Source organism: Protopterus annectens, chromosome 1.part0 (genome assembly GCF_019279795.1).
Source record: "Protopterus annectens isolate FY-2018-M chromosome 1.part0, PAN1.0, whole genome shotgun sequence".
NCBI classification, from domain to species: Eukaryota; Metazoa; Chordata; order Ceratodontiformes; family Protopteridae; genus Protopterus; species Protopterus annectens.
This window is the reverse complement of record NC_056725.1, coordinates 1,124,694,655-1,124,766,743: the sequence shown is the minus strand read 5'-3', so window position 1 is coordinate 1,124,766,743 and position 72,089 is coordinate 1,124,694,655.

Here is a 72,089-nt window from a genome sequence, read left to right as displayed (position 1 = left end):
AAATATCCATAGCATTCAAAAATAAATTATGAGATTTATCATAAATCAACTGTTCTTCCACGTACCCTATGAACAAATCAGCATATATTGGCACAAATGAAGACCCCATGGCCGTTCCCTTAAGTTGTAAATAACACTGATTTCCAAAATAAAACACATTTTTAGTAAGAACTTATTCAGTCAAACATAATAAAAATGTGTTAAAGCCAGGATGATACAGAACAGCCTTATTTAACCAAAACTCCTGTGCCATAAGACCTGACCAATGTGGAATGTTTGTATAGAGAGCCAAAACATCAAGGGTACATAACCATCCCTGTTCAATCTGCATGTCCTCAATAATATTAAAAAATTGAGTTGTATCTTGAATATGAGCATGTACATATTTTAAGAATGGTTTAAGATATTTGGTAAGAAAAGCAGAAAGAGATTTTGTCAATGAGTCTTTTCCAGATACACTGGGTCTTCCAGGAAGTTTTTCCAAATTTTTATGAATTTTAGGTAACATATAACATATTTGTTTACCTGGATCCAATACCATAAGATGATAAACTATATCTTTAGAAACAATACCTTCTTCCATTGCTGTCTGTGGAAACACATCTATCTCTCTTTTAAACATAGGTGTAGGATGTAAATGCATCGGTTGATAAAATCTCTGGTCAGATAATTGACTGATACATACATGCATGCATGCAAATGTTTCAAGCATGGGCATTAAAGCCCTTCTAGCTTGCCAATATGCTAAAACACTTGTTTCCATAATAAATGTCTAGGCTGTTCTTAAAAATATCTAAACTAGTACATGCTTTAATGTAATTTGGTAGTCTGTTCCAAGCATCGGCTACTCTGTTAGAAAACCAATTAGCACACTTCTCATTCCTATAGAATCTTCTACATAGGTTATCTGATGATTCTCTAGTACTTTTTGATAACCCAAACATTCCCAGAGGTAGTTGTCCCTAAATGCCCTATATACCCGAATAAGATCTACTCTTAAATATCTGTAAGAGACACTGTACAAGTTCAGATATTTTAGTCTTTCTTAATAACTTAGATTTTCACATCCATGGATGCCCTTAGTATATTTCCGCTGTACTCTTTCCAGTTTATTCATGCTTGTTTTCCTATAGAGTTTCCATATTTTTATTCCATACTCAAGTTTGGGTTTAATGTAACTAACAAATAATGACTTCTTTATGTTTGAGATCCTAGACTTTATAAGTCTTTTTATACAACCTATAGCTCTATAACTATCATTAGCCAATTGGTTGATATGATTAGAAAAACTCATAGCTGAATCTGCCCATATACCCAGTATGATGGAGTCATCATGATACATATCCCAATTACTAGCCACCACCGGACCCCTTTTATCTGCCTTGTTAATAACTGTATCTTTACTTTGGATCAGTTTGTGCAGTGCCTGTCATTGTGATCCAGATACATTTTTATTATGTACATTTCTATTTGAATTATACAAAAGATGTAGATCCCTTAAGACCAGACTCTGAAAAATTGCCACATTCTTATTCACAGAGGGCATAAAGCATGTTGATTCAAATTTAAAACCATCTGAAGCACCCTCTATTGATGTTTGTTGAGCAAAAATAATTTTAAATTCAAAGTTCTACAAAAAGACAAAACATCCTGAGCAAAAGTATATTCAGACACAAAATAATTCGGAATAAATCATAATCCTTTATTCAGCAATTCACTTTCAACTTGTGATAACTCTAAAGATGAAATATTGTGTACATTCTGAGCAGTGTCTATTTCTGTATCATCATCAGCAATATTGAATCTAGACTTGTTGCCCCTGTTTTTGTGTTTACATCCACCCCTTCTTGTTCTCCTGAAGGGGCAAGCAACTTCTTACTTAAGCGTTGTGAAGGTCTAGGTATCTCAGTATCTGTCACAGATGAAAATTCATCTGCAGAAGTATCCGAAGAGACATTAGTGTTTTTCAAAATCAGTCTTTTTCTCTTAAGCCTAAAGGCCACTGAATTTCACATCTTATTTTCCACAAAATGCACAGTTTTTTTATATTCAAATTATTTAAATGAGAATAAATGAAGAATTCAATTTACTATTAATTATCATTCTGAAACTATTGCATTTTTGAATGTATTAATTATGGTTATGCAGGATGGTACATTGCAAAGTTCTATATTAAGGAAGTATCCAAAGTTTAATAGCCTGTTACATGCTACCAGTTGTCATCCCAGGCATATAATTATTAACATCCCTAAATCTCAATTTTTGAGGCTTAGAAGAATATGTTCATCTTCCTTGGACCTTGTTAATCATGAACAAGATCTGATTTGTTGATTTGGTGAAAGAAGCTATTCTTTTGGTATTGTTAATCAAGTTCACATTCAGCAAGTCAGATATCTAGACCTTCCTTGTTAAAATATTAGGTTAGGATTTAAAAGGGCAAACAACCTATTAGATTTATTACTAGTTTTGATGACAATATTGCACTTATTTGGGATGTTGTATCTTAACAATAGGATATTTTGGGGATGGATAACAGATTAAGGGAGGTTATACCTTCTAAATATCTCTTTTCCTATAGAAAAGGGAAAACAATGGTTGGATGGTTTAATTATTATAAAATGATTTACAATGAGGGTAATGGAAGCATTGGTTTGGGTTAGATGGATTTAAGCTCCATTATGTAGCAATTAGTAAACAAGCTGTCCCTTCTCTAAGGAGTCAGTACACAACTTGTCCCTGTCCGTACTCATCAGAACACATTTTGTCCCACACCCTCACTCATCAGAACACATCTTGTCCCCTGCCCTTACTCATCAGTACAAATGTTGTCCCCCATCCTCAGTTGTCAGTATGCACTTTCCCCTACCCACACTCATCATTATTCATCTTATCAGGTACCCTGACTCAGACTCAGCAGTGCACCACTTGTCTGCTACCTTCACTTATCAGTACACATCTATCCCCTACCCTCACTCAGTACACATCTATCCCCTACCCTCACTCATCAGTACACATCTATCCCCTACTCTCACTCATCAGTACACATCTATCCCCTACCATTACTCATCAGCACACATCCTGTCCCTTTTGCACACTCATCAGTATACATCTTGTCCCCTATCCTCACTCATCAGTCACCACTGTCCCCTAACCTCATTAATCAGTACACATCATGGTCCCTACCCTCACTCATTAGTACATCATTTTTCCCCTACCCTCACTCATCAGTTCACATCCTGTCCTCTAGCAATACTCATTATTACACATGTTTTCCAACTCCCTCACTCAATATAACATATCTTGTTCCCATCCTTACTCATCAGTACAGATTTTGACTGCTACCCACATGCATCAATATACATATTTTCCCCTATCTTCACGCATAAGTAGAAATGTTGTCTACTACCCTCACTCATCAGTCACCACTGTCCCCTAAACTCACTCATCAATACACATTTTGGACACCCTACCATCACTCATTAGTATACATCTTGTCGCCTACCCTCACTCATCAATACATGAATTGTCCCTGACCCTCACATTAGTTCATGTCTTGCCTCCTACCCACACTCATCAGTACACCATTGTTCCCTACTCTTACTCATAAGTACAAATGTTGTCCCTTACCCTTACTCATCAGTACACATCTTGTCCCCATCCTCACTCATTAGTACACAATTTGTCCCCTACCTTCACTCTTTAGTACACATTTTTCCCCTGCCCTCATTCATTAGTACATGATTTATCCCCTACCCTCACTCATCAGTACACATCTTGCCCTGTAGCCACACTCATTAATACATGTTTTGTCCCCTATACTCACTCATCGGTCCACATCTTGCCCCCTTCCTTCACTCAGTATACAATTTGTCCCCTACCCTGACTCTTTAGTACACATTTTTCCCCTACCCTCATTCATTAGTACACAACTTATCCCTTACCCTCACTCATCAATACACACCTTGCCCCCTACCCTCACTCATTAGTACACAATTTGTCCTCTACCCTCACTCTTTAGTACGTATTTTCCCCTACCCTGATTCATTAGTACACGACTTATCCCCTAACCTCACTCATCAGTACACACCTTGTCCTGTACCTACACTCATTAGTACATGTTTTGTCCACTATACTCACTCATCACTACACATTTTGCCCCTACCCTCACTCATTAGTACACAATTTGTCCCCTACCCTCACTCTTTAGTACACATTTTCCCCCTACCCTGATTCATTAGTACACGACTTATCCCATACGCTCACACATCAGTACACATCTTGTCCTGTACCCACACTCATTAATACACATTTTGTCCACTATCCTCACTCATCTGTACACATCTTGCCCCCTACCCTCACTCATTAATACATGATTTGTCCCCTACCCTTATTAGTACATTATTTGTCCCCTACCCTTACTCATTAGTACACATTTTTTCCCCTACTTTCAAGCATTAGTGCACAACTTATCTCCTACCATCACTCATTGATACACATTTATTTATTTTATTTACTTTACATTTGTTGACCGAGATAGTCCAACTGGATACATGTCAATTTTCAGTGGAGGCCCGGGGAGAAAAGCTCCAAACATACAAACAGATAAAATCATAGTAAAGATAAGCAAAGTTACAGTTTATGTTCAGCAGTATCCACATACAAGTGACAATCTCACATTTCCAAACCTATTAAGGTTACAGTTTATGTTCAGCAGTATACACATACAAGTTACAGTCTTGCATTTCCAAATCTGTTAAGGTTACAAAATAGGAGTTGTGAATACAAACAGTAAACATATGGTAGCAGAGGAGAATTTAGTCAGGTCTAGAGCAAGGGCATAGCCAGTGAGTTTTAAAATTCTGGGTTAGTTTTTTTTTTTTTGAAGTGGATAAGTGAGGGTTCCAGAGTTAGGGCAACTGGGAGCGAATTCCAGGTTTTACCAAATGAATTTGCAAACAGAGAGTCTCCTAATAGGTTGTTAGCTTTAACAGTTTGTACCAACAGTTTAGTGGATGACCAAAGTTGCCTAGGGATTTTGTAAGGATGGATAATGTTTTTGAGTGAGGGTGATTTTTCTGGATGGTTAATAAATTGGAATGCAACAATGAGTTGGTTATACTGGATTAGTCTAGGGAGTTCTAGCCATCCTAAGAGGTTTAGGTTCTGACAGTGGTGTGTCCTATAGGCAGTGCCAATGGCAAACCTGGCAATTTTGTTATAGCAGCTAGAGAGTTTGCTGAGATCAGATTTGCTCAAGTTAGAGAGTATTGGAGAGGCATAAAGTAGGGTTGAAAGCAGATGAGTATTGGCAATGGCAGTCCTAGCTAGAGGGGTAAGGACAGGTTTATTTTTTTATAGGGAGTCACATTTTTTATTAATGGTTTTAAATGTTTGATTGACATGCATGTCATAGTTAAGGTTGCTGTCTATTATAACTCCTAAGAGTTTAGTATAGGTATCTGGTGATATTATGGTGCCATTATTAGATGTTATAGTAAATGAAGGTTGAGAGGACTTGAGAGTAGGGGAGAAGAGCAGTAGCTTTGATTTATTAGGGTTTAATTTCAGTTGCTGATTACAGAGCCAATTTTCAACTGTGTTGAAGGTTTTCTGGGTTAAATTGAGGAGATCTGTTGGGGAAGAGGCTGAGCAAATCAGGGTGAAGTCATCGGCATATTGTATACAGGTTGCTTCTGGGATTACAGTGTGTAGGTCATTGATAAAGGGGGAGAAAAGAAGGGGGCCTAAGATAGAGTTCTGAAGGACTCCAAGGGTAATGGGAAAAAGGGTAGAGAGTTTGTTCTGCCATAGGACAGCCTGCTGTCTTACAATGAGATGACTGAAACCATTGTATAGTATGGTTGTCTAGGGTATTTTTTAAGGGTATGTTAGAGTAACTGGTGATTAACCATGTTGAAGGCCTTGGGAAGGTTGAGAAACAGGGCAGAAGATAATTTGTTGTTGTTACAATTGTGATTTATGATGTTAGAGAAGGAGAGGAGGGCTGAGGTGGTACTGTGATGCGGCCTAAAACTGTGTTGAGAGTTGGCCAGAAGATTATTTTGAATAAGGTAGTGCAAGAGTTGTTTATGGATACACTTCTCCATAATTTTAGCCAGGGGAGAAAGGATGGCCATCAGTCTATTGTTTGACAGTTCAATGGAGCTGCCACCTTTATGGAGTGGTATGATGAGGGATATTTTCCAAATGGAGGGGATAGAGGCTTCAGTTATGGTTCTACTGATCAAGATGGAGACAGGGTATGCTATGACATCTGCTGCTTTTTGCAGGTAGTCTGCAGGGACGTCAGCAGATAAGGTGGTTGGTTTGAGTTTTTTAATTAAGGCTCTGATGAGTGAGGTGGGAACTGCTTGGAAGATAAAGGAGAGTAGGTGCACTGGGTATAGGGGTTTTAGTATTAGAACACATGGGTTTAAGTTTGCTGGCAAGGGACTGGATAGTCTCAGTAAAGAAACTGTTGAGGGTGTTAGCAATGGCCTCTGGTGATTTTTGAGTTGGGGCTGAGGGGGTTGTAGTTGTGGATTGCCCCGGGAGAAAGAGTTTGTTAATACCTACCGAGAACATCTGAGGTTTATTTTGATGTTTCTGTTGTAGGTGGCAAAAATAGTTTTTTTGTCTAGTAATATGGATTTTTTGTATCATGCCTATATTGTTGAAATTTAAGTTGATCTTGAGGGGCTTTGAAGGAGTACCAGGTGGCTCAGGCATTATTTATTTGAATGATCTTTAATTTGGTATCTTTTGTGAGCCAAGGGGCAACATTTGTTTTAATTCTAATAGAGCTTGCAGGTGCATGATTTTCAAGGATGGCCAGGAATATGGTATTGAAGTGGGTTACTGCCTCATCTAGTGGTAGTCATTTTAGAATTGACCAATTACATAATTTAAGTTCATCTTGGAATTTGGTAAGGTTGAAGTTCTTATTATTATTTTGTAGGTGGGCAGATGCAGAGATTCAACTTTATGCCTTATAATATAGGTTAAGAAGTGATCGCTTAGATCTTCAGGGAGAGTACCTGATTTATACATGTGGGGAGGGCTATTGATAAGTATCCAGTCTAGGATCCATTCTTTATTGCCTGGCTTACTGATCCTGGTAGGGGAGGATATAGTTTGTGTGAGCCCATGTAAGTTTACATGGGTGGTTGGGGTCTTAGCAGAGCAACTATTCCAATCTATATTGAGGTCCCCAAGAACAATGGTTTCTTGGGGGTAGGCATTGGATAGCCAGTGGAGGATGTATTCTATGGTGCCTGGATTATTACCTGGGGGAATATATACACAACTATGTTTATACATTTGTTTTTATTTATTTGTAGTTTGGTAATCAGAATTTCTGCTTTGTTAAAAGAGGGTGGTTGTTGGGAATCTAGAATAACATTTAGGGTGGTTTTGTAGAGAATGGCTATCCCACCCCCCTTCCTAGTAGTATAGTCTAGTCTGAGTATGTTATACCCAGGTGGTTACATTTTATTATCTGAAGTAGTTTTAACCAAGTTTCCGTGAGACAAAGTATGTTGGGGGAATAGGTTGTTAGGAAGGCATGAAGGTTGTAGACCTTATTATTAATGCTTCTAATGTTTAAATGGCAGATCAGGAGTGAGTTGGGGGGTCTATTTAGGCTTTGTCCTGTGTTTGGGCTAGAAGTATTAGAGTTAGTGCTGTCAGGTGAGGATGGGCCAGAGTTGGGGTGGATATCTTCATCTATAATAAGGGTGCAGAGCAAACTAGCTATGAACTTTAAGAATTTGTTTATTAGTTTTTTTGGTAGTGTTTAGTTTTGCTGTTAACATATCTGGGTATAACACTGTAGAAGTTAGCAGGGGTATTGGAGTTAATGTCGAGGAACATGGTTAAGTGGGAAAAATTGTTTGAGAGGATTGGGGTGTTGGCAAGGCATTTGGGATAGTAGAATCCAATATGGTATTGGTTTTCATAGATGGTGAGAGAATTAAGGGTGACCAGTAGAGGTAGAGTGTAGAGTGGAAGTGTTTTCTTTGTTGAGTACTTAGTGAATACCAGAGTCATGATGGAAATAGTGTTGCAACCTAGGTATTAAAGTTGATGGTATGATAGGGATAGGGAGGGGTGGGACCTTAAATGAAGTTCTTGTTGTGGTTGGTGAAGGAGGGGAGGGGGTGTGGTTGTGAGGTTACTAAATTTAGTGGTAGTGGGGATGGGTGGGAATAGGGGGCAGGGTGAAGTATGGAGCAAGCCTGAAGGGTGAGTGGAGCGGGGCTTAACCACACCAGAGGAATTCTTAGAGCCTGTATATTTAATTAGAGCCTGTATATGTAAAGTAAGGGTTTTTTACTTACTTTATTTAATTATATGGACATTTTGATTTTTAATAGCATAAAACAGCTAATGTTTACAATTCAATGGGTTCTGTAGCTGGTGAATAGAGTGAGTAGCTGCCTGGTGTACATTTAGCGTTCGCTACTTTTTTTCCAAATTGACAAGGGCAGTTATTACACTTACTCATCAGTACGCATCTTGTCCCCTTCTCACTCATTAATACACATTTTGTTCCCTACCCTCATTCATTAGTGTACATCTTGTCCACTGCCCACATTCATTAGCACACAACTTATGACCTACCCTCAATCATCAGTACACGTGTCCCCTACCCTCACTCATCAGTACACATCCTGTACCTGATCCTCACTCCTTAGTACAAGACTTGACCCATACCCTTATTCTCATTGAGAAGAGTCCCCCTTGTTCTCTCTGTACACTTCCTCAGCTAATCCTTCAACACTTATACTGCTTAATGATGGCAAGACTGTCAACAACAGAACCTGACACACTGTTTTTATGATGCTGATAATCCAGATTTATGGTTAATTGGCTATGAGTTTAAATTTCTCAGTTAAGCAATAGAAAGCAAAGGCATGAACATATTGATTCACAATCACAAGCTACAGTAAAAGGTAAGTAAGTCACAGTTAAACACACCCTGTCTGCATATCATCCTCATAAAAAAGAAGGCAAACAATGCTTATGTGAAGAGGGAGGTATGAGGAGAATGAATAAATGAACACATGAATAATTTTGTATGAGGATTAGATATAGAATACTCTTGTTTATTCTCATACATATATTAATTCCTCAGATAACTAAAAATCTAGACTCTAAAACCATTCAACAAAGTCATGTTTGTCTGCTGTTAGCATCATCAATAGTTTATGCTTTATCTGTCATTACTAAAGAAAGTTTATACCTCGCACTTAATGGTTAGAAAATCTGGAAAATGAGAAACGTATAGTGTTACATAGAAATGCTATGCAGTAACAATTGTTTGTCTGTATGACCGTTTTACCATTTGGTTTGGATTTTATTTGGGAAATATTGCAAACACCCTAATGTTTATGGACATCAGGTCTGATTTTCAGCTACATGTTTCTAAAGTTTAGCCAAATAGTACACTTATGCTGTTCTGCTGAGGTTAATAAAAAGGCCAAAACATTCATATCTACAGCTATTATGGTTAGCTTTATTGGCCTGAATATTTGTATAAAGATTTAAAAAGTTAAAAGTAAAAAGTCTTGCACATTCAGAAGCCACATAGCTGAAATACTGCATGATCTTAAGGGAGAATTTATATATATTCTATGGCCTCTGTACAGGAGGTTTAATGTATTTCATAGTGAAGACTCTAGCCTGGCTGGGTCTTTGTTGCAGGTTTTACTCAACTGGCTGTTTTTATCCTTTGGTTTGGATGTTATTTGGGCTATATTACAGGTACCCTAATGTTTATGTACATCAGACTTGATTTTAATCTCTCTCTATTTCTAAAGCATATCAAAACAGTATACTTATGCTATACTGATGAGGTTAATAAAAAGACTGAAACATTCATGTCTCCAACTACCGGGGTGTTAATTGGCCTGAATGTATGTATAAAGATTCAAAAATTAAAAAGTCAAGTGTATCCAGAAACCACATACCTGAAACACTGTATATCCTTAAGGGGTCATTTGCATATATCCTATGTGCCCCAACTACATGAGGTTTAAGGTATTAAGTAATTAAAATTCTACATTGGCTGGGCCTTTCATGCAGATTTTTACTGAACTGGCTGTTTGTGTGACATTTTTTCCTTTTGGTTTGGATGTTATTTGGGATACTTTGCAGACATGCTATTGCTTGTGATATCAGGTTTGATTTTAGGGTTTGTGTTTCTAATGTTTAACGAAGCAATCTACTTGTACTGTATAAATGAAGTTAATAAAATGGCAGAATTGTGCATGTCTTCAGCTAGTGGGGTTTGGTTTTATTGACCTGAATATACCAATAAAGACTTAAGTAAAAAAGCATTGGCATTCAGAAGCCATGGGATAATTTGCATATATCCCATGTGTCTCCCCAACCAGAGGTTTAAGGTATTACTCAATGAAGACTCAATCTTGGGTGGTTCTTTCTTGGGGTTTATCTGTCTATCCATCTATCTATTGATAAATTACATAAAAATAAGGAAAGAGATAACCGTGGTTTTCCAGAAAGAATGAAACTAACTAAAATAGAACTCACTAGTATTATAATTTATTTATTTATTTATTTTATTTTACATTTGTTGATTGGGCTAGTCTAGCTGGATACATGTCCATTTTCAGTAGAGGCCCGGGGAGAAAAGCTCCATGTGCAAAACAATATAGATAAAAAACAATAACAACATATAAAATGACAAAATAGAAAAGAAGAGAAATATAATAATAATAAAAATAGAAGATACACATTTTTAAATAAGGTCATAAAAAAGTCTAGAGAATAATATGATAAAAACATTTTAAGTAAGGTTTTAAAAAAAAGTCATCATAGAATATATACAATGTATAGTGTGGAAGGCAGTTACCAATGTTGATAATAAGGAAATATATGTGAAGACTTAAGAAGACTTATGAAGACTGAAGTCCTAGGATTCAGAAAAAAGAGAATATAAATAAAAGGTTAGAAAGTGAATGGAAGTTGATGCAGCTGGTTAATGCTATATTTGCAATATTGTTATTAAAAGAAACATTTCCAGTGAATCAGTTTATACTTCCTGTCTTTGTTCAAATAATTCATTTAATACTGCTTTTTACTTGGCCAATACCTTTTCCCTGCATTGACTGGCTACATCTGCATACCTTTTCTTCAGCTAGACATGTATTTCACTGTTTCTTCCTTCAGTATGACCTTTCTATATGATGCCATCATAGCAATTTACATTTTCTAGCCATTTTCTTAGATTGAGGGATAACTAATAGTCCAGCAGGACCTTCCAACAACTGGAAAGCCACGTAAGAGCTGACTGCTCTGTGTTTGGAATAATTCTGCTGAGATCCAGCATTAAGTTTGTTTCTAATGAGTATGGCTTCTAGCTAGTTCTTGTCTCTGTCAGGTTAGGTGTTAAAAATGCCTAATAAGTTTATAATATCTCATTTAAATTGATGATATTCTTTTCTCTAGTTGACATTTGTATTATAGTTTTATTCAAACTAAAGGGGTGGTGAAAGCCAATATCCATGGCTAGGCTTAAATGCCCTTGGGCAAGATATAGTATATGATGAACCTGAATGAACCTATGAACTATATTGAAAGTTTTAGCATGTTAGCCAGTGTTAATCTCTTAAAGACTATTATGATAACATGACTAAGTTTTCAGTCCTTTATTTAGCTGAGTAATACAATAGCTAAGCTACACTTCTTGTAGTTGAATTAGATAATACTTAAAAATTCCACTACAAGTATATAATATTCTGTAACCTTTATAATTTTACCAGAAGTGCAACTTCTCCTAACACCTGCCCAATGTAATACACTTTTCTGTTTTTTTTGACATCTCATTCCTAGTTTGCTAGAACTGAAGAATTGTACACTACATTTGTAAGTTCAGGGGCAGTCAGTATTCTTAAATATACTCATCATCAGTGCTTCAAAATTGTAGAACACAATAAATAAGAGTGGGAGCCATTTTTTGTCATAAAATCTGTATTCTGGCAATGTATTGCTTTTGTCTTCAAAAGGCATATTAAATCAAAGAAAAACAATTCACTCAAATACACTTCACAGAAAATATCTTTTGACAAGTGGGGTGGGATTTTAAGACCAGAGCTGAACAAAAAGAAACTTTATGCCAACTTAAAATAGGAGCTGATACGCCACCTGGGCTTAATGAAATGATCAATATTACATGCTTTTTAGAAGAGAGAAGGTTATATATTTCAAAATGAGATGTTTTAGGAAAGGTGTGTTTTATTTTTATTACTTAATTATATTATTAGTGTTTTCATTGGTTGTTAATGGTAGAAATAGTTTTGTACAGATTTTAGTAAGGATTGTGATGAAGTCCCGTGGATGAAAGTGGAGAATAAAGTTTTTTTTATGCTGTTTCTTTTTGGAAATTTATTATTTCCAGTTCCTGCCAAGTGCATTTGAGTGGATTGTTTTTCTTTCTTTGTGTATTTGCCACTCTCATTTCGGACTTTTTGGTTTGTTCTTGTCTTTGGGTTTTATTGTTCCAGTGATGTCCAGCTCTAGCAGAGAAGAATTGTTGGATCTTTCTGTGTATCCAACACCCAACAATTATAGGCACCAATTGCTAATTACAGCCTTACCTTATTCTATTGATGAAATCTGAAAGTCTGTGGGTGTATTAGCTGAAAATTTTCAAAAAAGAACTGGTAAGATGCAAGATTGTCTTTGCTCTGATGATGTCAGTGAAACTATAGTATTTGTTCTGAATGTGTCTGAACTTAGAGTAAAAGATGCACTTGCTAGAATGGACTTTGTTTTTAAAGATTTACATTCTATTTTGGATCGTGATATTGATCCATTTTCTGCTACCGGTCATATCTCTAATCCTATTGAACTCAATGAACTTAAAAATAAGTTGAGTGAACTTGAAAAATATTTAAAGAAATATAGATGGCTTGTGATTGAGAATAAATATTTTGAATTATGCCTTAGTCTGCATATCGTCCCAAAAGGTCTGAGACTTTTTAAGTGGCCAAATTGTGTCTCTATGTCTGAACCATTTTTGTTTTGGAGGCTTTAGTCAATTTTTTAACAAGACCGGTCTTGAATTTTTATGTCTTTTAGTTCAGCCTAATAAAGGTCTTATCTGTGAACTTAAGAACAAGCTGTTAGTCATAGACCCAGACATTCCGAACATGTTGTTAAGGTTCCCTGACCATCGGGATGACTATAAAGTGATGGTGGAGACAGTTGAATAGAAAACTGTCACTTTGCGTATAACTAAAAAATTGGACAGAAACAGTATTGCGTATCAAAATAAAGTGGCATTTTCACATTTTGATCTTAATTTTTGTAAGAGCAAGAGTTCCACCTTAAATTTTAATAATGTTCACTCCTTAACCAATTAAAATGAAAAAAGAAGTACCAGAAGTTACAATACTCATTGAGCTACTAGTGATGTAAGTTTAAAGGAAGGAAAATGTAAGAGTGAAAGGATTTCAGGAGCCATAGTTAGTATTCCTTTGGAGATTGAAGAATTACCTTTATATTCTTCAAATTCTACAAACAAGGCTGGTATCCCTTTAGGGGTGAGACCGAAAGGCTCCTACAAGCATCAAAAGAGAAACGAGGAAAGGAACAATTCTTGCTATGGCAATTTTGGTATGACCACAAGATGGAAGGAAAAGAAAATGAAATCTGTGACCAAAGATACTGTACAATTATTTATAATCTTTCGACAAAAGTTTTTACTAAGTCCCAATTACAGGTTCTAAAATGTGGGTTTAGCTTTGTATCATCACGAAGAGTGGATGTTAGCAGGACTTTATTGAGTTTAAAAGAATATACTCACAAACTGAATTTGTTATATATTTTAAAAGATGTTAATGTGTTTAATAAATGTATTAAACCTTCTGTCTTTAACCCTGCCCTTATTAATACTCTTAATATTTTTGAATGAATATGTGATATAGATCTTAGGAATGTAGCAAACAATAAGCCTAAAATATTTTTTTATTTAAATTCTAGTGAAGAAAAAGCATTAAAAGAACATATGATTATGTCTGATGTAAGACTTATGAAGGCCGATAAAGGTGATGACATGGTTATAATGGATACAAAAGAATATGTTAACGTGTTAGAAATCATACTTACTAATAATTTAGAGTATAAGATGGTTTCTGTTGCGGAAGTTCATGCTTGTTGAAGAAATATTTCTACTTTCTTGTATGAATGTTTCATGGATGGAACTATTAGTCTTGAATTATACAACTTTTTGGCTATTGATAAACCTCAGTTAAGAAATTTGTTTTGGATACCCAAAATACATGAAGATAGTAAGAATCCACCATTTCGTCCTATAGTTTCTGCACCTGGATATGTTATTGAAGGTATTTCTTTATTATTGGATTCTATTCTCAATGCTATCGTACAAAACCTTACTTCCTATATTAGAGACTCCTGGGAATTTTTGGACAAATTAAGAGTATTTTTAAATGATTATGGATTTGATAAAAATCAAAATATCTTTATTACTATTGATGTTTGTTCACTTTTTACTTGCATACCACATGATCTCGAAGTGGAGTATGTTAGATTATATTCAAGTAAATTTACCAACTTGTCTAATTCTGATGTCAGTTTGTGTTGTTCTTTACTAGAGGCTCTTTTAGAAAATAATTATTTTATGTCCAACAATAAGATTTATAAACAAATTAAAGGTTTGGCAATAGGTTCATCAGCTGCTCCAGCTTTTTCCAGTTTGGTTTTAGGCTGGTGGGAACATTCGATCTTTGAGCTTCTTATATCTGAATATAATACTGCATATTGTAATCATTTTGTAGATGATTTGTTTATTATAATTCAAGGAATTGAAGTGGATGCAAGTAATTTGATTAATGAATTGATTGTTCGATCTGATTTTTTAAAGTTTACTTTGGGATAGAGTGGTTTAAAGGTATGTTTTTTAGATATAATCTTTGAATTGAATGTTAATACTTATCATGTAGATAGTAGAATTTACAGGAAAAGTATTTTTAGTAACAATTACCTTCATTTTGAAAGTAACCACCCCAATTTTATGAAAGTAAGCATACCTACAGGACATTTAATCAGGGCCTCCAAGTTGACAACAGATAATGGTTTGTTTGATAAATAGATTGATTTTATTATTTCTCTGTTCTTAAATAGATGTTATGATATTAAAGTGCTAGGTTTTCAAGCTAAGGGAATTAAAGAGAACATAGATACTATTTTTGCCCCCATTTTGTTGAAACCTTTGCAAAAATTGATAGGTCAAATAATACAAATTCTAACTATTTCTTGTTTAGAAATGTTGGTACACTCGAAGTCTATAACAGCATTTATTGAAAATAACTGGAGGATTTTGGAAGGTAATTCAGGTTTGTTCATATGTATGGGACCTAGTCCAAAGTTTGTGTACAGGAACACCTGCAATTTCAAGTGTCTACTGTATACAGATAGGTCTGTAAATGATATGAGTCAGACATCTAATAGTGAAAAAGGTATGTATAAATGTGGAGATTGTAACATCTGCAGATATATATATATATATATTACAACGACCTTATTTAAATCTTGAACATTTTAATTGCGTTATTCCTATCCCAGGAGTTTTTTCTTGTAAATCCAAAGGTGTAGTTTATGTTAGTATTTGTTCTGGATGTAACGCCTATTATATAGGCATGACTACCAGACGTCTTGAGAAGAGGGTAAAAGAACATTTATATGCTATGAAAGTAAAAAATGAAAATAATGCACTGTACAAACATGCAAGATATTGTGGTTTATATTAAAAAAAAATATTTGCCATCATTGAACAAGTATCTTTTCACAAGAGAAGGGGATCTTAAGACCAGCGTTGGACAAAAAGAAACTTTATGACAACTAAAAATAGGAGCTGATATGCCACCTGTTCTTAATGAAATGATTAATATTAAGTGTTTTTTAAAAAAAACAGGTTATATATATATTTCAAAATGAGATGCTTTAGGAAAGGTGTATTTTATTTTTAAATAGTTAATTATATTATTAGTGTTTTCATTGTTTTTTTAATGGTATACATATGTTTGTACTGGTTTTAGTAAGCATTCTGATGAAGTTCTGGTGGATGAAAGTGGAGAATAAAGTTTTTTAATGCCATTTCTTCTTGGAAGTTTATTATTTCCAGTTCCTCTGAAGTGCATTTGAGTGGATTGTTTTTCTTTCTTTGTGTATTTGCCACTCGCATTGGGATTTTTGATTTGTTTTCATATTAAATTAAAGCTAAACAATGACCTATTATAACTATGCCTGCATAGTGTCAGCAATCATAAAGTATGGATTCTAAATTAATGGCATCATGTTTTCATTCTACTGGCAATCAGTAACATTTCCATTGTGCATAGAGTAAAATGCAATATGTTAATCGATTTCTGCTCTTTGTGGGAACCAAATCTAATTATAAGATAACATGCTTTTTCCAGGACAAAAATGGCCAATGTTGCATTAAAAAACACAATTATTTATCATGTTTCAGAAGTATACTCTATTATTTTGATACAGTAATCCAAAACATGTAATAGGAGTTTAAACACATCATTTCAAGGTCAATTAAATAATAATAATAATAAATCATTCCTACAGCAGTGTGGTTAGCTATTAGGACTTTCCAATCTGCTTTTCACGCAAAGTAAAAGAAAGAAGGTTTCATTCCAAATTACAACAGAATACATTTGGCTTGACATTTAGAGCATTTGCCTGACAATGACATAATTGCTAAAGGTGTGGTTTTATAACATCTTTAAAACAAATTGTGTTGATATGTTATGATTGCTCTTCATAACACTTCTAGTGGATATTTATATCACATTACCCACACCCAGTACTTTTCTTAATTTTTGAAATATATTTGTTGATTATATGATGAATATGCACTAGCAAACAATTCATTGCTACCTCAAATATGCCATTTTAAATAAACAGATGAGTGAATCTGGAACACAAAATGGAAATAAAGTCCAGAAAAAGAAATGTTTGTTTAAATATCATTTGCAATTCTGGCTGTAAAAAAGCAATAAATTAACACACTTCCATTAACATAGTAACATCTTAAGTGGTTCTACAGAAAGTTAAACAGTGTAACATTGTTTCAGATGTAAATGACAGTTGCTTAAATATATGCACCAAGCAAAATATATCCAAAGGAATGTGCCCTTTAAAAGTACTGAAGCATATTAAAATGTAAACTTTAGCAAACAGTGGTTATATTTGCTGAGGACTGAAACCAAAGGGCATTATTATCTAGAATTTTAACTATCTACTCCATCCAAAGAGATGCTGTTTATTGACAAGTCTGAGGTGTACATGTACTGAACTTTGATCTTACAATTAGAAGTTTTTGACAGAAATATTATTATGTTATTATTGTTATTATTATTATTAGTATTATAATAATTATTATTACTATTATTATCCCCATATCTTCATATGTTTTTGCACTCACATATTCAAATATGCTATAAATGCTAATGTTAGTTTACATGTTCAACAGATTTTAAATACATGTACATTCCCTTCAGGTGTATTAGTTTGTATAATGTACATGACTTTTTTTGTTCTTTTCAATAGCAAGAGCCTCTAGGCAGGTCTTCTGCAAATTAGCAAATATATGCTATCAGTGTAAGTGCAAATATAGATGTCCAGCTCTACTAACAACAGAGTAAGGCATTCAAATGTTATGTACAATGACTTGTTTATGTGGTTAAAAACAGGGTATAACAGCTAAAGTCTGATATGGCTGCATTGTATTTACATGCATGGTTTGCATGGCTGTATTGCTTGTGTTTGTTTTTGTATCTGCTTAATTTAATTTGCAAAGATGAAATTAAGGGTGATTTTGTTTAAACGGTATGCGCACATCACATTCATTTAGATCCAAATGAAGCCAGCCAAGACCGATATTCCATTGGTAAGCTTAGATTACTGTAACACATTCATTCATTCTAGGAGAACAAGCTAATAGTAACCTAACAAAATGATTGCATCCCTAAACCTGTCTGTGGTATTAAATTCTGCTGCTGCTGTAAATACTCTTGATGCCAAGTAGTCTGCGCATAGATTGACACTGACAATACATTTGTTGTGAATTTAAGAGTTGCCAGTAAGCAGGTTTGTGTAACAAATGACTTTTTAGAGAGTACATTTTAGTAAAAGCTATTGTTGAATGCACATATTGTCTAATATTTCCTCTTTCAGTTATTTTTTCCCTTATCCCACCTAATGCCTCCCAGACACCCATATGACTCCTCCCATCCCCAAAGAAGAGCATACTATGGTCTACTTGTTTCTGTCTTCGGTCTAGAGCTAGCTTTCAGGGATGGTGTCATCATCAGTTGGCCATGGGGGGATGCTACTAATCCTTAAGTGTCCCACTATATATATAGACGCTGAAGAGGTTGCCATGAACTGTGCTTTATCAAGTACATCACCCACACCACTGATTAAATTGAAAATTCGTAAGGCATTTTCACCTCTCAGTAAGTCACCTCCCTGATATATCTGGTCCCTTCTACGATTTTGGCACAGAGCAAACACAGCAGGCATGCATCTTCATCTATCTCTTCTGATATATATGAGCAGGTATTATCTTATTGCTCTACTCCCTCAACCAACAGCTCCTTTATTGCCCACACTGCTAACTGAATGGAGGATATCTGGCCCATAGTCAGGGTTTTGGCACTTCATTCTATCATCTTTAATATATGTATAAATAACTGCATTGAATGATATGTTAGGTCAAATTTAAAATTATTTTTGGCACTAAATGCTGTTTCCTTTATGTTGCTTTATGTTTCTGGAATTTTGGAATTTTTCTTTAAGATGCATTTTTTTCTTTCTCTTTGATACTCCTACCATCACATTACATGTGTGATGGCAGCTATATCTATTTTCCATTATTTTTAGAACTGCCCATGAAAACGTATTTTTATATTCCTGAACTTCAGATATGAATATACAGTATATTGAAGTATTTTCACATAAAAAATATTTTTCTACATCTCACACTTTAGTACAGCAGTTTTAATATTCTATTATTTTTTCACAAGGCTGTTGAAACACCTGTCCTCATTTTTGCAGATCTTTATTTTGGCTTAAAATATCATAAGTTCAACCACCAGGAACTCTGATGGTACATGACAACTTTTCTGAAAAAAGAAAAAAATGCTTTCAAAACTTTGAGCTGTAACTACTAGACCTGCAAAAAAGTAAAAAAAAAGAAAAAAAGATTTAATCTGTAATGCTCCTTCATGTAACAGGCAAGGATATAATAAACTCACTTAGTCTCAAAGAGTAAGACAAAGATAAGTTAGAAATACTGAGAAAGATTCCATACATACTGCAAGTCAAATAAAAATGTCCATATTTAAGACTTTTGTTTGTTCTAAAATAATGCATTCAAGAGTCAACAGATGCTTATGTGACAGAAAAGAAACATAAAATGGAAGACTCGACTGGGGTTTAATTACCATGCATGTAATTGTAGTGCTATGCCTTCACATTCCATTCATATTATTTATTTATTTAACATTTGTTTACAGGGAAAGTCCGATTTGGAACGAAACCAATTTTCAGCGGAGGCCCGGGGGGAAACAGTCCAGACACATGTCTTTGTAACATGGGAGGTAACCGGAGTACCTGTAGAAAACCCACACAATGCAGGGAGGAACTGCAGACTCTGCACAGAAGGTAGCCCAGCTCAGAATTGACCTGGAGAACCTCTTGCTGTGAGGTGACAATGCTACTGCTGCAGTGAGATCAGCAAGGCTACACATTCAGCAGCAGCTCGTAATGACCAGAACACCTGATAATGGCCATGTTGTGGTCCACAGAGGCTTGAGCACACAGTATAAACAACAGATTGTATATAAACGCAGCCCTAGTAAAAGAGCATGTGCAGGCTGCACAATACAATGTAAGGGCAACTTAAAGTACATAATTAAGAGGTAAAAGAGCTTAACATGGAATGTGTAGTTTTATGTATATATAAGTACATTAATGTACAAACAACAGTAATTAAATGTATTATTAACTATAGAGGTTATCCTGCTCACTATGGAACACATATACATAATAACAAGCAAATGCTGACAAAAGGATGTGAGGGACACAGTTAAATTGTAAAAAAGTGAGTAAATGTGATACATGTAAAATCAATTTAAACTGTAGAGGTGAGATAACAGTTAGCAAGGAAAGTAGATACATTAAATGGTATTGCGTATACTGAAGGTAGGGCATATCTGATGTGTATCCAGAAAGTCATATGTTGTAACAAACATTATGCTATAGTCCCCCACCTATCAAGTAAATCAAAGCTGGTGCCCTGAGCAAGTCAGAAAGGGACTTTTTATTGTTATCTTTTGGCATTTGTAAGCACAGAAAGGCTATTTCAAAGTAAAAATTGCCTTAGCAAAGCATTTGTTTCATACATATATACAAATATGTCAAACATGACAATTAATGCTCTTCTAGCCTGACAATATACCAAAACAGTTGTTCCCGTAATAAGCGTCCAGGCTGTTCTTAGGAAAAAAAAAAACTAAACTAGTACTTGCTTTAATGTAATTTGGTAGTCTGTCCCATATATCAGCTTCTTTCTCAGAGAGCCAGTTAGTACACTCTTCATTCCTATAGAGTCTTCTACATAGATACATTGTCTGATGATTCTCTACTACTGTTTGATAACCGTAAACATTCCTAGAGGTTGTTGTCTCTAAATGCTCTATATACCTGAATAAGGTCTCCTCTTAAATATCTGTAAGAGACACTGTACAAGTTGAAATATTTTAATCTTTCATAATAACTTAAAGTTTTAGATCCATGGATGTCCTTAGTATATTTACACTGTATTCTTTCCAGTTTACTCATGCTTGTTTTCTTACAATGTTTGCATAATGTTATTCCATATTCAAGTTTGGTTATAATATAATTAACAACGACTTAATAATTTCCGATTTTCTAGACCATATAAATCTCTTTATACAACCAATAGCCCTATAACTATCATTAACTAATAGGTTGATATAATAAGAAAAACTCAAAGCTGGATCTACCCATATTCCCAGGCCGTTAAATGAATCTACAGTTTCAATCACTGTGTGTTGTATTGAATATTCATCTTTCAGTTTATATCTCCCAAATTTCATATGCTTGATATTTAATGCATTTATCACCATATTATTCTCCTTTATCCAAATGGTCAATTTAGTCAAGTTATTTTGCAGGCATGCCTTATCTGTAACATATGTAATCAGTTTACTCAATTTCATGTAATTTGCATATAGACTGTTAGAATATTTCAGATGAAAGAGTCAGGTCTGAAAGATAAAATCTAAACAAGTAAGGGCCTAGGACAGAGCCCTGTGGGACACCCTGACTGTAACCAAGAATTTTACCTGCCCAGTTTTATGATACTTGTCATGTCCTATTTGTAAGTCATGCATCTATTCATCTTATCAACAGTACATCAATACCTAGTTGTGATCATTTATTAATCAGTGTTTTGTGTATGATCCTATCAAATACATCACAGCACAATTTTTCATTCATAGCTGCTATTGTATTGTTATAGAGCATCATGTTACAGGTGGTAATTGATATTTTTTTAACATATACATGCTGATATATGGTTTGAAGTCCCGACCTTTCAAATTCTGACAATAACTTATCCAGTATTACCTTGTAAACAAAACACAGGACTGGATTGAGGACAGAAAAACTCCACTCTTTATTGGCTCACACAAAAGGCTTAATGCTCCACAAAAATGCGCTTTCGTCCAGGCACCTCCCGGACTTCATCAGAAAGTGTACAATAATGGAAGTGCCTCATTTAAATAATGATCAACTCACAATAAATGGAGAACCAATTACTGACTTAGAAAGACATGCACAACACAAAACACACCTTTAAAATGTAAAAAAAATATATAAATTGTTTTAAAAAATCATTTAAAATTAATACAATGACAGGTAATGTTGATAAACAATCATAATTTAGCCGCTCTAAGTTTTAACAGAGGTAACAGAGAGATGTGATCATTAAGACCTGAGAATCTACTGGCCTCCAAAACAATTTGCCAGTAAGTTTCTCAATAAGCCAACTTAGATTCCAAAGGGCCTCCCCTGATATCCCTGGGTAGAAGCTCCAACACAAAGAAAGTAAAATCCAGTATTACCTTTTCCATTATTTTCCACAACATGAAAGTAGACTTAGGAGTCTGCATGACTCTGGGTTTGTCCTATTCCACTTTTCCTTAAAGATAGGTTTAATAAACACATATCTCCAATCTTGAGGAATCTCCTCATATTTATACAACCTAGTGAATAATAGATATAATGGTACCGTAAGTTCTTCCTGAAGTGTTCTCAGGTCATTATTACTAATTCTGTCTCCTTCCTGTGCTTTGTTTGGATCCAGTTTGTATAGTTCTTTTTCAATATAATTTTATTTGATTTCAATATCTGAGGTTATCTGGATGTCACTAGGAGAACTTATCACCCCTTTGTGGAGCCAAACTGCTTTGCATAAGATTTTGTAAATATATTTGTAGTGTGCTATGTCTGAGAATAAATTTTAAGAATCTACACACAGTTTATCAGTTTGTTTGTGTTCACTCGTTCCACATCTTATGTATCTATAAAATGGTTTCCTATTATGCTCAATATCTTTATAGAAAATTTCTTAAAATTTTTCTTGATCTTGTCTCACTACTTAATTTATTTCCCAGCTTATTTCAATTTTCAGTTGTAGTTCAATCTCCTTTCCATTTCTTATTGCTTTTGTCTCTTACCTTAATCAGGTATCTTGTTCTTATCCCCCTGATATTGTATGCCTAGATCCTGTTATTAAATATTTATTTTTTTTATTTTTTTGCATTGAAACAATTTATCTTCCAAAACTTTCCACATTTATTCTGCAGTTTTTTTTTCAACTGAATGGATCGCTCCAATTCATTTTACATAGTGATTGTATTACTTCCATATAATCTGCAATTAACCTTCTGTGCATTGGTTTAGATTTCAGTTTGGCTGAATTATTTAGCAACAAATTAACCTTTATAAATTCATTATCACTGCACATCAACTGTAATAAAACTGGACATGAATTAACAGTAATTTGCAAATACCTTCTCTTGAGCAACTGCAAGTTGCTTAAACTAAGTTTTTGCCTTCTAGTTGATAACATTTTCTCTTGTATTTGACAAGCTTCATGTTTCTTACTAACTTCCCCTCCCAGTAATTTTCTCAAAGGTGTTAGGGTATCTTTTTGCCTATCTTCTACCTCTCCTTTTTCATGTCTTACCCATTCCTGCCTTTTGACTTACAAAAAAATAACAAAAAAACTTACAGTTAATTAAAGTGTACATGTTAAATTTGTTAGTTTAGACTTGTTTAGATAGTTAAATAGTTTAAGTAGTCTTATTCATTAGCTACTCTTTGTAACTGTTTATTAATATTTCATCTGTTGTTTTTTATTTGTTTTTTTTTTGGAATAGGTGTATTCCCTTTTTTCTGTGCATGATGTCAGACAAACCCTCCATTTTCAAATGATGCTTTACCTGTTCCTATACGATTCCTCAATCAGACACACATGAGAAATGCATGTACTATCTTGGGCCAGAGCACTTGCAGTCTGTGTTCTATTTGTGAAGGGTTTAATTCTCAAGCTATTGCAGACCACAGGAAGAAGTTGATTTTAAAAGGGCTGTTGCCTGCATCTTTCTCATCTTTACCCAGAGGCTAACCACCCTCTACAAGTCATCATGGATCCTTGGATCCTACGAAATACCATCATAAGTCTTCAAGGGCCTATTTGGAGCCACCAGCAAAGGTTTCAAAGCCCTTGGATCCAACCTCCTCGAGTTCGAGATCATCTCCTACTATTTCAGATCCAAGGCACTCCTCAGATCTGATAGATGCCATTTCTGTTTCAGGTTCCCCTAGACCTTCTACCTCCACCTTGGATCCTAAATCTATGGATCCCACAGCTAGGAGCCTGACCCCTGAATATTCAGTCAAGACTATTTCTTCAGCCTTACCTGCAGAGTTATTGCAAATTCCTAAGGGGCACTTGAGGCCTGATTCAACTACTTCATCCAGGTTCTCTAGGAGTTTTTTTGACATAGACATGGACAGGATGATGTGGAGATTCCTCAAAACTCAGATTCAGATGAGGGTTTTGTCAGCTCCATCCTCGTTCAGGTTCAGAGCATATTTAAGTAATTCTACCTTGGTTTGTGATTTACGGTAGAGTTGACTGGTAAGAGAAGTTTTATTTGAATTTATATTTTATTTATAACTGTTTTTCACTGTTTGCAGGTAGGAAGGGATAGCTTGTTAACAAGGTTTACTTTGATTCATATTTTGTTGTTTTACCTTTAATTTCACTGTTGGTTATTAGAAAGGGATAGGTTTTAGACAGGCAAGCTCTAGCCATCCCAAGGTGCCTAGATAGCTATAACTTCACACAGACTGCAGAGAGGAAAATCCAGAGCATATCTAAACAATCCTACCTTGGTTTGTGATTTATTGATCTTTACTTTTAAAAAGAAATGTGACTGCGAGCGATAGTAAGCACGCCATGTAAAGGAATTACAGCTTTTGTCTACTTACAGAACTTGTACGGTCAGAACAACTTTACTGTACTTACTTTAGTGTTTAGTTGTATTTAGTTGTATAGTGCTTGTGTGATTTTTGCCATAGAAGCTGATTTAAGTTCTCTTTGAAATCTGTGGTTACTGATTTTGATTATTCCTTTCTTTTACAATATTTTATTTGCTTGAAGCTGAATATGAATTCCTTAAATGAGTATGCAATTAATGATTTGTACAGTGTAATAAATGCTATGCATATTTAAAGGTAACAGTTGATAACACTGGTGATCTGTGTTCCTCATGTCAAAAGTTGGATGATTCGCTTACCATTGTTAGAAGCAAATAAAGATTTAATGATGATTGCACTTGTGCAATTGGCACTGCTTGGAGAACTCTTATTACATATATTAATGCCTGAACTGGTGAGACAAATAATGTTAGGCAAAGAACAAATAGAACACATTTGGGAAATGATGCATCTATTTCTTGTAAAGATCATTCAACCCCTATGAAGCAAGACAATGCCCCTAACAACTTTGGAATTCTGAATGCAGGTATTCAGCAATCTCAGGATCCAGACTGTTTAGAAGGAAACAAAAAAAAGAAAGAATGGAAGAAGTTCACAACAATAACATGAAAGAAAAAGAAACTGACTTGTGTCTGTAAAGTAAAGAGAATACATACTAAATATGACACTTCTTTGTGATGTGACACACAGGTTACAGAGAATGATAATATTTTTTTTTTTATCAGAAGAACTTCAGTCTTCAGAAAACGGCATCATTTTTCCAAAAGAGAAGGTAGAAAAAAGAGGCAAGGGACAGGTGAAAAGGAAGAAATCGAAATTGAATGTGGAGGGATTGAAGAGCATTACTGTAAGAAAAAAGAAGAGAAAGACAGATGTTGACCACATGGCTCAAGCTGTGGATTTGCAATGCCAGCTGGATGAGAATTTAATACACAATGAAAACATTGGGATTAATATGACTAATGGTGATGAAAATCTATCCTTTGTAACAATTGGTAGAGGAGATATTACTGTAGTAGAAGTTGAAGACTCTTCAGAGCTGGTCAGCAAAGATACTCTTGTAATTGGAGATTCAATTATTAGAGGGACTGATGCTTATGTTTGCAGAGAAGATAATGAACATCAACTAGTGTTATGCTTGCCAGGAGCAAAAATAGAAGATGTGAGACAAGCCTTGGAACACCTTAAGCTAAGGAAGTACAGATCTGTTTTTATTCATGTCTATACAAATGATCTCATCTGCAAGGACTCTCTGACTGTTAGTAGGGAACTGACAGCCTTCTTAGATAGTACAGCTTGTACTGGTGTTAGAACGTATTTTACATAAATCACCTATAGAAAGGATAGTCATGTCACCTTAAATGAAAATATTTTTTGGGTATATACCTACATGGAAAAAATGTCCTGTTTTAAAAAATGGAATGTGTAGAGCATCTAAGCCTAGTTTTGAGCACATATGTTCAGACAGGATGGTGTGCATTTGTCAAGATCATGGAAGAGAATTTTTGCAGTAAATATTTTGCAATATTTGACAAACACTAGGCAGGATTTTTGCCAGGTCGAAAATTTAAAATTTCACAGATAGCAACATTTGATGCATCTCTGATGGTTGTTAATGCTATGTGCATTAATAATATTTTTTATTGGACACTTTGTTATATTCCCTCAAGACTGATATGGTTATTGTTTGTGAATCATGGTTAAAGAACAATGACTGGAAACCAGTTCTGTTGGGGTACAAATGTTTTTACTGTAACAGACATTCTAACAAAAAATCAGTTGGAGGAGTTATGATAGGGATTAAAGATAGTTATGAGACTTGTGATTATTACGTGTTCAGTGATAACACCAGTACTATAGACTGCATTACTGTGACAATAAAGACAACCCTGGAACATATAACAATAGCTGGAGTGTATAGACCACCAAAGTCAAGTGCAGATGACCTAGAGGAATTCATACATTTCTTGCATGAAACACAGGAGGGAAGAATAATATTAGCTGGGGAATTAAATTTACCAGAAACAGACTGGAATAATATTGATTCAACAACATCAGTAAGGAAATTATTCACAATGTATATTCAGAAAAAACAATTGCTTCAAATTGTAAAAAAAAAACTACCAGGGGACATAACATACTAGACATTGTTTGTGTTACTAAAGAAATTACTTTTACTTCAAGTCAAGTTTTAACACCATTGAAGTACAGTGATCATTGGGTTATAAAGGTTATTTGTTGCTAGATAATTCTGCCAAACTGAAATTTAAACCAATGTACAGAAGGTTAATTACAGATTATATGGAAGCAAAACAGTCACTATGTAAAACTAACTTGAGTGAGGTGTTCGATGGAAAAACTGCAGATGGAATGTGGAAAGTTTTGAATAAGAAATTGTCTGAGTGCAAAAAATCAAAAAAAATGTTTAACATCAGGATCTAGGCATACGAGATCAGTGGGATGTATTTCCATAAGAACAAGATAACTGATTAAGGCAAAAGACAAAAAATATAAGAAAAGGAAGAAAGGTCAAACTACAACTTTGAAAATTGAAATAAACAAGCTAGACAACAGATTAAGCATAGTGTGAGGCAAGATCAAAAAAAAATTAAGAAAATTTATATAAAAATAATGAGCATAATAGGAAAGGTTTTTATAGATGCGTAAGATGTGGAAGGAGTAAAGACATACAAATTGATAAATTGTGTGCAGATTCTAAAATTTATTCTCAGACACAACAGATTATAGATATATGTACAAAATCTTATGCAAAACAGTTTGGCTCCACAAAGGGAGCAATAAGTTGTCCTAGTGGCATCCTGGTAACCTCAGATACTGGAATCAAAACAGGTTATATTGAAAACAAACTGGATCCAAACAAAGTACAGGGAGAAGAGGGAATTAGTAACAATGACCTGAGAACACTTCAGCAAGAACTTACAGTGCCATTATATCTATTATTCACTAGGTCATGTAAATATGGGGAGATTCCTCAAGATTGGAGACATGCACTTATTAAAAATGTCTTTAAGGGAAAGGGAGTAGGACAAACACAGAGTCATATAGACATTTAAATCTACTTTCATTCTGTAGAAAAATAATGGAGAAGGTAATATTGGATAGGTTACTGTCAGAATTGGATAGGTTGGGACTTAAAACCATATATTGGCAAGCATTTGTTGAAAATAGATCTATTACCACCTGTAATATGATGTTCTATAACAATATAATAACATCTATGAATGAAAAAATATTGCTGTGATGTAATTTACAGAGATTTAACTTCAGCATTTGACAGGGTCATACACAAAACACTGATAAATAAATTAGAGCAAATGGGTATTGATGCACTCTTGATAAGATGGATATCTGCATGTCTTACAAACAGGACATGGTAATTACCATAGAGCAATTGGACAGGTGAATTTCTTGGTTGAAGTCAGGGTGTCCCACAGGGCTCTGTCCTAGGTCCTTACTTATTTAGATTATATCTTTCAGACCTAACTTTTTCATCTGAGGTATTCTACAGTCTATATGCAGACAACCTGAGATTGGGTAAACTGATTAAATGCATTACAGATAATGCATGTCTGCAAAATAACTTGACTAAATTGACCATTTGGGCACAGGAGAATAACATGATGATAAATACATCAAAAACTAAGCATATGAGATTTGGGAGACATAAATTGAAGGGTGAATATTTAATACAGCACATAGTGATTGAATCTGTAGACTCATTTAAGGACCTGGGTATATGGGTAGATCTAGCTGTGAGTTTTTAATCATATCAACCAATTGGATAATGATAATTATAGAATTATAGGTTTTATAAAATATTTATAAAGTCTAAGAAATCTAAAATGATGAAGTCATTGTTAGTTACATTAGACCCAACCTTGAGTATGGAATAACAATATGGAAACTCTATAAGAAAACAAGCATGAGTAAACTGGAAAGAGTACAGTTAACATATACCAAGGGCATTCATGGATGAGAAAATTGAAGTTATCATGAAAGACTAAAATATCTGAACTTGTGCAGTGTGTCTTAGAGATATATAAGAAGAGATTTTAATGAGGTATATAGGGCATTTAGAAACAACTACTTCTAGGAATGTTTGGGATTAACAAAAAGTACTAGAGACTCATCAAACAACCTATGGAGAAGATTCTATAGGAATGAAGTGTACTAACTGGTTCTCTGACAGAGTAGGTGATGCGTGGAATAGACTACCAAATTATATTAAAGCAAGTACTAGTTTAGATATTTTTAAGAACAGCCTGGACACTTATTATGGAAACAAGTGTTTTGGTATATTGGCAAGCTAGATCGACCTTAATAACCACGTTGGAAATATTTGTATGTATGTATGTATGTATGTGAGTGTCCTTACCAAGACTATACAATCGCCTTCTCCAATCCAACCAACTGCTTTGGAGTCCCTGGATCCTAAATACTCCAGAGAGTCAGTGTTGGATCCAAGGAATCTCCCTTCCTCAACTCCGACAGTTACCCTGATTGGCTCTGCTCTGATGTTTTCAGATCACAGTGGGTCTTGGGTCTGAGATGTCGGTGTCAGATCAGAGGGTAGGGGTTCTGTTCTAACTTTGTCAGATCTGTCCCTTCCCCTTGTCACTTTTGCTCTTGACAGCTTGGGTCCATTTCTATCTGGGACCGTCCTGTCTTCCACAGCCACCTTGGTTCTGAAAGAGAGGGAGAGAGGCTCAATGTGTCCATTGGCTTTCCAGGTTGTGGAAAAGCTTTTCCCTTCTCACAGAGACCCGACCTCTTCTATCTTTGATGCTTCTCATTGCCCCCATTGGATATGAGTGCTGAGTCCACCATGCCTGTCCTGGGTCAGCCCATCCCGCGAAGTCCCCAAGATCTCCTGCAAGAGGAAGAACCCTGTTCTTCTGATAACTACTCTAATCATCCCTCAGAGCAAGCTCATCATAAGAAGCTGTGCAAAAGGAAGCACTTATACTCCCCTCTGAAGTCCCTCACTGAAGACACAGACTTCAATGAGTGAGAAGAATCCCCAAGATGGCCATCAGATGATGTCTCCTTTGGAGATATCTTAGACATCCTTAGGCAAAGAAGTGGCTGGTCTGCCCAAAATCCTTCTACTGAGGACTCTGTATTTTTGGAGGCTTTTGGAGTGGGCTCATCTATGACTTGGGTGACCCCCCCCAGCAGATGACCTGATAGACCTAGTCTCCTGCCAGGTGTGGAAGGTGCCAGACACTATTGAACCAATCCCCAAATGCCCTGATAAATTCTTATCCCCCCAAGGACAGATCATATTGGACTAAGGGTGTTCCAGTGTATGCCATGGTTGTGGCAGCAGCTGCCAGAAAAGAGCTAGCTGAGCAGAGCTCCTATGTATACCCACCTAATAGGGATTCAAGAGCAATGGACAGATTTGGTAAGCACATCTACACCTTGGCTACCTTTGAGCTGAGGTCTTTGAAGTACTTGGCACACTTCACTCATTTGCAGAGAGACCTGGTCAAGGAGCTTTCCAAATCTCTTGCGGAGACCATGTGAGTGGAGGATTTCAAAAAAGTGTCTCCTCAACTTGCTACTGGCTACATTTTCTTCTGTCACTAATTCTTCTATGAGGCTCATCTCCCATACAGTGGAGAGCTCCTCACAGTCAGCCGGCTCAGGTATTGCAATCAGAAGACATGTCTGGATGAGGCTTTGTGATTTCACAGACCCCTTCAAGGTGTCATTTGTTAATGTCCCCCTTTGATGGCTCCTCCTTATTTGGGCCATCAGTCAAAGATATATTAAGCCACAGTGAACAGGAGGGAAAGTCTCTTTCTGCTGTGGGGATCAAGTTTTCTACCCCTCAGTGCACTTTCTCCAGGAATTAGTGAGGTAGTAAGGAGACTTGATTCTGATGATGCCAGGGGTCTTTACATGATCAGCATGGGATTCTTCCTCTAGAGGCAGATCAGAAAGTTTCAGTGGAAGACACTACCTCAGGAGAAGAGGGTGTCTTCAAAATCAGGGCTACAGAGAACCTTTCTCTGATAGGCCCTACCAGCGTTCCTGAAGTGTTGTCCAACTGCTTGACTCTGGAAGCAGTCTGGGGCCATTTTTAACTCTACCTGGCCTCATCAGGTATAGTTCCTCTGTCTCTAGTCTCAGCTGATGTATCGTTTTGGATTCTGGAGCCCACTCAGAACCTCCTGTCTTACCTGACAGACACTCAGTACTCCAGTCTAGATGTCCTCAAACTAGCTGCTTGGTTTCTCCAATTCCATTAATTATACAAATATCCAGGCTTGCTTCCCATGTAAGACACATTGTGTTAGCTTCCTAAAAAGCATACAGTAAAAAAGTATACAGAAGCAAATAGAAAAGGTTCACTATTTGGGCTTCCAAAGAGAATATTGATCCCTTTTCACCCCCTGTTTAATCTAGCCTTCTTTTTCTTACATTACTTTTCAAGGAAGAGGCTAGTTACTCTACTATTAAACTTCATCTGGCAGCCATATCAAACTTTCATGCTGGAAATGTTTTTGGTTCTCTTTATGTGTCTAGATTAGGCAAGAAATTCATGAAAAAAGCTATTTTTGTCCTACGATCTCCAATAAAAGAACCCACTCCACTGTGGGATCTCACTGTTCTTCAAGGCCTTATTTAAAAGCCTTTTGAGCCAGCTAGTGGATTGTGACATGAAATTCCTGTCCTGGAAGACTATATTTTTTGTAGCCATTACATCAGAAAAGAGAGTTTCCAAACACCAGGCCTTGTCGTCCAGACCACCTTACATAATTTTTAATAAAGATAGAGTACCCCTATTTACCAATTTATCCTTAATGCCTAAAGTGGCCACAGAGACAAATATTAATCAGTCTATTTAATTACTGTTATTTTTTTCCAAATTTTTCTAACAAGGCAAATATGTTTTATACCTTCTTGATGTCCATTGACAGCTTAATTTTTACCTTCACAGAACAAAACAGTACAGGAAATCTGAAGAGATGTTTGTATCTTTTTCTCCTAACTGTGTTGGTCAAACAGTCACTGAGGTAACTCTGTCCAAATGAATTATGGATTTTATTTCTCTATTTTATTCAAAGAATGCTTTACAGTTACCTTGCCCTCCTAAACTTGCCGCTTGATCAAAGACTCATACTTTTGTGACTCACTACAAATTGGACATTGTCTCCAGAAGCAGAGCTTCTTTTGGTTCAGCATTGCTCTGGCATATCCTTCCTTGAGGCCACCCATGGGTAATGTAGCTGTAGTCTTTGACCCAATAGTGAGGAAGAATAAAAAGGACAACATCAGATTTAGAAGTTCTGTACTTACCATAACTTGGCATTTGTGTTGTCCATTTTCATACTTCCTCACCTTCTCTCCCAGTCATCCCCTAACCTAATGACTCCTAGAGGACTGAGTGAAATTTTAGGATCTTTTAGTATCCTGGTTTGAGCTTCTGGATCTTCTTTCCATCTTACAATTTCTTCTTTCTGCATACAGTTAGACTGTAAACTCAATCTGAGGAAGCTGTAAGGAGGGTAGAGCATTGCGGGTAGAGAGCAGAGCTCGTGATTAGGATCCAAGTGTGTAAAATCCGGCCAGGTTGGATCCGAGGGTTGGATCTAAGACTCAATAGTGGGGAAGAATGAAAATGGACAACACAGATGCCCAGTTATGGTTAAGTAAATACATTTTAATTCACAAACAATAACAACGTCAATCTTGTGGGAATGTAGCAAATTTTCCAATTAAAAAAAAAAAATATATATATATATATATATATATATATATATATATATATATATATATATATTATTAATGCTCCTAGCATTAACAATCACCAGAGATGCATCAAATTTTGCTATTCATGAGCTGTAAATTTTCGACCTGGCAAAAATCCTGCCTTGTGTTTATCAAATATTTCAAAATATCTGCTGCAAAAATTCTCTTCCCTGATTTTCACAAATGTAAGTCATCTTGTCTGAACACCTGTGCCCAAAATTAGGCTCTGATGCTCTACAAATTAATATTTTTTTAAAATGGGACATTTCTTCATGTTGGTATTTACCTGAAAAATCTTTTCTTTCATTGTGACCTGACTCTCCTTTCTATATGTGATTTGTGAAAAATATATCCTAACAACCGTACAAGCTATGCTATCTAAGAGAGCTGTAAGTTCCGTTCTAACAGTCAGGGAGTCCTTGCTAAGGAGATCATTCATACTGACATGAATAAAGCAGATCTGTACTTCCTTACATTAAGGCATTCCAAGGTTCTCCTGGCAATCATTCAATGTTCATTATCTTCTCTGCAAATGAAAGCATCAGTTTCTCTAATAACTGAATCTGCAATTACAAAAATATCTTTTCTGACCAGATATGAAGAATCTCCCAACTTCTACTTCAGTAATATCTGCTTTATTATTTGTTATAAAGGAATGGTCCTCATCACGATTGGACTTAATAATCCTGTTGTTTTCATTATGTATTACATTTGCAAGTATACAATTATCATCCAGCTGGCTTTGTAGATCCACAGCTTGAGCCATGTTGTCAATATCTGTCTTTCTCATCTTTTTTCTTGCAGTAATGTTCTTCAATCCTTCCAAGTTCAGTTTTGATTTCTTCCTTTTCACCTGCCCCCTGCCTTTTTTTCTGCCTTCTCTTTTAGTAAAATGTTGCCTTTTTTTCTGTGGGCTGAAGGTTTTCTGATAGAAAAATGTTATAATTCCTAGTAATCTGTGTGTTGCATAGCAAATCACTATCTTTTTTTAGTATGTATTCTCTTTACTTTACTGTCATTTATCAGTTTATTTTTTCTTCCTTGTTATTTGTTGTGAAATGTTCCCTTTCTTTTTGGTTTCCTTCTAAATTATCTGAACCCACATATTTCTAAATGCTTGTAACCAGAATTCCAAAACTGTCAGGAACACTGTCTTGTTTCATAGGGGCTAAGTGAACTTTACAGACAATAGACACATATTTTCCTAAATGTGCTCTGTTTGCTCTTTGCCTAACATTATTTATCTCACCAGTCCAGTCATTAATATATGTAACAACAGTTCTCCAAGCCATGTCAATTGCACAAGTGAAATTTTCATCAATAAGTTTAGATGTACTACTAAAAATGGTAAATCATCCAACTTTTGATATGAGGAACACACATCACTAGTGTTATTAGGTGTTACCTTTCAATATACATAGATTTTGTTACACTGTAATTGATAAATTACACAAATGATATTTGTGCTTTAGCAAATCATTAATGGCATACTCATCTAAGGGATCAATATTCAGCTGCAAATTAATAAAATATTCTAAAAAAACGAATATCAAATTCAGTTACCACAGAATTTAAAGAGAACTTATATCAACTTTGAGAAAAATCACACAAACATAGAACTAGTATTAAATTAAGTATAGTAAAGTTGTTGCTCTGACCATACAAGTTCTGAAAGTCAGACAAAAGCTGGAATTTCTTTACATCACTCACGAGAGTCCACGGTAGCATCTGCTCACTATTGCTTGCAGTTGCACATCTTTTAGCAACATATCATACAATCCCCTCCCCCCTGGGTTCTTTGAGGCTATGTGCAGGAGACAACTAAAGGATTTTCATCTACTCTTTTCTAGATTGTAAGGTAACAAGGTCCAAGATTATTTTCTTGTCTGACCACCAACTACCTGCTCACAGTGAAGCAACTACAACCTCTGGAAAGGGACTGCACTCTCCAGTGTAATGGCCAGCACTGATGAATATAACAAGGTCCAAGATTAACTTCTTGTTTTGACTACCTGCCAGAGTGAAGTCACTATAACCTCATGAAAGGGACTACACTCTCCAGTGTAATGGTCAGCATTCATTTAATACATGGTTACCTCAATAAACAAACATTTTCTTTAATTTTTGTATATAAGGCTGCCTACCCTCCACCACGCCCTCCTGCCACCTCTTCTTTCCCCCCTTAAAGTCCTGTCTTTATTTGCTCAACTTCATCTCAGCTTTATTCTGTCCAAATTGTGCCCTTGCCTAATCTATTAGTCTTACAAAGATTAACAGTTTTATTTCAAGTACATTTCTCTTGCAAAGCTTACTTTTTTTTCTCGAGAATATTTCTCTGCAGCTTCTCACCCCACTCCCACACACACCCCCAATCTCTCCCAACCCACTCTACTTACATTAGGGTCTTCTTTGTGCTACTGTTTAAGTTTTCTCCCCCTTTTTTTGTTTGTTTTTGTGGTGATAGATGTCGCTGGTTCAATATACCAGTCTCCTACACACTTTCCCGCACCCCCGTCTGAGTCTAAACTCTATAATTCTCTTTTGTCTCTCTTTTGCTTCCTCTTCCATGATCCCCTGGGACATTTAAAACCCTAATCTAGCACTTGCCATGTTTCCTTTCAGTCATACAATCCCCATCCCACTGTATTCTTTAGAGTGGTGTGTAGGAGCCAGCTGAAGGATTTTCATCTACTCTGTTCTAGTTTGTAAGTTATTTTTTAAGGTACTTCATCCTGTAACATATTCCTGAAGTATAAGATACAGGGAACACTTGTATCTGTAATAAACAGCCTAACTAGGATGCTTACCTGATGTAATCCCAGCTTGGCTGAGCATGTTGTGTATCTGGTGAGGAAAATGCTACAATAGAACAAGCAATTGTCGATAGATCCTAAACTGATGTATCTGTTAGGCATAGCTCAATCTATATGTTTGAATTCATTGCACAATTTGTATTAGCGATCTGTCTTGCATTCTTCTGCTGTGATTACTGAAGGTAGTACGGGTCCAGCAGCCAGTGTCTTTCATTGCGTCTACTTGCTGAGACTGCTGTATTGTATCACTGTCTATGTCAAAACTGTATTGTTTTGTGACTCGCTGGAACTCATCTGAGCCATCTGTGGCTAATTATCCTGTTCTAAATGTATCAACTTCAGCTAGCTTGACTGTGTAGCAGATATTAATTTAGCCTTAAGTGACTGCATTATAGCCTAAATAACTGGGCTACATCAACTGTAGTTCGAACTTTGTGTGTTTCAACTGTGAGCGAATTACTGACTTGCAATATGCTAAACTGCTGTTTTATCTCTTAGCATGCTGTAACCCTGTACCTAACTGCTGTTGCTTCCTTCTCTTATGAACTTCCTTAACCCTTTACACCTGTTTTTGTATGAAATATCTATCTTTCTCCTCTCTTCCTTACTGTTCTCATACTGGAAAAATCACTGTCTATTCTACTCTTCTCTTTTCTTACGGCTCTCATACTGAAAATATCACTGTCTCCCTTACCTACCTCATCACCTTCTTTCCCCTCCTTTTCCTAAGGTAACAAGGTCTAAGCTTAATCTGTTGTCTGAACACCATCTACCTGCCCAGAGTGAAGCCACTATAACCTCTGGAAAGGGACTGCACTCTCCAGTGTAACGGCCAGCATTGATTTAATGTATTTTTACCTCAATAAACAGATGTCTTCTTTAATTTTTGTATATAAGGCTGCCTGCACTGCACCAAAACCCTCCTCTCACCTCTTCTTTCCCCGTTAAAGTCCTGCCTTTATTTGCTCAATTTAATCCCAGCTTTATTCTGTGCAAACCATGGCCTTTCCTAATCTATTAGTCTTGCAAAGCTTAACCGTTTTCTTCCAAGTACATTTATCTTGCCAAACTCACCCTTTTTTATTCTCACGTACAATTTTCTGCAGCTTCTTACCTTCTCCCCTGCACACACCCCCAATCTTTCTTGACCCACAATACTAACATTAGGGCCTTCTTTGTGCTACTTTTTACTTTTTATCCTCTTAAGAGATTGTATTTTTTGTGGCAATAGATGTTGCTGGTCCAACCTGCCCCATTCACCCTTGCTATGCTCGGACTCACTCCACTCTCCTACCCTACCCCATTCCCACCCACCCCTGCATCAATTACCTTCATAGCTAACATTCTCAACTCCACCTCCATAGGAATCCAACTTCCTGTGAGCCCCAGCCAATCAGATTCTATCCCTTTTAAACTAACCCCACCCTCCTCCCCATATGCTACATATCACACCACCCACCCTCACTATTCCCATCCCCCCAGCCATCTACTCCCTCATATCTCCCCTCTATCACACTGCTACCCCCATCTCTTATACCCCTTACCTTATAAAATGTTCCTCCCTCTCTTTTCATCCATTTTGCTTCTACTGTTATCCAACTTCACCTCCTATCACACCCAACTATACTGATATCCCAACACTCCCACCACCCCTCTCAGCACAATCAGTACCAACAACCAGTACTCCTTTCCTATCTCACCTGTGCTCTTCTCCAGGATGGATTTCATTCTCCTCAAAATCATATTGCCTCCAAAGTTCTCCTCTCATTATAAACTCAAACAGAACTTCTTCCTAAGCTCCCCTTCACATAAATTCTCTTCTATCCTCATGACATCATTCAACTTACCTGTGACATTCACCCTAACCCAGCCCTCACCATAACTATTCTACTCTTACCAATTGTATTCAAATGCTCCACCATATCCTCAACCCTGTCCCAAAATCTCTCCTTGTATTCAATCAACATCCATAACATTCTTATCAAGATTACTGAATTCCAATCCTGGATAACCCAATACACCCCCAACATAGTTACTCTCTCTGAAACCTGGCTCAAACCACATAATGCTGACAAAGAATTTCTCCCCCCAGAAACAACAGTCTACACCTTGACAGAACTCATAAGAAAGGTGGAAGAGTTGCCATTATGTACTCAAACCTTCTATCCGTAACCCCTCAATAAGCCTCCCCCTACTTTCACCCAGCTGAACTCACTATTGCCAACTGAAAATTCAACAACCATAAAATCCTAACTATAGTTGCCATCTACATACCCCCCAGAGACAACACACCCTTACTAGAACATATTCTCCAGTGGCTATCTGACAATATATCCAACAAAATGATTATACTAGATAATGTTAACAGCAGTTGTCTCCCTCTCATCTCTAACTCCCTCAATACCAGCATAAACATATATGGCTACACCCAACTTATCTCTTCTCCCACGTTCCTTCACAAACCCACAAATACCACCTCTATCCTAGACTGGATTCTTGTCTCCACACCAAACTTTTATCACCACCCCGAATCCCTACCAGACTCAGTGATCACTCACCTATATGGGTACAAAGATTCACCCCTCATCTCTCTAGACCTCATAAATTTAAAGAATGCCACAAGCTAACCAACTTCAACTCTGATACATTCAATAATTCTCTCTCCACTATAGATTGGTCCTTTCACTCATCTCTACCTCTAGATGATGCTGTACTTCAATTCATCTCCATCTTCCTAAACACACTAAAGTCCCTTGCTCCTCCCAGAACTGTCAGAGTCAAGTCACATTGCTCCCTTTAGCACACCAACTTTACTTGTTCTCTTATCCAAAACAGAGATTCTGCCTGCAAACTCTGGACAAAGACCAAATCACCCACACACTACCAAAAATACAGAGAACTCTGAAATCTTACCAAAAAACACAGAAACATTGAGAAAAAGAACTTCTGACTCTCACCCCAAATAACTGAACCTGGATACCCTAACAATTCTGGAATACTGGCAACCAAATTCTTCACCCAGGAAATCCCTCAACTCCTAAACCCTGCCCCAATAACACACCCCAAGAAACAGCATCCATTTTCAATTAATACTTCATAGATGCCATCAGGAAATGTATGCAAAATTCCCAGCCAACCAACCTCCAACCTCCCACCAAGCCCTACTGCAAAACAGCCCTTTTCCGTTAAATCATGTTTCGACCAGCTAAATTAAAAAAGTTCTTTTCAAACTTAAACCATGTTCCCCATCTGTGGACAACCTGCCATCTCTCTTCCTAAAAATTGCAGCTAACTCCATAACATATCCTGTCTCCATCCTGATAAACCATTCAGTCAGTCACCATCCCTACTCTTTGGAAAAAATTCTACATCATACAAAACTACAAAGGTGGGAATTCTGTAGAGCTCTCTAATTATCAAACCATTGCCATACTCTCTCCCTCTTCAACATTGTTGAGCATTGTCTTCACAAACAAATCTCAGCCTATCATACTCAAAATAACCTGATCACCCCAACCCAACACAGCTTCCACTCCCATTACAGCACCACTGCTGCTCTTATATCCTTTACTCTACAGCTACTTTTCTGCTCTTTCATGGAACACACTTCCATGACTCAGAAACACCACCCACTTTTCTGAATTCAAGAAAAGAGTTACCTTAACAGTATCTGGACCTGTCACTGTAATCATCCCACTTGAACCTTTTCCTCTCTCCATCACTATTATCTATTTTCCTTCCTTTCCTGCTACTAAGCTCACTAACTAACTGCTTTGAATTGCACAGTCATCCTCTGAAGACAACCCTATGTGTTTTCAGCCAATGCTTAGCCACTACCTAATACTAAACCTACTACTCGCATTAAATGTATCTGTTGCTGATTATCCTTACTTTACTGTTATTACAGTACTATTGTAAATTTGCTTAACTGTTTTACTGTCTTATTGTATATTGTTACTGTATATCATTTAATTTTGTAACTTTTCTTGATTGTTGTACTGCAGAGCTTTTCTCCCTGGGCCTTCGCTGAAAAAGGTATTTTGCTCAGTTGAACTTTCCCAGTCAACAAATGTCAAATAAATAAATAAATAAATAAATAAATAAAGATCAATAAATCACAAACCAAGACAGGATTGTTTAAATAAGCTCTGGACTGTTCTCTCTGCAGTCTATGTGACTTTATAGTTGACTAGGTCTTTTAGGACGGCTAGGGTTTGGCTGTCTAAAGCCTATCCCTTTCTAACAACAAACTGAAAATTAAAGGTAAAACAACAAAACATAAATCAAGTAAATCTTCTTCTCTACAAACAGGAAAAACAGTGGTAAGAAATAAAATATAAATTCAAATAAAATTTCTCTTGCCAGGCAACTCAATAGTCAATCACAAACCAAGACAAGGATTGTTTAGATAAGCTCTGGATTGTACTCTTTACAGTTTGTGTGAATATATAGCTGACTAGGCCCCTTGGGTTGGTTAGAGTTTGCCTGTCTAAAACCTATCCCTTTCTAACAAATACCAGGGAAAATTAAAGGTAAAACAACAAAACATAAATCAATATAAATCCTTGTCTACCAGCTTTCCTTTCCTTCCTATAAACAGTGAAGCACAGTTGTAAAAAATAAAATATAAATTCAAATAAACATTTCTCTTAGCAGCTACTGTACCATCAATCACAATCCAATACAAAATTGTTTAGATAAGCTCTGTACATAGTTATAAATTATACAATAGTTTATACAGTTATAAAATATATGGTATGTTTTCTACTATATGTTTCCTGAGACATGTTCGAAAAATGTTGTACTCACATCATTATTTTGAGAATGCCTAGCTAATCTTGCGGAGGTATGGACCTATTTAATTTAATTTTTATTTATTTTACATTTGTTTACCAGGAAAGTCCTAATGGACACTGACCCATTTTCAGTGGAGGCCCAGGGAAAAAAGCTCCAGTACAGTACATACAACAATGTAGAATACATATGAGACATCTTTATAATACATGTCAGAAATCAAGCCTACTTCTAAACATACAGTCCAGTAAAGACAAGTATTAAAGTACATAGTACAGGATTATTTAGCATTCATAACAGTGAAATAAATACATTTTTTTAGGACAATGGTAGTTTTGAGTCACAATAGTAGTACTGTAGAGTAACTTGCAGCAGGTTAACAAACTTTTCAGAGGGAAAAAGTAAGACCTTTGACCCTAGATAGAATCATTGCAGCAGTGATTTGGTATGAGTTATCCTGGGGAGTACATGTTTCTGCCATTGTGGTTTGTACCATGTGAGTAATCAAAGATAATAAATTAAATCCATATGACTGATGTTAGAACTATGTGGCCACGGTGGTGCAGTGGTTAGCATTGCCGCCTCACAGCAAGAGGTTCTCCGGTTCGATCCTCGGCTGGGGTGCCTTCTGTGCGGAGTCTGCATGTCCTCCCTGTGGTCATGTGGGTTTCCTCCGGGTGCTCCGGTTTCCTCCCACATCCCAAAGACATGCTGTAGGTGGACTGGACACTCTAAATTGGCCCTAGGTGTGAGTGTGTGCATGTGCGTGCCTCCTGTGGAAGGTTGGGTGCCAGACTGGCAACTTGACACTGTAAAACTCCACTGCCAATCATGAGCGGACAAGGTGATCCGCTGTGGAGACCCCTAACCAGGAAAAGCCGAAAGAAGAAGAAGAAGAAGATGACTGATGTTAGAACAGACATACAGGTTAAAGAACTGTATGCCTTTCAGTGCATTATGTGTGTGAAGAAAACAATAATGAAGTTGTCATGGCAAAGTACAAACCAGAAACAACAGGGAAATACTGAGAAGACTCACAGATACCTGTGAAATCATTCCAATTAAAGTATTAATTCAGGGAAAAAATTGTGGCAGCAACCTGCATGTCATGAAAGTTAGAAAGTGTGAATGATTATGCATGCTGTGTATGTATGTACAGTAGGTATCTGAATCCAGAAGGACATGGCACATACACAGAACTGTAACTTTGACCAGCATATGATAAAGAATAATGATCTCCTATACATAGAGTTAGATAACTATAGCAGATGTGAGAGGTATGTATTTGCAAAATAAGGGTTATGGTCATGTGTCATATGCTAACATGCACATAAATCAAGGAAAAACTCATGAGTACTCAGTCCCTTGACAACTGGGTTGGGTGTGTAAGAATGTCATTATGTATATCAACATGCATAGCATGTATGAATGCTTGTAACTGAAATAGATAGGTTCCCTAGACAGTACTTAGGCCAAACAAAATTTCATGCCAGCATTATGGTATTATAATATCAGCTACTGGGGAAATGTATCAAATGTCAAGCTATAATTATTTGAGTATGATGCAATCATGAGGATGTAATCAGTCATATAACATGTTCTTCCTGATGCAACTGCCACACCATACATGTTGTAATAAATAAGTGTTATCAAAGTACACATGTGAATGTGGTAGAGCATCATGTTGTACCTGCCATTTAGCCCTGAAGTGATCTTTGTTAAACACATAACTAATATATCTGTATAACAATACAATAACATGAGTCACACCCAGGTGAAATATGAACATGTATTACTAAGTGACCTTTTGAAGATTTACATTGCACATGTTCAATAACTTCATTACCATCCACAGATGGATTATGTTTCTTTCTGAAAAGAAGAGCAAATGACAAGAAGTATCTCAAGGTAGAAAATACTTAATGTTCTTTGTGCTAAACAAAATCCATCTAATACATCATTATACTGGGCATGCTCATAAGGAAGTGCACCAAGGACTACAATAGCATCAACTACCCAACACAAAACCACAAGAAAGTTTCATAACATAGGCCCACTGTATCTTTGTGACTATTTTGCAACATGGCACATATCAAGAAATGATGAATAAGGCATTGTTTCTTTTATTAAAGTGATGTATTTTGAACAACATAATAAAATACATATGTAAGTGTTTGCATGTAGTCACACAATGCAAATAATTTCTGAGGAAATAATTAATACCTGTGAGCATTTTTTGACATACTCAGCAGTGACATCTTGCCGGACTCAAAAACAAGCTGAGGTTAAATCTCAGAGAATGGTGTGTCAACCACTGATAACACAGAAAGAAGAATATCTGATGTGTCATGAAAACCATACTTGAGGGGATTACATCAGTATCCTATTGTAATGGCTATGGCTGCCCTAACAGTGAGTATGTGTCCTAAAAGTAAGTAAAACTACTACTGTGCCATATCTCTAGTCACAACTAACTGCCAGACAGATCCTATTAGATTCAAATCAAAGGCTACTATGCTACACACTATACAGAGCTGTGTAGTAGCTCCATCTACCATAGGAGATATAAATGGATGCTTTCACAAAGAACACACTTTAAGATGTAAATTAAGAAAGGGTTTGATGTTCATATATCCAATACAAATTATTCGGTGGGATAAAAAGAATGTATCAGTGTTACCATTCACAAGCGTGTGATTTAGCCAAATCAGTGTTGGGTAATTCACTTTTGTCTATCCATATTCTTTTGTACATACACATTCCCAGATTTGAACCATTGTCAATCTATTTACACATGTGATAGACGTTAGTAGCAACTGTATATGTCACAGGAGAACTCTCACCACAAGCATCACAGAATGACAATTTGACTGGTATGATATCCCCAATGTATTGAAAGGGCATTGCTAGAAATAAAATGGATAGAGATAAATTGATGTAATGTTGTATGTGTCACTATGTCATGTTCCTACACTCACATTATGCTGCCCCTTGCTGGAGTTAAGCAGCTGCCTATGTAAGTCCACCATCTACAGAACTGAGTATTAGCCACATATCAGCCACATGCACCACAAACAGTCTTAAAGCAACTGTGAGAAAGAATATATGTGAAGGCATGACATCATTATTGTGGTATAAAGCAGTTGTTTAGTGTAAAAGTAATGGAGGATCCTTCTCCTTCTGTAATTGTATACATGTGTGTACTAAAATAAAAGTGGTTGGAGAACCCACTCATACTGTACAGCTATACATCAGATTTGTTGGTGAAGTCATTCCTACCTGGAACTAGAGAAGCACAGCCACTCAGAGTAGTCAGTTAATGCTGGACTCAAACCGCCTATCTAGTTACCTAATCTAGAGATTACAATATCAACCACAAGTATTATAGGAGAAGCCTGAATGCAAGTGTGAGATACAGAGCATTAGAAATGATGACAGCATCAGTGTGCATCAGAACAACTGCTTGTGTTAAAAGGGAGTGAATTTGATGGCTGAGCACTATCCCAAGCTAGTTTTTTCTTCACATTTGTAGTATACACATCAGATCTGTTGGTGAAGCTATATTTACCTAACACTAGAGACACGCACATTCATTCTAGTTCTACACTACTGGATTTGAACCACCTATGTATCTAGTTATACAATCAAGAGTATACAGTATTAGCACTAAGCATCACAGAAGAAGTCTGATTACAAAGGTGAGATACAGCACATTTGAAAAGATGACCTAATTTGCAAAGAATGTCACTCCTGATGTAAGTGCACACATCACATTCTTTTGTTGAAACCATTTCTGTTTAACACTAGACACACACACACATGCACACACGCACACATGCGCACACACACACACACACACACACACACACACACACACACACACACACACACACACACACACACACACACACACACATACTACTTCTGCACTGTTGGATTTGAACCACCTACCTATCATCTGTGTGTTGCAGAGATAGTGTTTTGGCTAAAGCTGGAATAAATTGATAAGGACGACTTCTCCCAGTGTAAATGTTTCTCATCAGTGAAGGTATACACATTGGATCTGTTATTGAAGCCATATCTGTGTAGCATTACAGATACACAAGCACACTCATATTACTTAGTGCCTGCTGTATTTGAAACACTTATATCTAAGTACACAATCTAAAGTACATTGTATCAACTGCAAGCACTGCAGGAAGTCTGATTTTCAAAGTGAGACATTGCACATTTGAAATGATCACCATATCAGTGTGTTGCAGAAAATATAGTGTGCATCATAGATTTGGGTGAAAAGGAATGTGCCTTGGCAAGCAGGAAAAAAATCTGATATTCACAAGTGATTAGATACTGCTCAAATAATTTATATATGCTGTTATTCATATACAATGTGGTACTATTAGTGACAAGTGGCTGCTTTGCAGTTTGGTATCTTGGTGATAAACACACTTGTGAAACAGTGGATTGACAACCAAGCATTCCTGACTGTTCAGCTCATGCTAATCATTTGATGTGTCAATTTCAATATTGCCTGATACTTGGACAGTGCGCAATATAAAATAAGACCACACAGGTCAAACATATGACAGCAGACTACTTCATAACAATAACAAGTATGTGTGCGAGGTTCTCACGCCATTGTTTATCATTTGGAGTGCAGACACAAATTTACATTATGTACTGTTTAGACAGCATCACAATGAACTCATCATATCTTGATTGCAACAGTCTATTACAACATACATAAGTAGTAGAAGCCACTGGCATTGCTTTCTTTATGTCAAAATTGCCTCCTGAAGTGCATGACTGCCACTCTCATCTGTGAGACTGATGGCAAAGTATTATTGCATGCATAATGACCAACATGATGTTCTGAACTTAGAAACAGAATGGTCTGTGATACTTCATGACAAATTCTGTGGAAATAAGGACAACAGACATACAAACAGTTCAGATTATGACCCAGTTCAGAAAAGATGTGTTATGCTAATGTTTTCTGTGTCATAATTTGCAGATCTGTCATGAGAATTTCAGTAAAGTACTCATTATATGGATAATACAGGTGCAAACGTAGACTGTCCTGATATCTGGTGATTCTCCGTGGATTTGAGGCATGCTGTTTTGCTCATTATGTAAGTGCATGTGTTTGTATGGCATCAATAAATACTACAGACACTACATGATAACATACATGTGCATACCATAATTCAAAGCCTAGAGAAAATCCTTGACAATACAAATTAATGTATCCTATCACCTATGTGTGTACAGCAGCAATAGAGTTAGGATGTGCCCAGTGTAATGTGTTTGTTAACCAGCTACTCATTGCTATTAACAGATGTCTTGCACATATTTCTTGGAAGGTTGGAGCATTTTTGGCATGATTATGAACCATGTAAAGGACCAAGCATGTTAACGCTAGCGGAATCATGGATGTATGCATGACTTCATAGGTACACAATTAATAAGAAATTACAATGTGCAATAATTGTAGACATAATGCTGAGTTTAGACAAATGACAATCCACATAAACCATCTATAGATGTGATCAATAGCTGATTACACCACTAAAGAAGACAAATGTTAGGCAGGAAAACAGACATTTTAACGGCCTATGGAAAAACTGAAGTGAGGACGTTTGTGTGCAGCAAAACTCATAACAATTGCTACAAATAAAATGGTGTATGCTTTACTTTGCAGCCTGTTGAATATATGTTTATAACTGTCTCCTAATAGTGCTATCAGTCTGAATATATGTTTATAACTGTCTCCTAATAGTGAAGCCGCAGTGGTACAGCAGTTGCATTGTTGCCTCACAGCAAGAGGTTCTCCCATTCAGTTCTCAGCTAGTGTGCGGGGAGTGTCTTCTGTGTGGAGTCTGCATGTCCTCCCCGCAGTCGAGTGGCCTCCAAAAGTCATGCGTGAATGGGTGTGCCTTCGCTGAAGGTTGGGGGCCGGGCTGGCATCTTGGCACCATAAAAATCTACTGCCAATCATTAGAGGACCGGAGTTCTGCTGTGGCAACCCCTTACCGGAAAAAGCCAAAAAGACCAGCAACAACAACTGTCTCCTAATAGTGCTATCAGTCTGTCTTTCCATTATGCTGCAAAGCTAAGCACAGTAGCATGAGGGGCAGCAGACTAATACAGCCAAAGGTAAAATCTCACCAGTTTTTGCCATAAGAAGGTAATTGTCATTTACAGTCAATGTCAGACATCATGCAAATACTAAGACAAGAGTAATGAAGCAGGTGGGGAGTAGAGAGCAAGACAGGGAGAGAGACATAACAAAAAAGCAGTTTTAATTAATGGCCATTTCTTGATAAGATGTGGTGTTTTAATCTGTGGTTTGTCATCACAATAATTCTGTCATGCTCTGTACAATAAAGTGTTTTCAATATGGAACAAGCAAGGGTAGGAGAGTAGAAAAACAGCACTGAAATATTACTACTAAACTACAACATAATTAGGAATGAATGAACTAAAAGGAAAGGCGGTGGTGTAACAATAATATACCTAGATTGTCTCAACCTAACCCCTAATAATGCCCCCATACCAGAATTCAGTAACACAGAAATTCTTATCACTTTCCTCAAACTAAACAAACACAAACAAATCTGTATCATTACCTTATACATCTCCCTAGGCAATAATATCAATGCATTAGAAGACATTCTATACTGGACCTCAACTTCCATCCCTCATGAAACAGTCGTACTAGGAGATGTTAATATTAATTGGCTTGACCTTATATCTACCTCCCATACATTTAGCATACACATTTTTGGCTATAAACAAGTGATACAAACTCCAACATACTTTAACAAAAACTCAAATTCCATACTAGACTGGATCTAAGAACCTGAGCTCACTAAATTTACCTCATCTGGCAGACCTATCAAATCCCCTAAGTGACTATCTCCCTGTCTTTGCCAAACATCACAGACAAAAGCCTCCAAAACAGCAAACTATAAAAACTATTCATAAGGCAATAAGTTTTAACCTTCAGACATTCAATAATATCCTCTCCTCAATAAACTGGAATATACTAAGGAATATCCTACTAGATGACGCCATTGAGAAATTTAACTGAATATTTCTTAACACCTGCAGTCTATATATAAAAAAAAACTCTTTTAAGTAAATAAAAATCTGCTTTGCCTCTGCAGATAATCTACCCAGTGAATTCCTTAAAATAACAAGTAGCATACTTTACTCCATATCCATACTCATAAACAGAACTGTACAAGAAAACTGTCCCCAAAATCTGGAAAAAAATCACATATCATTCCCCTCCATAAGGCAGTACCCCAACAGACAGCAGTAATTTCAGACCAATAGCTATCCTATCTTATCCCCCTCTCTAAATTCTTATAAAAATGTATCGACAACCAGCTCCTACAATACCGCAAACAAGAAAAAAACTTCTCACTCAAACCCTGTATGGTTTTCAACCCTCCCATAGCAAAAATACATCTCTTATAGCTTTCACAGACACAATGAACAAAGCAAGAGATAGCAGTCAATGTGTCTCTGCCATATTCTTTGACATATCAATGGCCTTTGATATGTCAGCCATACTAAACTACTAGAGTAAATGCCAGACTTAGGTCTAGCACCAAATACCCTAAACTGGCTCAAGAGCTATCTCTCTAATAGATGCTAATCAGTAAAATGGCAATCAGTGCTCTCACCTTTTCTCCCTGTGAACACTGGGATCCCACAAGGATCAGTCCTTGGTCCTCTCCTCTTTAGTATCCTTGCAAATTCTCTTCACACTTGCACACAACATGCTTCTCTCATACAGTATGCTCATGACTCAACACTTATATGTACTTCCAACAATCATACGCACCTCAACCAAATTACACAAGAACCCCTCACTGCCACTGAAAAATTGTTACAAAACTCACAGATCCTGCTTAGCCCAAAGAAAACCAAACTTTTACTTTTCTTTCCTAAATATCTGTCTCATAAAAACACAACTTTAAAATATACTCCCTCATTAATACTACTATAGAAGTGGTAAACAAAACAAAACTATCAGGCATGGCCACAGACAACAACCTCAAATTTGACTTACACATACGAAATGTTAAAAAAAAACACCAAAAACTAGGTTAACTCTATAGAGCTAAAAACTTCCTCACCTCACATCCAGATACACCCTTGCAAATAGTTATCTTCTGCCTTCCCTTCTTTATGGAGCCCCCATCTTCACTAATCTTCACATCTCACTTACTCAAAAACCTGAACAGTGTTACAATAAAACAGCCAGATTTGCATCAAATTTCACTGCCATACCCACCATTGCACTGCACTGAAAACACTTAAATTGTTAGAACTACGCAACTACCTAAAATATATTCAGCTAATAACCACAAATAAAATCATTCATTATCCAGCCACTTGCCCAGCCTTAAATTCTATACTACAAAAGCACTCCCTTTAATGGCCCCTGCAATCAAGTAACCAAGTTCAACCCTCTGTTCATAAACCAACTAAATCAACAGGGTATTCTCTGTATTGTCACTCGATAGTTAAAATATGGAACGCTATACCCACATCTATAAGGACAGCTACGTGCCTCAAATCCTTCACATCCTCTCTTAAAAACTATTTAAAAAATACGTCCAAAAACACACAAAAAAGTGACCATCTGTAGAAATAGCAATAAAAATGACCAGGAATCAGACCAAACTCTTATGTATTACAATGGTTAAGAGTTTTTCGTTTGACAAACTTCATCAGACCTCCGATATACAATTCATGCTTTCTTTCCTCTTTTAGCTATACATTACACTATTATTATCACTATACAGTCCCCTAACTATTCTTTCTTCCTTTTGCTTCTTCTCTATTCATATCCTGCACTTTACTAATAAACACATACATTTCGATTGCCTACTCTCCCTCTTCTGGAATTTCTCTCCACTCTCAACCCTGTACTATAAGACTTGTATACTAAGTAAATTACAATAAACAAAAAATATTTAACTATCAAGCAGAATCATATCATTCTAAAGACCACTTGTCTCATGTACATAGCCCCCTTAGCAATATCTAATGTCTGTAATTAATGTGCAAGTATGTTTCATCTAATATATGTAAAAATGATGTGCTATCCATTATTGTATATTCTTTCCTGGATGTGAAAATGTTCATTGCTGCTCTGTAATAGGCTAATGTAATATTGTTAATTGTCTCTGAAGCTTTTTTCCCTGGGCTTCCATTGAAAATGGGCACCTACCCAGTCTGACTTTCCTGGTAAACAAATGTCAAATAAATTATAAATAAGACACATAATTAAGACATAATGGTAAATTAATAACATATGTAGCCAACAGTTACACACACAATATTAATATAAAAGGACTTTAAAAAATGTTTCATATATTTGTGGACTGAAACCCTTGACACTATGCAAAAAAGCAGTTTACAGACCTAATCATTATTTGAGCATACCACAAGGCGCAGTGGTGCAGCGGTAGCATTGTCACCTCACAGCAAGTGTTTCTCCGGTTCAATTCTCAACTGGCTTACCTTCTCTGCAGAGTCTGCATGTCCTCTCTGCATTCGTGTGGGTTTTCTACTGGTACTCTGGTTTCCTCCCACATTACAAAGACATGTGTCTGGAGCATTTCACCCTAGGCCTCTACTGAAAATTGGTTTAGTTACAAGTCGGATTTTCCCGGTAAACAAATGTTAAATAAATAAGGAAGTTGTGATGATGTCAGGTATTGCTGAGTTTAAATGGATAGTTAGATTAAATGCTGACAAGATGCCTGGTTTAAATACTACCGTCACTATCAAACCACTTTTAGTGTTTAGGCAGAAACAATATCATTAATGTTAATTTTTAAAAAAAAAAAATTTAAATGTTTATTATTATTTTTTCAACGTATATTTCATGATGTTTTCATCAAAGCTCTATAAAAGTTTGTTGAACCTTTTTTATGTAAAGCTCTAAAAGTTTTTTATATTCTTAGAATGATGTCAGGTATTGCCAGCTATGCCAGAAAAAGTAGGGCAGTGGATGTTTAACATATGCCAGCACAGCTAGCAGGAATTTAGTAAAGAATTATATGTTATTTAAATATAAAACTGATTTGTGCAAATGCTTGTGTTGAAAATGTATTCATAAAGTTGCTTGTGTTAAAAATGTACTAACAGAGTGCCTTGCTGGACAGAAAAAGAAATATGCATGCATAATTGTAACTGTTTAAATGCATATATTTTAACAGAGGATACTAGAAGAAAACGGGTTAATCTCAAAATATGAAAATAGTTTGAAATTAAATTACCTGGCTTAGACCATAAGAATTTTAGTTCTCAGTGCAGCCAGGGACAAAAAGTATGTACTAGGAAACTTCTTGCATTGTCTTTGGGGTAAACTAATTGCTACTCTGGAAGGGTGGAGATTTGAAATTGTGTTTTCTGACTTCCAGGAGCTGCAGGAGATCTTAGCAAGGCTCTCTGTGTGCACATTATTGACATATTATGTTCTAAATCTTGACAGCTTCTAGCCAAGGGGGGGGGGGCATGGAAATCAGAAGTTAGATAACCAAATGTATATGATGCCATTCTGAAATACATTGCTAAAAATTATATTTTAATACTAGGCGAGACTGAAGTCTTAGAGCACTCTGTTTTTGTAACCTGACAAAGAGGGATCTCTCAGCCACTTCATCTTGTATTGCTCTAGTAAGTAACCAGGGAATAATAATTCTTTAGATCAGTCAAGAAAATATAGTGAGATCAGTTATGTATTGTCTTTTCTGTAACTGTGTGAACCTGTCCACCTGTGTTATTTTTAATATTTCCTGTGGTGTTTATTGTAAATATATATTTAGCATGTTCATGTTCTTTTATTATTATTAAATATATTTAAACTTCCAATGTGGCTGGCTCTTTAGATAATATTTTAACCTTTGAGAGCACTTATATTTATTTGGTGACACTGCAGCCACTCCTGAAAGACTTGCTGTTTGGTCAACATTACCATTTGTATTAAAATTAATTTCACTCAATATAATAGGGTACCTTTGCTAAACAGAGATAGAGTGCTAGAGAATTTGGCTTGGACTCTCAGCTGAGGTCTCAACTCTATACTTGTGCCAGCTAGGAGTCTTAATGGGGACCTGGAGGGAGACAGATGGAGAAAGCCAGACCCTAGACTGAGTGTGTTCCCTGTGTGCTCTTAAGGAAAATTGTGCTTGATGTAGAGAGCTGCATCTGGAAATACTGGGTGCATCCAGTTTTGTTCCAAGTGAATGTCCCTTTACAGTGACAGTGGTGAGGATTCAGGCTCCCTGATTATCGGCCCAGACAGAAGTCATACATCACAAAGTTAAAAATCACACTTTTGAAGGGATAATGACAAAGACTGAAGCATGGGAGAATGTAGGCATTAGGCTTCATCACAGTAATGACAACTGTAATATTCCAGAAAGTATGAATTGCATCCAAAAACTAAAAAATGCAACAGTAACTGTCTCAGAATAATGCTTTCGAATATATTTCTTTAGGGCATCAGGGATAAGCACATTTACGTAAAGATATCCATAGTATCGCAGCCAAAAGTAAAATCTTTAGATTTTGCTAAGGGAAGTAAAATGGCAGTTAGTATCACTCAGCACTGATGTAAAATGTGGAAATACTCTGGGCAAACATGGAAGTTTTTTTTTTTTTTTTTTTTTTGGCGGGACCATTTCTGAATATTGTGAGCAATTTTATTTTTTGACCAAATTCAAGGTGTACAAAAGGGATTGACAGGATAATGGTGAAACTGGGGGTAGGGTGAGCAAGCAGAGGGTAGGACAGAGGGTAAGAATAAAGGAATGCACAGGATGGTGGTGAGAGAGCACCACAGCCATTCACTTCTTCACAAAATAAATGCATACTTGTATCCAAAATGTCATGAATTTGGATAGTCAACACATCAGTACTGATTGACAACAATTGAATTGTGTGGAATGGCCAAACTGACCCAATCAAGTATGTGAAGCAGACATGTAGGCAAAGTGGAGAGCTATGTATGAGGCATTCTTTTATTTATGTATTTATTTTGTGGGAGGCAGGTGCCTTTTTTATTTTTTGGGGAATGTAGTTATGAATAAGAGGGTAATGCAGGTTGTTTAGGCTAGGTGCAGACGTGAAGGCATACAACACAGACTGAGATGGTGATGGATACAAAAGGTTGTGGTTCACCTTGACTGGGGATAGGTAGTAGACATCAGTGGCATATTCAATATCCATGTCCAGCATGAATGGGAATCTAGTCTTCACCCTTAGAGCTGTCATCACTGTCTCCTGTCACAGAGGTCTGTGTCAATGTTGGATGGAGCATTGGCTTTGCAATTCAATGAAAGACTTTTTCAACTCTGCCAATTCAGGCACCAAGGCCCCTCTCCATGATGTATTTCACTAGTCCTGTCAGCTCCTGATAAGTGTCAAAGCTGCAACCGCCACTAGTACTACTCTGAAGGGTACTACTGCACCTGCAGCTAGGGCACAGCTACCTGATGCATTTGGAGCAGGTAGTGCAGGAGTTGTGGAGGTAGCACTGACAAGTTGGGATCCAGATATGCTGGGTGTCTGTGCTGCCTGTCATGATGCTGCTGCCTCAACCTCTGGAGGTATGGCAGGGTAATATCCATTGGTAGGTCTTGCTCCCCATGCTGATGGTCATTTGTATTGCAGAAGCAGCAATGTTTTCACACAAAAAATAAAAATGAGCTAACTGGGGTTGGGGAGAGAAAGCAGATACAATAACATAAATGGTATATCAGATAGATATTTTAAAACATGAGAGAATATACAACATAACTATGTTAACCTTTGCCATATCCAGTTGTCATATGAAGGCATTAATGTGTCATAAAATACATCAATCTCACTGCCATTATAAATAATATGGAAACAGGTGTCTGTGTCACATTTGTTGCATGCATTCCAAGTAAATATATCCATTTACAAAAATGGGATATTTAATGTTATATAATACTGCTGTAAATAATTTTTAAATACTATCCAGTAAAAAAAGCTAATTGCTGCTACTAGGAATTGATCCCACACACAGCTAAGTTGATTTATTCATTGTCTAAAGCAATGATCGAGGCCTATTAAAACAGGTATCTGTGTTGATATATAAGTTAAGAATGTCTACTAAGTTGTATATGTCTCAATCTAATATGGACTGATGCACTGAAATTCAATCAGATTAACTAAATTACAGATGTTTTATGATTTGCTTTCATTTATACCTGAGCCATACTTACCCTGTGTCTCTCTGAGGCATGTCATCAGCTGTCACTGGCTGTACAGAAGATAAAATAGAAGGATAATAAGCATAATGAATAAGTGTATTGCCTGGATGATCAGTGGTATTGTATTGGCTTGTGATGGGTCTCTACTTACACAAGTCAGACGAGATTGCAGGTCTGAACTCTGCCTCCTATTGGCTCAGGAGTTACTGCTTGTACCTCTTCATGTCACTATAATTGTGACATTGTTCACCATTGCATGGAATGCCAGTTGTATCTGTGACAGTCTTGTCCAATCCATTCTAAGCCTCTGACTTGTACTGTGACAAAGTATAGTTCCCTTGCCAAAGCTTATGGCTGTTGTGCTTTATGTCTTGTGCCATAAAGATCCTGGAATCCTCATTGTGTCTCATCTGAGCTCTAAATTGAGCACCACCCTAGCCTTCTCCCTCACTTGTCTTGTCTTCTAAAGGACTCTTAGAAATATATCAGTGAATAATTTGTAGGCTCTGTCAACAACTTTAACATCCTGCATATATTGTCTACCCAATCCATTTACCACCAGGACTCTGTCTTTATGTAGTTTTGTCAGTCTGATGGACCTATCTCGAGACTTAAGGTTGACTATGTCAGATGCACAGAGTGAATAGTTAATGCTTGCCTACAATGATGATGCTTGCTTTAATCAAATGTATTGTACTGTTTTTTTTTTTCTTTTTCCTGCTCAAGTTAAAATAATTATGTAGTTTTTGATCCTCATTGTATTTCTACTAGTATTGCTAATAATGCAATCTTACAACTTAGTAATTAATGCTTGCTCAGTACTTTGAGCAAATGCCATGGTCAGTGTTGTTGTGTCTACAAATGGCAACAAGTGGGAACATTAATGCATGATGCACAGTATTGGGCAAATTATTATTTGTGTTGCATAGATCTCTCATGAGTTACTGCTGACATTCCTGTACAACTGAGACATGTTTTAAATTATATATGTACAATACTTGCATATGAGGATAATAATTTATAATTTTTCTTTACAGATTCATCACTTACCTTGGTCACTGCATCTGCTGCAAGTTGTGTCATCTGGGGTTGACTCTGTATGATGCTCACAGAATGCAAACATTTCATTAGTAAGTAAAGGTTGTTAGTTTTGCACACATCACTGTTACTGTTTGTATGTGTTTAGCTTCTTAGTTCTTCACTTAAGCATTGAGTGTGTGCCATCTTCTGCCATTTACACAGGCCCATAGCATACTGTGCACTCCTGTGTCTTCCAGGATTATCCACAGCTACTGGTTCTTCTTCAGACTCCTCATCTGTGTCTGTTGGCCTTGCTGGACCTGCTCGTGGTGCTCACAACTGTGGTCCATTTCCTTGTTGTCCCTGTTGCAACAGTTTCTTGACAATTACCTTGTGCAACATGGCACAGACTGTGAGTATTCTGGCTGTGGTGTCTGTGTCATACTATTTGACATCACAATATGTGTCTAGGCATCAAAACCTTGATTTGAACAAGCCAAATACACTTTCAATAATATACCTAGTTTGTGCACATGCATCGTTGTATCCTTCCTCAGCGGAGTTGCATTACTCTTTTTTTTTTTTGGTGTCATTAACCAAGGTTTCAGTGCATAACCTGCATCCCCCACTAGATGTCCTTGTGGAAAGTCAACCCTGGCAAACCTTACTTACAAGTCCACTTTTCTGAGATTTAAAAAAGTTCAGTTACAGGCTTGTTGTTCTGAACTGTTTGTAAGTTTCTCGGAGGCCATTTTTTGCTTGGGCTAAAGGGAAGTCTCTCTGTTCATCAGTGGCAGTGATAAACATTGAGCAGCCTGCCTGCCCCTGTGGGAGTGGTTACTGCCTTGAAACTGTAGTTTTATTGGCCATTTTGGCTCAATTCCAAACTCCTTGAACTTCCTCTCTTAAAACCTGATTGCCTCATAGTTTTGGCATCTTTTCAGACTTGTTGGCTGTTGGTGTAGCACCCACCAAGAGTAGAAAACACCGAGAGAAGAAATGAGCCACTTTTAAGATTTTAAGTATTTTCTTCAGATTATTTTGCTAAGTTTTTCTGCATAGCCGCCTACTTTGAGCATTTTCTGGCTTGTTAAACTTGATTTCTGCATTGGTAACTGTATTTAGAACACAACCTAGAGCTGTTTAATGAATTTCCTGTTTGCACTTATTTTTAAAATCATTTTTTTCTTAAAACTTGCATTTTATCTGTCTCTGACCTAGCACTCAAGTGTGGGGTCATTTACTGCACTGTTATAATTTGTTGATACTTGTGAACCTCTGCTATCTAAAAAAAAAAAACAAAAAACAAAAAATCTTACTTTTTTCCCACTTTTCTGAGATTTAAAAAAGTTCAGTTACAGGCTTGCTGTTCTGAACTGTTTGTAAGTTTTTTGGATGCCATTTTTTGCTTGGGCTAAAGAGAAGTCTCTCTGTTCATCAGCGGCAGTGATAAACATTGAGCAGCCTGCCTGCCCCTGTGGGAGTGGTTACTGCCTTGAAACTGTAGTTTTATTGGCCATTTTGGGTCAATTCTAAACTCCTTGAGCTTCCTCTCTTAAAACCTGATTGCCTCATGGTTTTGGCATCTTTTCAGACTTGTTGGCTGTTGGTGAATCACCCACCAAGAGGAGAAAACGCTGAGAGAAGAAAGGAGCCACTTTTGAGATTTTAAGTATTTTCTTCAGATTATTTTGCTAAGTTTTTCTGCATAGCCGCCTACTTTGAGCATTGTCTGGCTTGTTAAACTTGATTTCTGCATTGGTAACTGTATTTAGAACACAACCTAGAGCTGTTTACTGAATTTCCTGTTTGCACTTATTTATAAAATCGTTTTTTTCTTAAAACTTGCATTTTATCTGTCTCTGGCCTAGCACTCAAGTGTGGGGTCATTTACTGCAGTTATAACTTGTTGATACTTGTGAACCTCTGCTATCTTAAAAAAAAACAAAAACAAAAAACAAAAAAAATCTTACTTTTTTCCCACTTTTCTGAGATTTAAAAAAGTTCAGTTACAGGCTTGCTGTTCTGAACTGTTTGTAAGTTTCTTGGAGGCCATTTTTTGCTTGGGCTAAAGGGAAGTCTCTCTGTTCATCAGTGGCAGTGATAAACAATGAGCAGCCTGCCTGCCCCTGTGGGAGTGGTTACTGCCTTGAAACTGTAGTTTTATTGGCTATTTTGGGTCAATTCCAAACTCCTTGAGCTTCCTCTCTTAAAACCCTCTTTTGCGCGGTTTTGCGTGGTTTTGCGCATAGCGCAATAATGGGCAGCGCCGCCAAATTGGGTTTAAACTATTCCTAGCTCCACAAAGTCTGCTCTTCACTTTTTCCCTTAGAACTGCTCTCTCTCTCAAAATAAACACCATATTCTCACTCTAAGGCCCTTCACTGGTCCAAATAAGTAATCTTACAAGTTAGCACTATTAAACCATAAGCACTACTTACTCTTATACTCTCTACGATTACCTTGTCCCCTATTGGACTGTCTTAATTCAATTCCCTATATTACTCTAGCATGTCCAAAGGTCAGTCAATGGTTTCCTCTCCAGCCCAGCTGGTGAATCTGGGAATTTTGAGGCAATGTTACAACTGTCTCATGTACATGGACAGCCCTCTCCTCCTCCAAACAGGTTCAAATATATGTGAGAGATGCAACCATATAGCCAAACTGGAGGCTGAGTTCTCTCATCTCAAAACTGGTATAACCAGTCAGGAGGAGAAGGTAACCTCACACAACACAATTCCAGTATCACATAGTCCCACCACATCAGCGAACCAAACACATAAATACCCTAAAACATACTCAGAGGCTCTAAATAAAAATCTGCCTAAGCAACAGAGACCTCCAAAGCAGACATCCAAGCGAACGCCACCCCAAAACAAAACACACACAACACATAGCCCACAAAGTCAGTGCGCCAAGCAGCCACAGCCCTTAAGGCTGAATAACACACCCGATACTCTTGTAATAGGTGACTCTATTGTCAGACACACTGATGTCCCACTCACCAGGCTGAAGAAGGAGAAGGTCACAGTGAGCTGCCTGTCAGGCGCTAGGATCCGTCACATAACACAAGCACTCAGGTCACTCCAAAGCAAATACAAATATGACTCAGTCATTGTACATGCTGGTGTGAATGACCTGAGACGTACCTCCCTGGACTAGATGAAAAGAGACATAGAGAAGCTCTCTGATCATGTAGCCCAGGCCGGTATGACCCTGGACTTGAGCAGCATCTTACCCTCACCTAGAATGATGCCACAGTACAAAGACAAAATGATCGATTTTAACAATTGGCTAAAATTTTGGTGTCATTCAAAGGGGATCCAGTGTCTATCAGCCTGGAATGACATGCTTGACAAGCCACGTTGCTTCACTAGGGACGGCTTGCACCTGTCACCACTAGGCTTTCGGATACTGGCAAAGGCTCTGGCCACCCCCATAGTGCCTTTTTTAGGCAAGGCTCAAAAGTCAAACCCACCTCCATAGACAGCACAAGGTACAAGAAACTAAGGGTAATGCTGCTAAATGCCAGAAGTCTTAACCTCAAGATGCACGCACTCGAAGCTCTCCTCAGTATGGAGAACATCGATATCTGTGCAGTGACAGAAACCTGGTTCAAGGCTCCAGAGAGCACCCCAGCACTACCAGGTTATACCTCATATCATGCTTTTCGGCCCCAAAACCCAGACTGAACCACAAAAGGAGGGGAGAGTTTCCATATTTATCAAGGATATCCACACCTCCAGGTTAGTGGCATTGCATGAAGTATTGGAGACCATTCATGTGCAACTAACAGTGGGCAAAACTGCTTTTCAGTTTATAGCATCCTACGGACCACCCTCTCAAAGTCAGGAATCCCACTCAGCTTTCCTGAAAACATTGGAGAACATGAAGATCTCTCCGAACACCATTATATTCGATGACTTCAACTACCCAAACATAGACTGGGAGCATTACTCAAGCCCCAGCACCTTAGCCCAAAGGTTCCTGGAAATTATAAACTCAAATGCTATGGAACAACTAGTCACCACTCCCACAAGAGGGTATAACATACTAGACCTGATCATTACCAACATGGGGACTCTATGCTCCATACCAGAAGTATATCCTTCATTGGTAAGATCAGACCATAAATTAATTTCACTGGATATCCACATCCCGACCCCACCACAAGCCCAGAAAACCACAGTGAAAAACTTCTCAAAAGCGAACTTCTCACTTCTCAAAACCGAAGTGAAATCTTTCAAGGCCCCAGGGCCAGTGGAAACTATGACCCAAACTGCAGAATCCTATATAAACGCATTCTACGGACATCTCCAGGAATGCGTGGATCAAGCTATCCCAAACAAAACCAAGACCCAGTCATCCAAAGGCAGGCTTCCAGTCTGGTGGACCCTAGCCATAAATAGACTGTACAACAGAAGGAGGAAGATACTACATGATAGAGCAAAATCTCTAATAGGGAAGGCATCTCTGATCAGTACTAGCAAAAAATTACGATCCCTCATAAAATCCTCCAAGGCCAGCTTTGAGAGAAAAATTGCACAGGACACTAAAGACAATCATAAGGCTTTTTTCAGTTATGTTAAGGAACCTGGGATGCAACTCCCAGACTTGTTCTGAGTTGATTCTAAACGACAAAAAATACACTGAACCCACAGAGATCACCAATATCCTGGCAGACAGGTTCAGTGCAAACTTCTCCCCCCCTCCCCCCCAAAAGAGCAAGTGTCTATCCCAGCAGGGGGCTGCCTCCCAAACATCTCTGATGCTCAGGTGAAGGCTGCCCTCTCCACAGCAAAAAACACTGCTTCCATGGGACCAGATGGCGTCCCCGGTTGCGTCCTACATGAACTCCAAGAAGAACCAATCCCTCAAATAAAACAGCTGTACAATCTCATCCTCACTACAGGATATGTGCCCACAGAATGGCGTACAGCAACAGTGGTCCCACTCCACAAAGGTGGAGCCTCCATGGACCCTGGAAACTATCGCCCCATAAGCTTGACTAGCTTAGTCTGCAAGGCTATGGAGAGGATCATCATGGAGCTCATAAACAAAGACATTGGGGACATACAGACACTAGATCCTACCCAATTCGGCTTCGTCAAGGGCAGATCCTGCCTTTTGAAACTGGTTGACTTCTTTGAAACAGTCACCAAAGCCATAGATGAAGGGAAGATAGTCCACACAGCCTATCTAGACCTAGCAAAGGCATTTGCCACAATACCCCACGTGGGCATCATAGATAAGCTATCCAGCTTAAATATAAACCCCTATTTCACAAGATGGGTCGCAAACTGGCTCAAAGACAGAACCCACAGAGTGAGAGTTGCTGGAGCCATGTCAGACTCGAAACCAGTCACAAGTGGTGTCCCACAAGGTTCTGTCCTGGGAACGCTCTTGTTCGGTATATACTTTTCCAAGGTACAGGCCAACGTGGGAGGACTATGGCTCACCAAGTTCGCAGATGACTGCAAACTGGGTGCCATAATCGACTCTCCAGCTGACACAAACATCCTTCAAAAAGATCTCACAGAGACGGATAACTGGTGCCAGAGCCATGGTCTAAAGCTAAATGCCAAAAAGTGTATAGTCATACCCTTTGGCAAAAACAATGTGCCCACAAACTACCACATAGGTGGTAAACCATTAAGTACAGATAAAGTAATTAGGGATCTGGGGACCCAAGTTGATAGCAATGTCTCCTTTGACAACCACATTGCCAAAGGGGTTAGAAAGACCTTCTACATGGCCCACCTCATCATGAAAGGATTCACATCTAGATCAAGAGAGGTAATCATGCCCCTTTATTCATCCCTCATCAGGCCCATCATAGAATACAATGCCCCTTTTGGGATGTACCTTACCCGACACCTGCAGCAATTAGAAAGACCCCAAAAGTACCTCACCAAGGGGATCAAGGGACTCAAACAGATGCCATATGCTGCTCGGTTAAAAAAACTCCAGCTCTACTCAGTTGCATTCTGCCTACTTCGAGGCGATCTATGCCTGACATATAAAGCTATGTCCAATCCAGAATTAATGGACATGCTCCACCTCAGTAAATCTAAATCCCTTAGAGCCACACGCTCGAGGGACTTGAACCTCAGCACAGAAATAAATAGGACTTGCTGGAGGGACAGATTCATAACTCAGAGGCTCCCTTCGCTCTGGAATAGAATTCCAATTCATGTTAGGCAGAGCACCTCATTGAATTTCTTCAAGAAGAATCTTGATGAGTGGATGGGGGATTGTAGGTTTGTTCCGGGGATTACTTCCGTGTCACTATTAGACAGAGGCACAGTAAACTAAACCGTAAAAAGGGCACAGTATACTCAAATCAAGGGGTGGCGTAAGCCAAACAAAATCGGGCTAGGCTTATAATTGCCCCAGGGCAGATAGCCTAGTATGAACCTATGAACCTATGAACCTATAAGTATGCTGTATGTGTGAGTCATGAAAATTGTCAGGGTTGCCTACATAAGCATTGTAGATGATCCCTTGGGCATTCAGACCACCTGACAGTTGATAGAGTAATATCCTTTCCTGTTGATGCACCTTATTCTGTGTTTATCAGGTGGGGCATTATTTCTATGTGCATGCAGTCTATGGACCCCCAAAACACAGCAAAGTGTGCTTTGATGTAGACATGTTGCACAGTTATATCTGTGTCCTGTGGGTTACATGCAAACTGGCTACGATCCCTTACATGTTGTAGCACTGAATTTAGAAATGTATATAATATTCTTGAGAATGAGGCCTGTGACATCCCTAATATATCCACTGTGGATCTTGGAGAAGTGCCTAAAGCTAGCATATGTAAAGCAGTACATATCTCTGTTTCAACTGGGATGGATTTTCCACAATTTCATCTGAGCTTCAGGTGAGGGTTGCAGAGATTGCATATTTCCTCCAAGGTATCCTTTTCTACCCCATACCACTCTACAATTTCTTTTGTTAAGGAACAATTATAGTCTAGTATGGTTAAGGGTCAGAATAATGCCCTATGTACATGTAATTTTGTTTTTAAACAGTGTAGGATGTGTTTAAATGCCAGTCTGGAAGAGGTACCCTAAGCTTTCCAGAAGGGGTAGTCACAGGAGTGTAGTGTTGCAAACAGATACACGTTGGCAGTTACAGGTAAGAACCGATAAGGCTCCTGGTTTAAATGAGGCAAGGAATCTAAAATGTCTTTTAAAATACAACAGGTTGAAGGCAAATACATTAGGTAGTGAAATGTGCATTTCCATATAATTGTAAAGAGAGTTGTACTGGGTTTTATGTGTTGTTTTTCAATTATAGTGTCATACTGAGTAAGTAAATGATAAATACTACTGGTCATGTTTGACTTGATTTACTTCAAATGATAGTTATAAAGGTCCTTAGTTGAAATTGAACTGTGTTCTGGGGTAGTGTTTTGTGGACGAAGGTGGAGGAGGAAGTTGTTTGACCACTGTTCCAGTTGTGGGTCTTCATTGTTATGAGTCTTGGATGCTTTTCATACACAATAGTGCAGGTATTAATGTACTGATTCTGCAAATCTCCAAATGCTCATTGTGCTATATATATATGCAACAAACTCCTCCTATACAGCTACAGGGCCTTCCCACAAAAAAAACATATCGTCCACAAAATGAACATACCAAGTTATATATTTAGAGAAATCATTCATTTGTAAGATATATGTATTCTCCCACTGTACCTGTGCTAGGTTGGCTTTTTGAGATTTGCTTTTAAATATTCAACTGATGACATAGATTTCCTAGATGTTAAGATTAAGAAGACAGAGCTTAGGAACATGCACACCAATATTTACAGGAAGCCTACTAGGAGAAACAATTTACTGCATAGGAATAGTATATTTCACATACATGTTACACGCAATGTCATAAAGGGGCAGCTTTATAGAATAATGAGATTGCATAACAATGACTTTGATTTAGAAGCAGCCATTAATGATCTTAAACAGAACTTTATTTATAGAGGTTATAATGAGAAAGAAATTGATTCCTGTATTATTAATGCTTGGAGAGACAGGGCAGACAAGTGTAGAGCCTATTTCTCAGAAAGGGTGTTATCAGATGCATGAAGTAGAAATAATGATAAGGATGACACTTTTAATTAGAGTGTCTCTGCAATATTCAAGTGACATTAATCAATTCTGTGACATTATCAAGAACAACTGGAACATTTAAACTATGGTGGAAGAACTACGAGGAGTGATAGATGATACACCCCATTTTTCTTTTAGTGACAACAAATCTCTTAAGAAACACTTATGATATAAATCCCATTGCCATAGGCAGACATTGCAAACAACTAGGTTAGACACCTATATGTGCAGAACTTGTACAGCTTGCAAGTATATTCTCACAGGCCCAGTCTATATACATCCGTATGCTGTTCAAAATTGATCTGGATTTCTATGCAGACTGTAAGACCACTAATATTGTTTATTTTAGCAGTTGCCAAGTTTGTTATGCCTTTTACATAGGTAAAACAAACAGATCCCTTAAAGAAAGAGTCCTTGAGCATTATAGGAACATTAAGCATAAAAAAGAGACCAACGCTTTGGCACAGCATGTTCTGCAGTATTGAGTTGAACGTATTGTTAAATATTTTGTACTTGAGAGCTTAGATGTTGGCATGAGGGGAGGAGATATTAGAAATTGTACAGAGTTAGCTGAACAGAAATGGATCTTATTATTCAATCCAGACAAAGCACCTGGTCTAAATGGTGTAGTACCACTCAAACCATTCCTTAAAGCACGTCCACTTAAGCACTGGTATGCTGTCACTATTTGCCTCTTTATTTGTTTCATATTTTATATTCTATTTGTTTGGTTTTATATGTTTTTAAGTCTCAAGTGCTTTCTGTCAGTGATTTCAGATCTAGCAGCTGATTGGCTGTCTCTGGATATAAATTGCTCCTGTTTCTTGTAATTACTAGTCTGATGAAGTGATGTGAACATTGTGAAAGCACTTACTCTTTTAGTTTTGTTATTTTTATAAACAGTTTTGCTTTGCCGTGGTGGTTCGGTACTTTTTATTATTTTTTACATACCGTTCTCTTATTAGAACTGAACCTTTATCCTTGTCATTACTATTTTTGTTGCTGTACGTCACATACATTTGTGTACCCTATGTGGTCCTTATATTGTATGTCTTTGCATTGGCTCCATAGTTACCAATGACAGGTGTGTCACGGGCCTGTTTCTGTTTCTGTTACAGGAGTCTGTTGGGGTAACCTCTGGTTACACAGCAGAAATACAGCAGCACAAGATGGCATGTCAGCATAGCAGACATATGTTGTTAGCAAGGTACAGCACTAAAACTACATGGCCCCATAGGTTCATATGTGTATGACAGGCTTACAAGGACAAAGTTGGCATTCAGCATTTTCATGCATCCCTAATCTGTGAGAAGGTCTGCTACCCTTAATAAGGGCCACTAAGGTTTTGATGGATATGACACATCTACATATATTCTGTGTCCAGTTCCAACAGTTACCCAGCAACAGTTATGATTATTATGTTCTGCATCCCAATGTGTAACCTGCACATGATGTGTGTCACAGCAGACATGTACGTGACATACATGGGGCGCCTGTTTCATGTAGGATGCACTGCTTGTTTTATATACCTGTCTCACCAGCATGTACTATGCATACCACACTGATGTTGGTGTCTAGCATAGGTGACACGTGTTGGTCCTGTCATGGATACATGGAAGATACACAGTGGGAACTGACACCTCCCTGTATGGCACCATACACATCCCCTCCAAAGCATTTCAGAGGCAGACTGCACATGTATGGCAATGACATGGACTCCATAGGACATGTTCTATACAATGTGCATTGGTGTACTTTGAAACCTGTGTGGCTGCAACAGTTGTACAATAAACCTGTGTAATGACATGGCAAGGGTACCACTGCACACAATGATAGCTGTGATGACTGCCACATTCAGCATACTAGAGCCAGCTTGGGATGTACGTCCCAAACCTCTCGGTATAAGTTGTACAATAGTGAATGCATCCACACCTTTCTGACCAGTGTAAGTTGAAGGCTACAGTACTCTCTGTGTTCAATTCATATGTCCCATGCTTCAATAACATGTTTTAAAATACTCTAACAGGTTCACACAAACACATGGCTATACTGAGGCTAGCACCACTTTCAGTCAGTGCAAACAGGATATGCCAAGGCACACAGTGCAGGTTGGGTGTATGTAGGTGTGTCCTGCACAAATGATCTACAAGTCTAGCATGTTATTTTGTATCTTATACAAGTCCAGCATGTTATTTTGTATATAGGTGTGCACACTTACCTATGTAATGGTACATACTACAGATCACAGTATGTGGTACATGCTACACACCTCGTGTCTGCTAGTAGTATCATTTTAGGACATAGTATGCTTGATGACATATGCAGGCCTTGTTGTGGTCAGTCCTCTGGTGGGGCCACATCATCCACTACAAATAAAACACTACAAAACCCTGCATATGTGTAAGCTACCAAGGTTATGTTGTATGGATATATACACATGCACCAAGTGGGCTGGAGTGAGATTAGAAGCCCTACCTATCTATTCTTATGCACTATAGATCACAGTGCATATTGTATGTGCCACAGCTTACATCTGATATAGCATTGTCAGCTGATAGTCTTAAGGTGGCTGACATCATCAGGCCTTCTAGAAGAGGGCAGTGTGTAAGCCAGCAGCAACTTACAGGCCAAAAACTGTATAAGGATTGCAGGTGGATAGCCCATAAGGGCATGTCCATTCATTTACAGGAAGATACACACACACACACTCTAACACCGTTATGCACCAATTGGGCGGGAATGAGATTAGAAGCCCTACCTATCTAGTCTTATATACTGTAGATCACAGTACTTATCACATATGCCATATGTTAAGTCTGTTGCATGTGTGATTGCAGGCACAGTATTTGTGCATTACACAAACTAGGCTGGTGTTGACCTGCATCTGTGGTGTGCAGTGTGATATTCCTTCATACTGTTATCTGCATCTAGTATCCTAGCAGTGGGATAACTGTAATTATCCTAGTTAGTTGTGTACAGTTACCAGTACAACCACATGTGGCTGCTTGCAGTTACATAGGCATACCTGTGGGCAGAGACAAGTTGCCCTGTCCATACATGCTTTGACAAGATTATACATTATGGCAGCTGCTCACCTGTGTCTGTCTACGTGGTGACATCCTGCAGGCACAGAGGTCTTTGGGAATGTGAAATTTGTACTATTGCACCCTTAGCTTGGATCCTTTGAGTGAGAGCATGGCTGTGTGATAGTGGAGATTTACTCACTATTATTAGGGTAAGTCAGACAATACAGACATCCACACAAATATTTCTGTATATAACAGGAATATATATATATATATATATATATATATATATATATATATATATATATATATATATACATATAACTGTAGCTGCATGTGTGTATGATATGTATATGTGTTTGTAGATATATGGGGGGGGTGTATGTATCATTTTGATATATATAGCTATATATATATCTGTACATATCTGTTTGACACTACATAGTGATAGATATACTATGCATGTGAGAGAGAGAGAGATAGTGACAGACGGATATGCATACCTATATCTGTATGTATAGACATGTATACATAACAGGTAATTTTGCTGAATGGGCAACAGGATTGCCCTCATTTTAACTAAGTGTATGGGCATGCCCAGTGGGACTGTCACTACTACTAATGTGACTCCAGTCCACACCTAACTGTACTCCAGTCTGTGATTTTGTATGTTACAGACATTAACAACTGCCCCTGTTTCTGCAGTACTGCACTTCAGTCAAACTGTCTACAGCATTTCCCAGTTGTATGCTGTACTTAATCTGTGACTGTGGTTGGTAATGTTACACCACCAACAGACTGACAGTCTGCATACCTCTCAACTGTCCTGATTTTCACAGAATGTCCAGAGTTTTGCCTGATATGTTTGGTCTGTTCCTCATACATTTATGGTCTTCGGGTGAATTATTGAATATTGACATTACTACATTATACTACTTACAAACAGTTGTTTCAGACATTATATCCTTTAGAACATATTTTATAATGCAACATCTTTACTTGCAGTGACTGTCTAGGTTTATGATGACAATATTTGAAATCAGTTCCTATGTTTGGGCCTTTGTCACCCCAGTCTTACTGGCTTTGTCCAGATTTCTTGCACTAATAGGTATGGCCGTCTGTGAAAAAAACAACATAGTACTACCTCACATGCAAAAGATGTGGTTAACCCCAGATTAGAACCATCAATACCATCACCCATGCTAGCTTCCCTAGTCCACTGAGCCACTCAGGTCACCAGAGAGAGAGGAATCATTCATCACACAATCAACAGGATAAATATGTACATTGTTATCCTACATGAGGTGAGACATACAATTGCATGAGCAATATCTATGTTACAGCCCTGAGAGTGCATGGTTAACTAATATACCATAGGTGATTTTCTGTTAAAGCAGTTGTATGGGTACACTGCTGTGTTGGAGCTGGGGGAACAGCGGCACATGATCTGCTGGGATAGAAAATAGTCAAAACATCATGTGAGCCCACTGTTTAGCATTTCCCTTGACTGATGTAGTGAATATTCCAACCATGAGGCCTAGTGACTATTAAGGAACACATACTATTGGACTATCTGCAGTCCCATGTCGATGTTACATCTGTCCATTTAGCCCACTATATTTCCTTGCATAACAGCAGCAGATCCATACATATGATATATTATAGTAATCCTTACAATTAGTGTGTAGCTTAGAGACTTACCTTGCAAATGCAGCAGTTGGGAGACCTGTAATTCAGGGCTGACTCTGTGTGATGCAAGCAGTACACAGCCAATACATGGATAGGTAAAGGCTGGGTGCGTTGCCTGCAATCAACACATTTACTATATGTATGTGAGTAGGAGTAAGGTGACAGTCCCTACAGCCCTAGGTCACCTGTGTATGTGCTATGTATTGTCTCTTAACCAATGCCAGGGCATACTGGGCACACCTATGTCTGCCTACAGGGACATCATCAGGGGGCTCCTCCTCTGAGTCCTCTTGTGAGTGTGGCTGTGGTGACCTAGACACTGGTGGGTGCCTGTGTATCCCTTCCCTTTGCTGATCCTGCTGCAGCTGTTTTTACAGATTCATATTGTGTAGCATGACAGATACTGTGAACATATGTGCACATGTGGCTGGAGAGCAGTGCAGGGCTCCACTATATAAATTGAGACACTGGAACTATGACTTCAGCACCCAAACACATGCTCTATGATGTTCATAGTTTGTGCCTGTGTCTCATTATGGCATTCTTTGGTAGGTGTGTGTGCATTTTTGATGGGTGTCATCATCCACGGTTCCAGGGTATAGCCAGCATCGCCCAGTAAATGGCCATGTGGGATGTCCCCCTAGCAAACATCTGTTACAGTTGTGGAGCATGCTAGACATGTGAGTCATGATAACTGCTTGGGCTGCTGGCACACACATTCATGATAATTTCCTAGGCATTGCACACAATCTGGCAGTTAATGGAGTGGTACCCCTTGCAGTAGACGTAGATTCTACCATGCTCACCGGATGGTGCCTTGATGTGTACATGAGTGCACTCTATGTCACCCAGTACCTCAGGGTAGTGTGCTACATGGTAGAAATGTTGCAAATTGCCAGCCCTCACCGCAGGGGTGAGGGTAAAATAAATGTGCTCACTAGCATGTGGTAGCATGGCATACAGGAACTGATGCAGAACTCTGGATGCTGATGCCTATGAGACCTGTATCATGTCCCCATTTGGTCTTTGGAAGGTACCTATGGCTATTATCCTAAGGGCTACACATGCCTTTATTTCTATCAGAATGGGTTCCCCTCTGTTAGCTCTGGGTCTGAGTTGAAGGTGGCAGAGCTCAGTAAGTTCTTGTAGTATGTCCCTCTCCACCCTGTAGTGCTGTACAATCTCCAGCATATGTAGCTCCTGGAAGGTTACCCTAGGCCTGAACACTTTTATCCTTCTCAGTCTAGGCCTATTATCAGCAGCATTAGCAGCAGCAGTGACTTCAGCATCTAGCACATACAGATGTAGCAGACCTGCAGCAGCCCCTAGTATTTTTTTCACTTACAATTCCCAAGTCTGTACTGTAATGTTGCAGAGTATGGGTGAAAAATCAGAATGTAGGATGTATGCATACTTTATAGTGCTCTACTGTAGGTGCTAACTGTGTGATTGGCTACCTATGATGCATTCCTCCTACCTAGTATATCATTAACATAGTTTACTGGCCCTAGTTTAAGTTAAACAAGGATCACAAGTAATTAATGCATCATTGCTTTTTAGATACTCTCAGCAATGTGCCGCTGCCCCATGCAGACACATGGAAATAAGGCCCACAAAGGTAAACCAAGCTTACCAGTCACTGTACATACCTTCCTGAAAGGTCACGCTCAGCATGGTGATGAACCATGCAAACACCCATAAACACGTGGCCCAAAAGTTAATAAAGCTTAGCAGCCAGTGTACACACCCCTCTGCTAAGCACATTGACACACTGTGCAAACGTGGAGCTGAACTCCAATGAGCTTGCAAGTCCTCATTCCAGACCCTACCTCATTAGCAACAGCACCATTTCACCATTGCAGATATTCCAAGCAGAATCCTATAATACATTTCTGTCATGTACTATTAAATGTGGTTTTTCCACTCTTTTTTTGTTTTACTTTTTCATAAAAGCATGTTTGCACACTGCGGCATGCTGCATAAACAAACCCAGAACATTAGAAAAAATAAAATTATTTTAACTTATTTCCCTTACATTTTTGGATGCATGGTGGATAGTTTTGCTCATATCTGTATGTGTTATGCCATTTCTGTCCCTCTACCTGGGTTGTTACAGCCCCTTTGTCTGTCCAAAATTCTGTACACAGAATTTTTCTATGTACACTATTGATACCAACACGGGGTCTGCAGGGCTGCATAACTGCTTGCTGGATTACTATACTTCCCTCATTTGCATGAAATTCACCTGCTTATGAGGTGATTTGCATGCCACAGATACTTCCGTGTTGGTATGTGCGTGCACGCCGCCCAGCTGTGTTTACTGAACTGCATACCTGCTTACTTTCATGTAAGTAGCATGCCATGATGCCTACAGAGTAAAAAAGATTGTGTAGACTTTATTAAATTTCCCCTATGGTTTAAAGCAACATAGAGCACAACAACAGTGGAAGGGTATAATGCCTTCCACACATTTAGACCAGCTACTACACAGACAGGTACTAAAGGTGGGGGTATCTTGATTTACATCAAAAATAAATATAACTCAAGGCTGGCCAAACAGGAAAGTTCACTTGAGCTACTCCATGTTCAAATCACCATAGGCAAAATCCAATACCACTTCCTTGAAAACTATAGGTGCTCCTTTATGACCCAGGAAACCCATATCATGTATTTAAACTTAATGGAAAAGCTCACCATCCAATCCAATACCATATTTATGGGTGACTTTAATTATCACACTATTATCTAAGAATCCTATATGACACCAAATGTGCAGGCACAGAGATTCCTGGATTTTGTAAACACAAACTCCCAGACCAGATTGTCAATACATCAACCAGGGGTGCAATCATACTGGATCTGGTCCTCACTTAAATGGGAGAGTGCTGCACACCCCTAGTGTAATGTCTTCCCTGGTAAGGTCAGACCACAAAATGGTCTCCTTTGAAGCAACAATAAAACCTGGATCCCCTGCTAACCCTGGAATATTCAGGAACTACTCTAAGGCTAACTTCCTGCTATTAAGTGATAACCTGTTGAAATTTCAAGCTCCATAAACTGTGAGAACAATGCTGCCTAGGCAGAACTGTTCATAGAAATCCTATACAAGCATGTTAATAGCTGCATACAGGCAGCTGTACACACCAGAAAGAAGTACAGAACTAACTCAAAAGCAAGCCACCCTGGTGGAATCACAAAATCAGAACAGAAGGAAGAAACTCATGGCAAAAATTAGGAGGCACAGCACCCAGCAGGATAAAAGCTCTCATCAAACTAAACAAACAACTCAGAGGACAAATAAAGTCTACCAAAGCCAAACGTGAGGTAAAGTTGGCCTCCCAGGCCAAGGAGAACCACAAGGCATCCTTTAGCTATGTTCACAACCTCAAAGGCAATGCACAATTGTGTGCAGAGGTCATAGTAAATAGAGCCACCTATGCAGAGCCAGAAGATATAGCAAACCTACTGGCCAACAAATTCAGCTCCAACTTTACCCCTTTCTCCCTCTCTCCTCCTCAACCTACCCTCTGGAAATACCATTAAATATAACTCCCCTGCTATCACTAAGGAACAGATCCTTAATGCTCTCTCTCAGGCCAATATCACTGCATCAATGGGCCCAGACAATATCCCAGGATGCCTTCTAAATAGTATGAAACATGATCTATCAGGCCTCTGGAACTGCTGTTTAACTGTAGCCTCCAAACAGGCTTTATGCATCATGAATGGAGAACAGCAACAGTCATCTATCTGCACATAGATGGGCCATCTACAGAATCTGGAAACTACATACCCATAAGTCTCACTAGACTTATATGCAAAGCCATGGAAATAATTATAATGGATATGATCAATAATGATATAGTAAATCTCCAGACACTAGACCCAACTCAGTTTGATTTCATCAAGGGCAGGTCATGCCTATCAACCTGGTGGACTTCATTGAGAGGGTCACCAAAGCAATGGATGAGGGCAAAGTGGTTCACACTGCCTACCTTGACATGGCCAAGGCCTTTGACACAATACTCCACTCAGGCATTGTTGACAAACTCAAGAGGTTAGATACAAACCTGTTTTTCACCCGGAGGTAGCCAACTGGCTGACAGACAAGACCCAGGAAGTTAAAATGTGTGTGTCTACCTCTACAAAGAGGTGCAAGTGGAGTCCCTCAGGGATCAGTGCATAGACCACTCCTTTTTGGCATTTACTTCTCTGATGTCAAGGCCAATGTAAATGGTTTCTGGTTGACTAAATTTGCAGATGATTGCAAATTAGGAGAAATCATCGTTCCACTGTATTTGGCATTCATCAGACCTATCACTGAGTACAATGCCCCCCTTTGATATGTAACCAGGCATATCCAACAAATGGAACTTCCACAGAGGTTCCTCACTAATAGAATGCAGGGCACAAGTAGAATGTTCTATGCTGACCACCTCAAGGCCCTATCCATGTAATCTGTCTCCTACAGGCTGTTGAGGGGAGATTTATGCCTGACATATAAGGTATTGTCAGACCCCACTCTGATGGACTTCCTGCATATCAGCAAAACAAACAGTGCCAGAATTACCCATTCAAAGACTTAAACCTTGCCTATTATATAAATCGGACCTGCTGGAGAGGCAGGTATGTATTGCAGAGACTACTATGTCTCTGTAACAGGCTCCCCATCCATATGAAGCAGAGATCCTCCCTAACCCAATTCAGGTGTAACATGAACAATCGGATGAGGAACAGAGAATTCATCCTTGGCTTGGTACCTATGTCTCTAATGGACACAGACAACCTGTAAATGGTTCATCTCTCATTCCCTATGTGTAAATGTTTCATCACCCAAGCCCCTGCTTACACTTATCAAGGGTACCAGAGCTTGTCAGAGATTGAGGATGCATGGCTAGGCTTAAAAAGGGCCTTATGGTCATTA